General features: G+C 40.7%; 7 protein-coding genes across 16 annotated transcripts; 3 read left to right on the plus strand and 4 right to left on the minus strand.

Moving 5' to 3' along the window:
- Positions 1-3,233: 3,233 nt before the first annotated feature.
- Positions 3,234-7,998, plus strand: lamp1b (lysosomal associated membrane protein 1b). 2 transcript variants are annotated; one of them, XM_026145090.2, is made up of 7 exons: positions 3,234-3,364; positions 3,581-3,678; positions 5,220-5,395; positions 5,486-5,614; positions 5,736-5,802; positions 7,571-7,738; positions 7,823-7,998. In XM_026145090.2, the coding sequence occupies exons 2-7, from the start codon at positions 3,618-3,620 to the stop codon at positions 7,960-7,962; spliced, it is 741 nt and encodes a 246-aa protein (XP_026000875.1). In that variant the 5' UTR covers positions 3,234-3,364; positions 3,581-3,617; the 3' UTR covers positions 7,963-7,998. The 2 variants fall into 2 exon arrangements, with proteins under 2 accessions (XP_026000875.1, XP_080147174.1); XM_080291048.1 differs by lacking the exon at positions 3,234-3,364 and having other exon boundaries at positions 3,371-3,678.
- A 5,172-nt stretch (positions 7,999-13,170) lies between these two features.
- LOC113007970 (growth hormone-regulated TBC protein 1-A-like) lies at positions 13,171-16,789 on the minus strand. Of its 4 annotated transcripts, none has more exons than XR_003269968.2 (9): positions 16,580-16,784; positions 15,916-16,061; positions 15,662-15,820; positions 15,447-15,571; positions 15,107-15,203; positions 14,329-14,501; positions 14,051-14,236; positions 13,624-13,780; positions 13,171-13,293 (listed from the first exon to the last, which is right to left on the minus strand). XR_003269968.2 is itself a non-coding variant. In XM_026145061.2 (8 exons), the coding sequence occupies exons 1-8, from the start codon at positions 16,639-16,641 to the stop codon at positions 13,679-13,681; spliced, it is 1,050 nt and encodes a 349-aa protein (XP_026000846.1). In that variant the 5' UTR covers positions 16,642-16,789; the 3' UTR covers positions 13,171-13,678. The 4 variants fall into 4 exon arrangements, 2 of the variants coding, with proteins under 2 accessions (XP_026000846.1, XP_080147173.1); XR_013902477.1 differs by having other exon boundaries at positions 15,916-16,064; positions 16,580-16,778; XM_026145061.2 differs by having other exon boundaries at positions 13,171-13,780; positions 16,580-16,789.
- A 1,994-nt stretch (positions 16,790-18,783) lies between these two features.
- On the minus strand, positions 18,784-24,640 carry dcun1d2a (DCN1, defective in cullin neddylation 1, domain containing 2a). 3 transcript variants are annotated; one of them, XM_026145063.2, is made up of 7 exons: positions 24,505-24,640; positions 22,713-22,929; positions 22,407-22,575; positions 21,959-22,089; positions 21,787-21,869; positions 20,217-20,313; positions 18,784-20,127 (listed from the first exon to the last, which is right to left on the minus strand). In XM_026145063.2, the coding sequence occupies exons 1-7, from the start codon at positions 24,505-24,507 to the stop codon at positions 20,048-20,050; spliced, it is 780 nt and encodes a 259-aa protein (XP_026000848.1). In that variant the 5' UTR covers positions 24,508-24,640; the 3' UTR covers positions 18,784-20,047. The 3 variants fall into 3 exon arrangements, with proteins under 3 accessions (XP_026000848.1, XP_026000849.1, XP_026000847.1); XM_026145064.2 differs by lacking the exon at positions 24,505-24,640 and adding an exon at positions 23,882-23,904; XM_026145062.2 differs by lacking the exon at positions 24,505-24,640 and having other exon boundaries at positions 22,713-23,165.
- A 3,296-nt stretch (positions 24,641-27,936) lies between these two features.
- Positions 27,937-36,460, plus strand: tfdp1a (transcription factor Dp-1, a). Of its 4 annotated transcripts, none has more exons than XM_026144710.2 (12): positions 27,937-28,076; positions 30,061-30,145; positions 30,567-30,633; positions 30,814-30,935; positions 31,853-31,974; positions 32,184-32,349; positions 32,478-32,624; positions 32,698-32,766; positions 33,153-33,304; positions 34,279-34,445; positions 35,148-35,226; positions 35,302-36,460. In XM_026144710.2, the coding sequence occupies exons 2-12, from the start codon at positions 30,134-30,136 to the stop codon at positions 35,438-35,440; spliced, it is 1,242 nt and encodes a 413-aa protein (XP_026000495.1). In that variant the 5' UTR covers positions 27,937-28,076; positions 30,061-30,133; the 3' UTR covers positions 35,441-36,460. The 4 variants fall into 4 exon arrangements, with proteins under 4 accessions (XP_026000495.1, XP_080147175.1, XP_026000496.1 ...); XM_080291049.1 differs by lacking the exon at positions 27,937-28,076 and adding an exon at positions 29,197-29,303; XM_026144711.2 differs by lacking the exon at positions 27,937-28,076 and adding an exon at positions 29,204-29,256.
- Positions 36,461-38,858: 2,398 nt separating this feature from the next.
- LOC113007780 (rhodopsin kinase GRK1-like) lies at positions 38,859-42,926 on the plus strand. The gene is made up of 7 exons (XM_026144709.2): positions 38,859-39,702; positions 40,700-40,827; positions 41,313-41,470; positions 41,548-41,631; positions 41,753-41,877; positions 41,968-42,169; positions 42,274-42,926. Exons 1-7 carry the CDS (start codon positions 39,004-39,006, stop codon positions 42,561-42,563), a joined length of 1,686 nt encoding a protein of 561 aa, XP_026000494.1. The 5' UTR covers positions 38,859-39,003; the 3' UTR covers positions 42,564-42,926.
- A 315-nt stretch (positions 42,927-43,241) lies between these two features.
- mettl21cb (methyltransferase 21C, AARS1 lysine b) lies at positions 43,242-45,686 on the minus strand. Its single transcript, XM_026144713.2, has 4 exons — positions 45,442-45,686; positions 45,141-45,304; positions 44,950-45,067; positions 43,242-43,881 (listed from the first exon to the last, which is right to left on the minus strand). The coding sequence occupies exons 1-4, from the start codon at positions 45,548-45,550 to the stop codon at positions 43,484-43,486; spliced, it is 789 nt and encodes a 262-aa protein (XP_026000498.2). The 5' UTR covers positions 45,551-45,686; the 3' UTR covers positions 43,242-43,483.
- An 8,161-nt stretch (positions 45,687-53,847) lies between these two features.
- LOC113008363 (uncharacterized) lies at positions 53,848-57,493 on the minus strand. The gene is made up of 6 exons (XM_026145724.2): positions 57,198-57,493; positions 55,583-56,794; positions 55,379-55,461; positions 55,149-55,286; positions 54,852-54,963; positions 53,848-54,303 (listed from the first exon to the last, which is right to left on the minus strand). Exons 1-6 carry the CDS (start codon positions 57,238-57,240, stop codon positions 54,236-54,238), a joined length of 1,656 nt encoding a protein of 551 aa, XP_026001509.1. The 5' UTR covers positions 57,241-57,493; the 3' UTR covers positions 53,848-54,235.
- Positions 57,494-60,948: the final 3,455 nt, after the last annotated feature.

Raw genomic sequence — 60,948 nt, forward strand, 5'->3', positions numbered from 1 at the left:
CAGTGATGTACAGTCTTGTTGGTATATGTATGATTTCTATACATTTTACCTCAGATAAAAACTTTGGTTGTAAGATTCAGATAATTATTTAATAAAAGCCAGACATTTTAAATGAGAATAAGAAAGTATTTCTTTGTGCCCCTCTTTCCCTGTTAATGCTCTACCTGGCCCCCTGGCAAAACATTGCTAGACCCGCCCCTGCACAGTTACCAGCTGTCAGCTGCATAAAAAAAAGGATCCTGGTGTTATTCGTCTCTCAGAAACAGTTCATAACTTCCCTTCAACTCATTCATGTCACCTAAAAGGTAAACCTGTTTCTCCATCACCTGTTCAGCTCTGATGATTCAGTAAGGACATCTCCTGGTTTCATCTTCATGTTTCCCTCTCACCAGGATATCCAAACCGACATCATGACCAGCAGCTTTTATGGCTGTGGCTCCAACAAACATCAGCTGATACTAGAAAGTAATATTAAATAAATTCTAACAACAGCTGATCAAGTTTAAACGTGCTGCTGTTGTTTAGGGCGGCATCTGCTGGTTTCCTCTTTCTGGCGCCAAGTGGTTGATAAACAAACGAGAGAAAAGCCGATCAGCTGATCATTGATCAGTTTCATGATTGAAGTAGCAGCAGGAGAGAGAGGGTGAGAATGAGAGAAGAAGAGGCAGCTGACAGCGTAAAGACACAGAATAGCAGCTTTGTGTCTTTTTCCATTGTAGCTGAAGTACAGAACAAACTGTGTTTCTTTTCAGCTCAATACGAAACGCGTAATATTTTCTCTGAATACGAGACGATTCCATTTTTTACGGGACGGTTGGCAACTCTACTAACTAACCTTGTAAATAAAATAAAGCTCACTATCAGTAACATCATAGCACCCACCCAGCTGTATAGAAACTCCGTCATGCTAGCTAGTTATTGTAACTGACTGTAAAAAGTCAGCACAACAAAAATAAACTCCACCTAAACTTGGTTTATATCTGACCCAGACAGACTGCAGGTCATAACTTCTTACGTGAAGTTCAATTCACCTGACACTCGGACCGGCAGCCGCCTCGGGTCTCTCCTCCTCCTGCCTCCCCTTTCACTCATCCACCTGCTGGCCTCTGTGGGAGCTCCGCCACAGCAACCACCAAACAACTGAGTTATTTTTACACATCGGCCAGCATCTGGACAATCCACCACCATTCATTGTTTATCCTGTTACAAAAAAAAAATAATTAAAATCGGCCCATAAAAACGAAAAATCACCATCGACCCACCGAGCAAATGCCCGGTATGCCCGATGGCCAGTCCAGCTATGGCCATCGGGCCGTGCCATCAGTTAAGCCTTCATGTGCCAGCTGTGGCACACATCCATTAACTGGGTTATCCATCAAGGATCCAGTTTAGGTCTTTTTTAAAATTTTTATTGCATATTTTACCCCTCTCTTTGAGAAATACAAAATTTAGTATTACTGTTATGCAGATGATACCAATTTATATATTATTGCTACACTTAAAAGTGAACAGCTTTATATATTGTACTGTTCTATCACATTATAAAGAACCTATGACTGTTTTAATGATCTGAACTCGTGGAAAAATAAAATAACAAAACTGTTTCAGTTGTTTTATGAAGTCTGCCCAAGCCCCACAAACATCCTCACAGAGTTCTTTATCTGGAAATATCCAAACTATTAAAAATCTTGGTGTTTTTATGGATAGTTAATTTACTTTTAACTATCAAATCAGAAATGTTGTCAAGGCTTTTACCAACTGAAAACCATTGTTAAATTAAAAACACCTTTATCGCCTGACTACTGCAGTTCCCTGTATACAGGATTACATTGCATCTTGTTTGTAGATTGTTCAAAATGCACCTCGTTCCTTTCTTAACTGGTACAAAGAAAAGACAGCACATCACTGCTGTTTTACCTCAGCTACACTTGCTGCCTAAAAATGTTTTAAGAAGTTGAGCTATTCAGAGATGGACTTGCTGGTATTCTGGATCATAGGCCTGTTGTATAACCCAAGTGCAACTCCTGGGCACAAGCTAATTGCTGGACATTGTCATTCAGGATTTTCTGGTAGAGGGCAGAATTCATGGCTCCATCAATTACAGCAAGTCATCCTGAACGAGCAAAGCAGCCCCTGACTATCATACTGCCACCACCATGTTTGACTGTTGGGGGGGATCTTGTCAGTTTCCAAAATGTTTTCCCAAAAGTCTTTGATCATCAAGATGATTTTTGGCAACTGTGAGAGGAGCCTTTATGCTCTTTTTGGTCAGCGGTGGTTTTAACCATAGATCACTCCCAATGCCATTTTACCCAGGCTTTTTCTTATTGTTGAATCATGAACTCTGACAGTAATTGAGACATGTGAGGCCTGCGGTTCTTAAATTGTTATTCTGAGCTTTTTGTGACCTCCTAGACAAGTCACCAATGTGGTCTTGTAGTAATTTTGGTAGACCAGTCACTCCTGAGAGGGTTCACCACTGTTCCAAGTTTTCTCCATTTGTTGATAACAGGTCTCACACCATGATTCACTGCAGTCCAAAAACTTAAATAGCTTTGTGACCCTTTCCAGACAGATAGGTGTCAGGGACTTGTTTCTGAGCTGTTTCTTTATGTTCTTATGTGCATTGCTTTTTGACATCTTTTAACCTACTTCACTTTGTCAAACAGGTTCTGTTTAAGGGATGATTGATTCAGCAGGTCTGGCAGCAATGAGGCTTGCATGAGATCAGTGAAATGGAAGACTGCTTTCCAAAAAAAAAGTCATCAATCACACTTAAATCATGTTTTAACAAAGGTTGGGTGAATTGCTTTCTCATATATGCTGGGTAGGTTTGAATAGCTTCTTTCCCTTAATAAATTAAATTATCATTTAAAACTGCTTTTGTATTTATCTTTCTTTGTCTAATATCAAAATTAGTTTGATGATCTGAAACATGTGTGACAAATAACTACGTAAATAACGAATTAACTTTAAAAAAAAACCTAGGAATCAGGAAAGGGGCAAATAGTTTTTCACAGCACTGTGTATAAATAAACGAACTTGACTATTTTTTTTAAATGCTTCAGGGTGATGATGTTCTCCTTCTGCACCAAAGTAGAATTTTAAACACGGAATGGTTGCTTTAAATGTATATTTTATTATAGTTACGTTACCTTAAACCAAGAGCTATCTGTTACACAGATGTGAAAAACATGTATCGACCCTTAAGTTAAGTCTTCTGTTCGAGAAATAAACAGGTTGTGTGGGGCTGCATTAGAAAACACGTGACTTTCTGGGTGTTTCTGAACACTCGTGTCACATGATCGTGCCAGTGTTTTTGTTAAGTGCTGAAGGCGAGTGCAGTTAACCGCAGAGCTAGCAGGTAAAGAAGCAAGTTGGAATTACGTAGCCAGAAGCCGTTGAGGGTTTTGTTTTCAAGAGAAGCGCTTTGTCATTGCTCCAGATAAGCTCGCGAGACTTTCGTCTGTTTTCTTGCCGTTGTTGTGACGCTAACATTAGCCGAGCTAGCCCAGCGACTGCTAACATTAGCTAACTCCCTGCGCCCTGTTTGTTGTTGTGCTTCTGTGATTTCGCGCAGACAAGTGCTGAGCCATCCCGAGGGAAACAACAGAAACATGGTGCAAATCTGTCGTGTCCAGTCATGGTTTGTGGGAGTAACGCCACTCCTCATTTTCGGTGAGTATTTTGTTTCGGTTTAGTTCACATTAGCAACAAGATTACAAAATCCGAAGATCTGAAATTAGCAGGACTCCAACGTTTACACCAACGCTGCTAACGCTACACGCTAATGGTTTAAAACTTATTGGTTTAACTAAATAATTAAAGTGTTGCTGTGGTAAAATCAGCGTTTTAAACACTTAAACGAACTTGAGTGCCGCCTTATGCTGCGAAAATAGATGACAACGAATGTGCTGAAGCGTCGTTTGGGTGTTTTCTTCCTTATTACCTGTTCTTTGTCTAGTACCAAGGAAATCTAGGGCACATACATACAGCATTTGTGCCTAAAAAGAAGCTTACACCAAATTAGGTGTAAAGATGAATGATTATGGTTATGGGTGATCAGTTATTGTATGTAAGGGGGTGTTTAGATTTACTATGAGGCTTCACGTTCTGGTTTTACAATGTTGTCAGTTTTTGAGGTTTTCTTTAGTGGCGATTTTTAAGTTTATATATGTATGTGTGTGTGTGTGTGTGTGTGTGTGTGTGTGTGTGCTAGTAATTACATACACATAAAATTTAAAATGGGTTAGGACACATAAAACGGTCCAGTGCTTAAGTTCTTTTTGAGTTGAATATTTGCTGAATTTGCTGTAGTCCCCCCCTTGAGGGAGCAGATGAAAGTACCTTCGTCAAGTACTCCATGCCGGCCAAACCAGGAGGTTGGAATTTCCAACTTCGTACTTGTATACAGCGCATTTGAACCCAAACCAGTTGTTTAAGGATGTTCTTGATAGTCATGGTTTACAGTAAATGCAAATAACCTTTCCAAGCTTGGCAGATGAATGAGGAAAAAGCACTGAAAAGGCAAATGATGCACACTGAAGTTAAAATAAAGCCATACACCATAAACAGAAGACACTCTTAAAGTCTCAAAACTTTAATTTATGATAGTTCTTTTTTAAAATCACACGTACTAGTTTAATATTATACTTTAAAAGCCGAATCAACCACTGCATTCATGTTGTTTCAGAGTTTTGCCTGTTGGTTGGATAGAACAAGAAAATTAATATTCAACATAATCCACACATTAATTTGAGAAGAAAATAACTGAGCTCAAGCCCTTTTTACTTCCCACTCAACTCCTTTTTAATTTTCTGTCTCAGATTTGAAGTTGCTAGAATAATCTTTTGATGTAGGAGGCTACTCTTTTCCTTTTATTATCAGCTCATTGATGGGTCAAATTTCTACCTTTTCATTTGTAAACCATCTGATTCGGTGAGTAATTGGGGAAAACAAAGTAGTCCTAAACATGTAGCCATGTGTTCACACATAGAGGCTTTTTGGAACACTTAGGCTATATGGAACACTTAAAAACAAAAAAGTTGTATTCGATGGCACCAAAATTGATTCAAGTAATGGCACAAGGTGAAAATTGACTGTGGGCCCTTTTTATTTACTGCATACTATTAATATCAATGTTTATCTCATATTTATTTTTATTTTTGGACATTTTGAAGCTTTGTAGTCTTTGACTTGTAAACGATTGTGTTTTGCAGTGACTGTCCTGCACCAGGGCTTTGCTACTGTTGCCCCGCCCACTCCCGCACCACACAAAGAACCCGGAAGACCTGAAAGAGGACACTACAACATCACGAATAACGGCACCATCTGTTTAATGGCATACATGGGCCTCCAGCTCAACATTTCATACAACTCCACCTCCCAGAAAAAGGTGCCGCAATAAAACCCGCACGTAACTGATAGGCGAATGCCGCAGGTTAAAAGTATTTGGACAAATAACATTTCATGATTTTCTTTACAGGTTGTCCAGGATGTGATGAACTTACAACCCAATTTGACAAAGCACTCTGGATCATGTGATTCTGAGATCGCGTCCCTGCAGCTCACAGTGGATGCTGTTAAAACCAACCTCATTTTTGTCTTCACAATGGTGAGTTTCTGTTTTCATCATGTACTTCCTAAAGAAGCCACTAGATGGCAGCTGGAGCTTGAAGTTAACCTGCTCTAATGCAGTGGCGCTCACTTGGCTGTGCTTTTGTTTTTTCCACTAGAACTCCACATCCAACAAGTACCACTTAAGTGAAGTGAACGTGTCAGCGGCCTGGCCGGACATGAAAGGTGAGGCTCCTCGACTTCTTAGGTTGTATCCAGGTAGTCTGTATCTGATTAATGAACATGTGTGCAACCTATTTTGTGACCTACTCTTCAGTGTAGTCCACACACACACACACACACACACACACATGTATATGTATAAACTAGGTGTGAGTGGTCATGTGTTGCTCAGGTCCTTGTCTAATCAGTAATATTGTGATGGGATCTGAAGCCGACTAAAACACATTGAAAATGCATTTGCATTGATGTCAGACCAAGCCGCATCATGGTGTAAAGGTGCTTCCAAAATGGACACAGCGTTCATTGCACTTGCTCATTGGTTCGAGGGAAGTGCAGTGGACATAGCAATATAGGCGGGGTTTAAATGGTTCAAATGTCAGTGTGTATTCTGTACCTCTTTTCATCAATACATCAAGGATTTTCTTAGATCTGAGTTATTTGCAGCAAAGCACAACAAAGCATTGCTGTTTTCTTGTATTGCTCACCTACACCAAGCTGCTCAAGTTTTAAAATACCCACTGAGTGTGTGTGCTTGGATGGGAATCCATTTCTATGAAAGAGGTTTCTTTCTGTAGCATCACCTTGGATGCATGTGAACTAATTCAGTGAATTCAGACACAGATAACAACTTTTTCCTTGTCTCCCAGATACCGGCTGGACACCTTGTTTCTTTTGGTGACGTAGGCAGTTGTCACAGCGGTCAGAGTTCACGTTTGTTTGGTGTTTGTTCAGATTAAACAAATTAGCTGGATTTCTTTGCTCCTGAGCTGCACACCGCACATTTCCCAGTGCAACAACGGAGCACAATTGTGTTTCAATAGCCATTTATAAATATTGTTTTTCACAAGCTCACTGCGTGCTGACAGATGTTATGATATTGGTCATGCAGTTGACAGTAGAATTGTTTTTGATCATCAATCGGTACCACTTGAAGTCTGTCACACTTCAAGTGGATTCAATTGGATTCATTTGTAGTTTAGTTCAGTTTTATTGTAATAGCACCAAATTACAACAGTGGTCACCTCAGTCACCTGCACTGTCAAGGTGCTTTATACTGCAAGATGAAGACCCTACAGTATTCAGGAAGAAACCCCAACAATCAGATGAATCCTTATGAGCAAGCACTTGGCGACAGTGGGAATTAAAAAATGCCTTGTTTCAGACAGATGATGAATTGAAGGGAAGCGCCAAGACATAGTATAAAATAACTAAGAATGATTTTGAAATGTGAGTCACAGAAAGCTACTTTAGCAGAGTCCACAAAAAAAAAATGGAGCTGTAAACTGGCTCTCTTCAGTGAATTTAAAGCAGCTTTCATCGCTCAGATTAGCGAGAATGTTGTTCTGCTGTGGTGTCTCTTAATTCATTGTTTACTGAGGTCACATACATTACAACAGACTACAGGTTGTAGTTTTGTAGTAATTATGGTGAAGTTGGAAAAAAGCAGTATGCAAAATTAAGTCCTTATCTTTGTGTTAAAGTCACAGTGAAACTGAAACTGTAGTGTTTCCGTGCACTGACACATTTGCAGGTCATGCAGAAAATGCGGGCAGGTTTAAGCATTGTGGGCTTACCTCAAACTGTAAGACACACTTTATTGATTTAAATTTCATTTACCAGAAGATAACCGATCAACAAACACACCGAATCTGAACTTTATTAACATGTAGTTCATTTAAATTTCTCTCTCATAATCATTTTTTTCCCTTCTTATATGAATCTGTTTTCGCACTTGATACACTTCTCATGTCCATTCTGTTTTCTGCTTTAGAGCATATTTCAGGCCATAACAGCAGTCTGGACTACCTGCGGGGAACCGTGGGGTACTCGTACTACTGCCGTGACGAGCAAACTCTAAACGTGGTCCAGAATTTGTCCATCAACACCTTCCAGTTGCAGGTGCAGCCTTTCGCCGTTAAAGGAGATCAGTTTGGAGCAGGTAAACACTTCCGCCTAGTAGAGTGTGATCAAAACACATCATCTCCTCCTTGTCCTTTCTCACGTGTCCTTTTCTGTCTATCAGCTGAGGAATGCCAGCTGGATGAAGATGACATGTTGATCCCCATTGTAGTCGGAGCAGCTTTAGCGGGGCTCGTTGCCATCGTGCTCTTGGCCTACCTCATTGGGAGGAAGAGGAGCCATGCTGGCTACCAGAGCATCTGAGGTCACTCCTTACTCACATGTTGTCAGAGGCCTGAACGCGGCCCTACCCTACCTGAAAATTAACCACTGTCTTTCGAGACTTGAAGCTCGCCCCTCTTCCCCTCCATGTTTCTCTCCCTGCCTCTGTGTGTCTGTGCTGTTCTTTGCCCTCATAAGTAACACTAATTATTATCACCTTGTTGAGGTTCATATGTGCTTTCTGAACTGACCCGCTCTTTCTTAAAAAAGGGAATTATTTAGAAGATTGTAATGAAATGAGGCCAACTTCTCACTGGTACTATGTAAAGGAGGGGATGCATGTTTGCAGAGGATCAATTATAGTCCTCGAGTTGCTATTTATGATTTCTATGAAAGGAATTTTGAGGGATTTGGGGATTTAGAAACTGGGGTTTGTCTGTTATGGAATGACCATTTTTATTGGTCCAGCATAAAATGAGGTTTGCTGTTACAAAGGGAATATTTCTGCCAGTTATACTTAAACTACGTCCGACAGTTGAGAACTGAACTGATTATTTACCTGCAAGCTGTATGCACGTTTGAAAGAACATATTTAGAAACACAATAACCTAATCCTAAAAAGGATGTGTGAGGAGTCCTCTTGTAGCTCTAAGATGCATTTTAGAATTAACTTTCTTTTTTTAAGCAGGGTTAGTGTTTCAAAGCTTTTCACTCCCTCTTTCGGACACACAGCATGTTTTCTGTTGTGAGTCAGTTTTAGTTTCATTCAGCTTGTGGAAATGGACAGACTGGCCAGACTCGTACTCCCACTGTAAACTACCTGTGTATTATTTTTACATTGGATGAGTTGGTCACTTCATGTGTTGCGGCCGTTAAGGCACAGGTAGCCTTTGCAGTATTTTCCTGAATGGCAACTGTCACCACTCACAATACCGCGACATAAGCGCTGATATTGAAAGAGAAAACGTCAAAACCGAAAGCAAGGATTTTCCTGAAAGTTTTTCGCACGAGGTCACCACTTTTAAATCTCGTCGCAATGTGCAACGACAACAAAATGGCGGCAGGGGCCAATGGTTGTGATATCGTTTCCGGCACGCACCGCTGTTCAAAAGGGGGAGCATTAAAACACTGACCTTTGTTACCTTCAGTACCTTCTCCTCTTGCTTCCGTTCTTAATCAACATGCAGTCTTTGGCTATAGCTTTGCACTGACCAGCCACAGCATCAAAACCACTGGCAGCTGAAGTGAACCGTGATGTTTATTTAATTTCAGTGCAGTATTCTGCTGGGAAGGGTTGGGCACTACAAGTCACGTGGAAGTCTCTGTAGCTTGAGTTAAAGGCAACTGGATTTCTTTTGCAGTGACTTTGAAGCTTCTTCATTTCTAAAAGCTGGTGGAGAGTCATAGTTGACTTCTGATCAAGTACTAAAAAAGGAACCCTTAGAGCTAAAAAAGAAAATCCAGCTGCCTTCAACTGAAGTCAAGACAGTTTGTGTCGATGTTACTTTAATCTGCAGCATAAACCTTACTGGAAATTCAGCACAAACCAGGATAGCATCTGCATCTCCCTGCAGAACAATTCACCAGACTACACTCTAGAAACATTTCACGAATGGCTTGAGGAACATGACAAAGTGCCAAAGGTGTTGACCTGGCCCTCAAGCTCCCCAAAGCCCAAACAGATGTGCCAGAAATGCACATCTGTTACCATGTCAGTGTCCCAGCAGTCAATAGTAAATGATCTGATACTTATATAGTTCTTTGCTACTGAATTTGAGCTCTCAAAGTGCTTCCTACTACAAACCTCATTCAGCCATTCACACACATTCATAGGAGTGCTTTTTTTTCTATGACAAAGCACTTTTTAATCTAACCTAACACACACTCCCAGTCTGAGAAACTCAGGGTTCAGCATCTGGCCTGAGGATTGCCCAGAGATTGAATCAGCGATCTCCCGCTTAACAGATGACCTACTCAGCGTCAGTGCCACTGACTCTATTTTGGTGGCGCAAGGGGGACGTGCCATGTTAGATATCTGGTTTTAAAGTTGTGGCTGACTAGTGTATATTTACTGTGTAGATAAAGAAACAGTTGACACAAAAGCAACAAAAAAAGTTTATTTCCCACAAGGCTGATAGTCACTCCTATGAATTCTGTCGTTACAACACAACCAAAACAGGATCTAACAGCATTGTTGGTTTAAATGAAGCCCAAAGCCTAAACATCTCTGTAGGAACTTAACAAAATTCCTACAGAGATGGTTTTGTTTTGCTTGGGATGTTGGTTCCTGAAAGAAAAGCAGTTTAACTGCAGTCCTGAGAAACAGCCCCGTGTCATTATTAAAAAGGCCAAAGTGCTCTGGTCAGTGTTCATCAGTGCCTTCCCAGCTGTAACATGGATGGGATTCAAGTAATGCTAATATCACACAGGAACTCGCTCACTCACCCACACTGTGCTGCCATAACTGAGACATGTTTGTGTCTCCCGTAGCCTTCGTGTACTGTTACTACCATAAATATGCATTGTTCGATATAGTAGGAAAAAGCACAGATAATTTGTGTTTTTGTGTTTGTTTTTTTTCTCCCTCCCTCATGTTAATACCCATGTAGTTATTTAATAAAGTTTTATTAGATTCGTCTGAACATTTTTTTTTTAAGGAGAGGTCAATAAAAGTGATGAATGAGGCCATCTGACTCTTTGTTTTGCCTTCATGCTGTTTGTTAGCAGACAAACCTGTTCCCTGTTGGGTTTTTATTTGTTTGGGCTCCTTAGAAGCGGATGTTCATTATTTGACAAGGAAGGTATTGAATACCATCAAAGACTAAATTCCAATATCATTTTTTTAGAGAATACAAACATATTCACTGTGTTTTAACCACAGTTTTGACATTTGAATAAAGTTAAAAGAACAAAGCAAATAGCCAAGTTCATACCTGCGAGTAAAGAGTGGGAGGTTAAGGGAAGTTAAATGAACATGGTGTTTGACTGTCAAAGCAGTCCCCGAGCAACAGGGAGCCTGTTACAACGCACGTGTTGACTAAATAATGTAAATGTCACTTGGAAACAGCAAATTTGCATCAGTCCATGCAGAGACTGGATCTGCAGGGTGTGGTCATGGAGGATACAACACATCCTATAAGGCACAAAATGACTGAAAAAGGGATACAAAACCAGGTTATGTGATGCAATGGGAACATGAGGAAATGTAAAACAGTTACAAAGAGGTACTTTTACAACCCTGTGTCCAGTAAAGGTGGGTGTGCCATAATGGTGTAAAATCCACCAGTGTCACGTTTGATGTCTTTCTAATATTTTTGATAAATTATGGTGTTCAGATCATTTGCACATCATTTGCGTTTGGTTTTTATTTACATATCGCCCCAACTTGTTTGGAAACTTTTTTTTTTTATAGCAGAGCCGCCACCTCACAGTCTTATCCATAGCTGTTGGGGATTTGGGTTTACTAACATCAGCTATTCTATAGTTTGCATTTTAATTTCAAAAGTTGTTTATCTGTATTATCTACATTCATTTTGCATTTGAATATTTACTTATTGTACTTTATGATAGTTTACAGACTATTATGGCTAGGGCTGTTCATATAATGATATATATCGGATGACGATATAAAAACGTCTATCATTTCATTTTACGTTATCGTTTGTTTCGTGGTGTCGCAAAATAAACTGTTTACGGCAATATTTTTTCATCGTTTTGATGGTCACTGTAGTGTCTATATTAATTTCTTAAAGTTCTCTCTTTCCCTTATATTTAATAGAACCACACTACAGATGGACAAGCGCCTGTTTGTTTGCGTTGTGGTTAGCAACAACGACGGTAACAGTATCGCATGTCCGCTTGTTTATGTTCCACATAAACCTTTCACAATAAAGCTCAAGATCCTGTTGAGACCTTTCAAAATAAACTGAATCACGTGAAAGAGCAGATTATTTACGGATGAGAATTTAAAAAAGAGCCGCCAGGTGCTAAAAAATAAACCTTAGACTCAAACGTTAGAACAGGCTTTTCCCCGCAGCACGCCGTGTAATAAATACTCACAAAGAAAACGGCGGCCTTTACAACTTATGTCTAAAAATGTATAGTTTCATGCATCGGTTAAAACACTGGACTCCAGCTACATGACGCGCAGCTGGAAACACTTCCCGAAAGACGAGCTGTCCGACATTCACAGAATTTACAGAAAATGTTACATTTCTGTGATTTATATCGTTAGTGACGATAGAATTCTTATATCGGGATATGAGATTTTGGTCATATCGCACAGCCCTAATTATGGCCTAGAAAAAGGGTCAGTGTATGCCTCTGCAGATTTCAGATCTTCTATCGCATTTAGTAAAAGATTGCAGATCACAGTTTCCAGTTATAGTAACTGATTATCTATTTATAACAGAAACAAAGCACTGTGAGCTAAAATGAACAACATTATCTGTATCACTGAGGTAATTTGTCCAACACAGCATTTGTAGACTTGCACTCACTGACCACTTAATTAGATAAACTCATTCAACTGCTCGTTAATGGAAATATCTAATCAGCGAATTGTGTGGCAGCAACTGTCATTCAGGCATGCAGACATGGTCGAGATGACCTGCCAAAGTTCAAACTGAGCATCAGAATGGGGAAGGACGGTGATAAGAACAACTCTGAATGTGTTATAGTGCCTTGGTAGAATGCCCAGGCTGCTTCAAGCTGGCAGGAAGGCAGCAGTAATGCAAATAACAGAAGAGAAGTATCCCTTAACACGCACCAAGATCACACCAAGTGCCACTCCTGCCAGCTAAAAAAAAAGGCAACAGGTTATAATTACATGTGGTCACTGGAGCTGAACATTAGAAGACTGGAAAAATGTTTCCTGTTTCTGCTGTGACATTCAGATGGTAGGATCAGAGTTCACACTAAACAACAAGAAAACATTTATCCATCCTTACTTCTCTCAGTGGTTCAATGGCTGTGGTGGAACACGAGATTCACAAATCCGACAGTCGCTGCTGAAAAATCTGCAGCAACTGTTTTGTGCTATCATTCAATATGGACCAAAATCTTTCCATGACTTTTATGAATCTGTACCATGAAATCCCACTCATTGCAACGTGTACTTACTAAAGTGGCTGGTGAGCATATAACTTTAATAGCTTTGTAGACTATGCCTGAATTCATGACTGACACACACAAATAATACTGATGCTACCATTTAGCAGAAGCATTCAGCAAAGTGAGGAAGCAGATGGGGTAAGTTAATGGGTTTTATTTTACAACAAAAAGTGAAAAATGAGACTGAGCTCCATAAATTTAAACAGAAACCACCACATTAAAAGCGTGACCCTTCAGCTTTACGTTCTCTTGTAAACAGTCCTAAAGGCAAGAGACAGAACAAAGTATTCACAGTAAAAATAAGTGATCCGTCCATAATCACCAAAGCAAAAGTGTTTTTAGAAAATACACATGTAAATGCTGTTTGGTGCGGTGTTATGATCTTAATGTACTTCTGTATATATAGCAGCAAATATAGTAGGTGAAAGATTGGAGTCAAAATCAAAAGAAAAGCCTCAGAAGCATAAGCCTTCATATTTAGATACCCAGTCTGCCAGATTAGAGTGTAACAAAGTATAAATCACAGAAGTAACCAGAAGAGTCACCAACATGTATGTTTCATACAGTTCCTGACTGTACAGTGTTACTTACGCTGCCTGAGCCTTTGTTTTATTAAATCCAGTATAAGGGGAAAGTGTCCTGAACCTCATGGCTGTCCTGATTCCTCCTTGAGAATTTGTTGTCTGCATTTCTCTCTCAGTTTATCAACAGTCGACATCGACAGACTCTTAGGTTCTGTAAAGATCTTCTGCAAAGGAACATTTAAGGAGTGCTTAGGCTTTTTTCTACTCAAAATAAAAATAAAAACTACAATTAAAACTGTGTAAATACTTTTAACAGATTATCTTCTGCACAGTCTCATGGACTGGTGAAGTTAGAATAGCTGAAATGTAGCACTTCCCCATGAATTGTTTTTCTTTTTTGGGAAGTATTCTTTAAAAAAAGATGTTTTATGACCATAAGTAGTGTCATTTTTCTCTGGCCCCTTCCTAACCGTCATTGTATTTGGCAATCTCACCTGCATAAAGGTGTGGCAGTCTAGAGTGAAAGCCCCAGAAGTGATCTGTTTGAAGCATTCGCACACGTCAGGCAAAGAGCGCGCTCTCAGGATCTCTGCCTGGTGGTGAAGTATGAGAGTAAGAGCCACGCGGAAAAGTACTTTGGATCCCTCGTAGAAAAGACAATCCCAGACCCGCAGAACAGTCTGCAAGAATAAGACAGAAGGTGGATGTCAGTTAAATGATCGCCACATGCTTCTAGTTTGACCCCTCCACTAAAGCGCAGCTTTTGCCTCACCTCGATAGGGAGTACATCGATGTAGAGGCAGATAAACCAGCGAGACACCACCAGCGTCCATATGCCAGGGTACTGGGCCATGAGCTGTCCTACTGCAGGAGCTTTGACCTTAACCAGCTCACCAAGGACCTCCTGGTCAGTCTTCAGACCCAACATGGCCGGGGTGTAGTAGTCTGCAACACATTCAGATGAATTCCTCCTTTTCTTTTGCACAATTGAAAGCCATTGTAGTGCATTTATTTATTATAGATAATATTTATTATTATGTAAACTTTGAATTACATTTATTTATTTAACAGCCCTCCTTAAGGAAAAGATCAGGCTAACTGATTATTATTTTATCCCCAGTACCTCAGAAAAACAGACTCACATGCTCACAGTTAATTTGCTGCTTAATAAACTGAACAGAAATAAATAATGATGGTCTGGAGCATTGTTTTATAAAAGATCTCAAATTTTTATAGACCGAGTGTCAGTTTAGGAAGGCGCTATGAGAACTTAAAAAAAAAGAAAAAGAAGTAAAACGGAAGAGAAGCGCATCTTTGGTCTCGTTCTCTGCCGCCTTGACATTTTGCTGTACGTTTCCTTTGTTGTGGTTGCAAAATGTTAGCTGAGGCTGCCGCTGGCCCTCGACACGAACACTGAAAACCCTGCATCTCTAAAGTGGAACTGGTTTAACCTATGGAGCAACAGTGCAGGGTAGGGGATGTTTGCTGTGGGGTAAACAAAAACAAAAAAAAGAGCTCTGAAAGGAAGCCGACGTTAACTGTCACCTTACCTGGGAGTATCCTGCCCACCAGTGCATCCATAAGCCAGAAGGATTTCTCTTCGTCTTTCGTGATGATCATGAGGTAGCCTGCAATGAAGTTCATGCCCTAAAAACGAAAGAGCATGCTGTGGATCGCTTAGAATAAGAACTCCTGCTGTGTGTGCATACAGTATGCCAGGTTTTACATTGAATAAGTGCACTGACCAATATAAGAGCTAACAGATGAAGGTTAAGACGGAAAATCCTACACATGCATTGGTTAAATAAGGAAGTAGCCAGCCCTGATCTTTAGGTAAACAGACATGATCTTAGGAGAGTCAGAGCTTGTCGCTGACTGCATTTTCTTCACCTGACAGTAGCCCACTGTAGGATTATGGTGTCCGTAGGCCAGCAGCACATTGAACAGAGCCTTCTGCATGCCTGGCTCTGCTTTGCTCTTGAACAGGATGTTGTCAGGAAAGGTCCTGTGCATATCTTTTAAAAAGCAGAAAGAGTGAGTGAATTATTGGGACATAATTTAAGCATTGAAAGAGCATGCTGTATGCTGCGACAGTTTTGGTGCACCTGTGTGAATGGTTTCTTTCAGCTTGGTGTCATGCTCCATGTCCAGCAGAGACTGGTAATAACCCGGCTTACTCTCCAGCTGTTCCTGGGCACCACTAGCCGCCATCCAGATCCTGGCACGGTGCTCATTAGGCACACCTTTACGAACAAACCTCTTCACTGCCAAAACATGTTTTATTATTACCCATCACACGACCAGAGAGCTGGAACGAACAAGCAAACAAAACCCATGGAGGTGTCTTTTGTTTTTGTACCTGTGAAGTTCTTCTCCACATGAGGCTTCTCCTGAAGGAGCTTTGACCATCTCATGGACCTCCTGTTGAGGACATCTACATACTGATTCATCATCTCCTTGTAGGAGTCGAAATCGCCACGTCTCTCAAAACCGTAGGCGTCAATCCTGCTGGGACAAATTCACACAGTTCTCCACCAGTGAAGGTCTACACATAACACTCATAGACGCTGTGAAATCAGGATTGCCGGTGGACCTGCTTGCTCCCCTCCCTTCTTTCATTCTCCTATTCAGTGATGGCAGACTCTAAAACTGCCTCCACTGGGTAGGGTTTCTGTAGCTGAGTGATCAAATGCTCCAGCTGGATGAATAGTTAAGTGTTAAATTACTTCTTAGGGGAGCAAGGAGAAAAATGTAAAAACTCTGACAAGCTCCTGTCCCTTAAAAGCCAACAGGTGACAAACTTTAATGGTAGATTTACACGTTATAAGATGAAATGTGAAGTGGAAATACAAAAAGCTGAAGAGGAAGAAAGATGTTGTAAAAAAAAGAAAAGGTTGCCAGTGAGGAAGCTGCAGGCAGATATGCTGACTAAATAACACAGGCCGACAACAAAACAGATAAAAAAAGAAACAAGAAAAGAGAAAATGAACTTTTTAAAACGCAATGAAACAAACAAAGCTTACCTGTCACTGTCATCATAATCGGCCAGAGCCTGCATAGCATTTCCTTTCATTTCCCCATCCATTGTGTCTCATGTGCTAAAGGTAAAGTAGTCCAAGAAAGCAGAAAAAAAGAAAAGAAAAAGAAAAAAACAACTGGGAGCAGGAAGCTTATTCCATTTTTATTCCCTGGAAAAGAACCAGCTGCTGTCAAGGTAAATAACAAAGCGGTCTGAGTTTCCTATGGCTCACCTTACAGCAGCCACTGCTGAGAGGAGGAGCTAGTATGAAGAAACCCACAGGTAACAGCCACAGGCGTGTACTTCTGTTCGCACACAAAACAGTTGGAGGAAGAGACACTGTGGTGTTTGCTCTTATGTCCTCTGCTGGCTGTAATTCCAACATTTTATTAATTTCCTTCAGCAGGTAAATTTGTTATTTCTTTAAAGTGATTTGGAGCCAGACCCAAATTTCCAGTGTTTCAAAGCTGATCTGTTTGGCAGACATATTATTAACACAGAGATGATAGGTGGACTTAGCCAATATTTTATATTTGGAATACATCGTGTTCTGAAACGTGTAGCCCGAAGTAATGAATTATTAGACAGCATTACTGTGGATCAGTCTCACCTTACTTCAACATTATTTTTGACAAACACACAGACAGCTGGCATCTAAAAAGCCTGATATAAAAGACTGTATATATAAGATGGACACATGCCTTTCCATTCTGTTAATTTTAACTTGGCATATTTTTCGTGTTGTATGGCCATGTCCTGTGTTATAAAGTTTAATAAAGTTTAAACAAAAGACTAAAAAAGATGGGGATGGATGTAGCCTCCAGGTCAGAAAAATGACCTGAAATGCTGAAGTGCCTTAAACCTGCATTCTTCTTTTATGACCTCAGTAAGCCCACTGGTAGGTTCATGTTCTCATATGACACTTTTAAGTCTCAGTTTTAACACAAACTGACTCGTTTGTACACTCTAGTCCCAAATAGACTCAAAACTGGTAAATAAAACAGTGAACACTTTAGCGCGTGGCTGCATTAGTTACTACAGTATGAGCGTGCAGTGTCACTCACCGCCTGTGATTTTAAAACACCAAGAATGCTCATCCTCAAGGCCCCAAAACAGGACTTTATAAACCAGTGGGTGATTTTATGGGGGGTTACAGCCATCTTTTATACACAGTTTTGGTCTACACTCCACACTCTGTTTTTAGCTTAATTGTCTCACCCTTTGGTGGGTAGTACAGTGCATAGAGTGACGGAGAAAGGCTCAAAGTGGACTCAAACCCAGGTCACTAGCCCTCAGCGCAACCAGTTGAGCTATAGTGGCACTCCACACGGAGTACTCTTAACAATATATGCGCCATACAATTAGTTTAACTGCAAACAGATTTAAAAAAAAAATAACAGTCATGTGTCCTGTTTTGTGGAATCATATTATGAAAGTAATCTGGATTTATCTCCTCTGAAACAACATTGTTGTACCTTCCTATTTCACTTATTTTTAGTCAGAAACTTATAGGAGTACTGCAGTTATTAACAGAGCTTTTACTTTCTAATTATTTACAAAGATGATCCCTGGAAATAAATAGATGAACCCTTAAGCCATATTAGCCCTAAAAGAAACTTTGCTGGAGTTGAATTACTTCTGGTGAAAAAGTATTTTAATGATACTTGAATACATTTGATTGACCTATGAGGGTAGCTTAAATAATTCAACCTACAAACATAAATGTGACTTGCCTCTAGAAGTCAGCGTTGTGCATGAGTTGCATATGATCCCAAAGCAGATGATGCCACACAAGAGAACGCCACTTCAACTGCTTGTTAACAGAAATATCTAATCAGCCAATCACGTGGCAGGAACTCCATGCATTTAGTTATGTAGATAAGGTCAAGGTGACCTGATAAAGCTTAATCAAAGCATCAGAATGGGGATGAACGGTGATTTAAGTGACTTTGAATGTGGCAGACAGGCTAGTCTGAAAAACTGCTGACCTACACAATCATGTCTTGAGTTTATAGAGAATTACCAGAAAAACAGAAAATATTAAATGAGAAGCAGTTTTCTGGTATTTCCAAACATTTCCCCCCCTCAGTGTCGACTTGCCTTCACTGTAACTGTGCTTTTTTGTACTCTTTAGCAGTTGTTTTTTGTATCTGTGATATTAAGCGTCATATTTCTCATCAGCAGCAAAAGAGCTAAATACACACATCATTATGGAAAAACTCATGCTTTATTCATCTTTCGTAAATGAACAATATTAGGCTACTTACACGATGTATCAACAATATTTTCTATTTTTCACTACCTTCAGGAACACTGAACAGATGGGGTTAAACAGAAATACAAATATCAAACAGACAGATTTTTAATCTTAAGGCTTACTTTGTCGTCCTGTTGTCGCCCTCTTTAGTGTCCTGATTTCTGTATTAAGGGCTTTGCACTGCCTAAACACACAGATATGTGCCATGCAATCCTAAAGGTCAGTCGTTTCCTAATTTCAGAATTTCTCTCAAGTGCTGCTAAACAGTTGTTTAAGCATAAAAAACGCATCAAAGTGATGAATTGATAAAAAACAAAATTGCTTCTGAAAGAAAGTCGACTATGTGACATTTAGGATTCAAGACCCACTCCCCACTGAGATTATTCAGACAACACAACCCCATATCCATGATCTAAATTAAAGTACTGCCTTTACTTTAGTGAAAATGTATTGGTGTAACCAGCCAGGGGTGACGTAAAATGTGTTTCAACATGCTTTTGATGAGAAGCTCACAATTCCATGACTTAACAGAGCCACCTAACAATTTAACCAACAGCATATCATCCACAATATTGAGGCATCCCGTTAGAGAACTTAGCATTTACTGTACATAAAACAATCATCTTTTGTATTTATAAATTGAACATATTTATATTATTCTTCATATAGCTCTCTTTGTAAACTGTCCCAATAGATACAGTATGTACAGTAAAAACTGCAACAGTTCTGTTGGTGCTGGTGTAGTGAGCACTCTGTCCCAAGGTTAGAATAAGACAATAAGACATGGGAACTTTGCACAGTCACTCAGAGCTTTGAGACACGGTTGACTAGGAAGAATCTTAAAACACACAGCTTCTCCAGTCCATTCAGAGTACACGCAGCCAGTGAACCTCCTCTCAGTGCTGTGTCTATGCCCACCTATGGGGGCTGTAGTGCTCCTCCTGGAGCAGAGCACAGGGGCATCCAGGATACTGAGAATCTGGCAATGTCCATATGACGCCTCAGACTCAAGAGGGCAGAAAACGTGGCCAGTTGTTCTCGTAGTTTATACTCAGCTCCCTGAAAGGTGGTTTCCTGACAGTTTCAAGTGCTTCGGTTTTCACTCTGAAGTCTACAATTTTCTTTTTTTTTTTCTCTTTTGTACAAGTCTTAAAAAAAACTATCAAGTCACTGTAAAAGAAACAATGTTCTGGTTTTCCAGAGTCGGGATTAGATTTAGAGAGTTTTGCGTTTTGATCCTGTTACAATTGGTCGAGCGAATTCCACAAAATCATCTATAAGGACTGGCCAAGCTCCTGGGTGAGAAACACCGAAATATCGTTAGTGTCACAGTGATGGACGAGAGCTAAATATGAAGCATGTATTATCGATTGTGCCGGCTCACCTTCCTCATCATAGTTTGACATGTCGTCTGCTATCATGTTGCCAAAGTCCAACAACAAGTTCCATGTGTCCTTTGGGATAGATCGTTTATGGTGTTCCTGAAACGAACGAGTCCTGGTAAATTCACAGGTGCAGAAACAGCTTCACATGTTTTCATTTCCTTCCATCTTTAATAATAGATTTTTTTGTCACTGTAAATAACTGATGGACTGAATTCTAGAGTTCTGTTTCAACCAAAACACCAGGGACAGGTTGCACCAACTGTACTTTGCTAAGCCTGGTCCAAACACCTAAGTCAGTATTTCTGAAAAGCAGTCTTGAGACTGGACTTTACGCTCAATAAAAGAAAAAAATCTGTAACATTCTCCTGATGTCCGCCTAATTTGTCAGTTCTGCTTTGGAGTAGATTTGGAGGATCAAAGTAAACAAAATTGCCATTACTGACACAGAAATAAGAAAATTAAGAGCTGTGCAGGCAGCGCAAGAACACACAGACGGCCAAGTCCAACTTTATAACAAGCAATAAGAGAGCTAGGAAAGAAATAACGAGCACAATAAATCATACACTAACTCAGACAGCCTCTGTTAATGAAACGATGCAAAGAAAAGTGGAAAAACCAAACAAAGATGTTTCTTTGAAAAGAAATCCCTTCAAACCAGCACAGCTAGGCAGATTTTTATTAGCAGTATATAACTGTTTAAGTTGCCAGAGTGGGTGTAGTTTTGTCGGACAGCTGCAGGCTTGTGGTCCAAAAAACCAAACAAAAAACTGCAAGTCATGGTACAGCTCTTCAGTATGTTCAAAAAGATAACTCCTACAAGTTGAAACCACTCAATCACCCCCCTGGCAGCAGCCTGCTTATGTTATCTGAATAACTCTGACATCTAAATGTCTGTTTGCCTCAAACATTACGCCACTGGTACTTTAATGTAATGTGCTGTGTTGACTAAGCTGTCGGCAGAAATGGTCTGAATTTGGACTTTTACACCTGCTTCGGACTAAGATTCTTGAAAAGTGCAGGGTTGGTGGAAACATCATGGTGGAAACAATCTGGTTTTGCCCACTAGTTTTTGTGATCACGTAGGTATCTAACGGAATAATGGCCCAGGCCTCTAGAATGGATTCCTCCTTAATTAGAGGATTAAAATGGCTTAAAGTTTGGCTAACTGATTTAAAAAAACAAAAAAAAAAACACACACACACATTTTATTCTGGAGCAAATAAAATGCCACTTAAAAAGGTTTAAAAAGAATTACAATCTTGGTGACTTTTTGGGGAAAAGTGAACACCTTTTTAGGTGTAATGAGGACATCACCTGACCTTTTTCTCTTAAAAATACCAGTAGTAGTATCTCAGCTCTTAGAACACAGCTCCTTCCTCACATTTAAAATCTGTATACATACATCAGTGTAAAAACAAACAAAAATAAAAAATAATTTGCACTTTTTTTTTTTTAAATAATGCCCCAAATATCCAAACACTGCGCCTGCCAATAAAAATCAACATTACGGATTTCTTAATAAGCAAAAATTCAGGGTCCATCGTGCCCAGTTTTACTCCTTTGACTCACCAAAAGGAATCTATTCCAAAGATCGAGGAATTTAAATCGTCCCGAAAGGACCAGGTTCCAGTAGGCTACGGCCATCTCCAAATCTACACAAATGAGACAACTTTGTTCAGATGTTTGTGAATCTATAATATTAGTCAAAAATCTATTGTTAGGTCACAATCCGTGAACTTACCGAGACCCTTCTGGCCAGGATTTTTGGCAAAGTTAAAGGTGAATTGATAGAAGTCCTTGAACTTTCCACTATCTTTTAGCTCTTGTTCTAATCTTGGCAAAAGTGCCTTCAGTTTTTCTGGACTGTCACACCTAGAAAAAAAAGAAAAGAAAAGAAAATATAAGCAGCACATACACAAATCACAACACATGGACAAACAAAACTGTTCTAACATTCAGTGCCCTGAAAGCCTACTCGGACACCTGAGCCTCAAAAGTCAAAACACTGCAACTGTTTCATTGAGTCGTTCCACGAAGACACAGTATACCCAGGCTGTGGGCGGATGTATAAATAGACAGCCTTCCCTCCCTGGAGCAACACTAAGAGAACCGCCATGCGTAGATACTTCAGTAAGAGTGTTTTTGTCCCACTTTAGAGCGTGTCACGTGCTGTTCATGTCAACACTCACCCCAGCTCGGTCATTCCATCCATAAACTCCTTCTTGGTGAACTCACACTGAGTGGCGGCACGAAACTTCCACGCTATAACCAGCACAGAGATGCTGGCTGGATCCAGTGAGAGGTCGTCACAAAACTGCTGGATCCCATCAATACCAATCTTATTCTCATCCTGGGGATCTATCAAGACAAAAACACAGTTTCACTCGAAATACTCAAGCAAGCAGTGTCTGTAACTCTTCTGGAATAAGGATCTTTACACTGTTCTTGTAAACAAAATTACAGCCTTAAACACTGTATTTTAAGATCCTACTTGCCTTTGTAGCGATTGTAGAGCTGTTCCAGCTTCTTACGGTCTACTGAGGTTTTCATGGATTCCTTACAGTAAAGCTCTGGATTCTGAAAATAGTTGTCTGTAGCAACTTCTAGTTTCCAGTCATTCTGTGTGAGACAGTACACGGCCGTTTTCTCCCCAGCCTGTGTGAAGGACATGAACTGCCGTACCTTGTCCCTCTGCGAAGACTTCAGCTTATGCTGTACAAGTACAGGACAGGGGCTGTCAGGCACCGGTGCAATCAAACCAGTCAGTACAGACAGAACCACACAAATGCAGAGCGACACACAGACAAAAACACACAGCGAAACATAAAACTCCACAGGCATTCAGGCAACAGGAAGAAAGACTGGGACACGCTCAGGAATACTCCGGCACATATTTCAAAAGGTTAGTCAGTCACGCCGACAAACGCGCTACAAATTTTGAGCCAAGACGCGCTGGTAGTAATGACGTCCTTTCCAAAAACAAGGTGGGTTTTTCTGAAAGGGGTTGTTATGGATTCTCAAAGCACATGCTGTACCTTGGAGGGCCCCTCAGATAACTACATTCATACTTGTAACATGAGTAGGGACATAGGATGCCATCACAAGGACCCAGAGGTGCAACAAGTCTGGAGTGAAACACAAGCTGCCCCCCACCAGAAATACTCAACAAATACCCCTTACATAAAAATATAGAGTGCACTTTCATTACATAAATACTTATAAGGTGATTTTAATTCATTACGGACAGAAGAACAAAAGAAATTACTCAGTGTGCACTTCTCTTGGCTAAAATCAGTAATGTTCATTTAGAATAATCCACCACTGAATTATAGACAGCCATATAACAAGTTTTTATCATATCTTAGACCAAACCTTTCCAGAGATACTTGTGCTAGTGTGCAACTACCATCTCCTCTCCAGCAGAAATTAACCAGCAATCAATCATTAAAGCCATAAATCTAAAAGAAAAAATTGCCAAAAGTTATTTTAGCAGCTCCAAAGTCTAATTTCTACTATGAAAATAAAACGAATAAGTTTGGGATTGTGGACCGTTTGAGGACAAGTCTACCTAATATTTGTGATGCTGTATTCTGATCCAAAAGGTTAGAAAAGCTTTTAAACAGTTCTGTCTATTTTTGCAAAAAATAAATAAATAAAAAATCACCATCCTATGCCATGTCCTCCAACTAGCTGCAGCGTCTGAACACCTCACTGAAGATCAGCATGTCCTCAACCTGAGTTCACCGAGCTGCTAATAACTCCATTACTGATGGAGTCAATAACGATGTATGAAGTCATGTGTCTGTCCCGGTTTGCTGCTCTGGCAGCACGGATTATTGTTCTGTTACAGGAGGGTAACGTTGGGTTAGCATTGTCTTCACAAACACCAGCTAGTAACTTGCACTGGCTAACGTTAGCTGAGTTAGCCTCTCTCTCTGACATTAACGATGGGGTTAATATCACGGGAACAGACTGTCATTGTGGTTACGCGTTAGCCGGGACTTAACTCAAACGGCCCTGTGTGTGTGTGTCTTTGAGGTCCAGCGGCTGACCTGCTCACAGCCGAAGTTACCAGACTGCCAAAAAGGGACGTGTAGCTAATGCTAGCTGCTCTTAAAATATCCAACTGACCTTCCCTGTAATAGCAACGAACACGAGTAAATGGCCACTGTACGCTTGCCAAAACGCGACACATCATGTACTTTAATACCACGACAATAGTCTTGTAAGCAAACCTTACTGGCATTAAATCCAATGCCTGGGTTTGTGTTTATTTTGGTTACCTACCATTTTTACACCCGCTGTTTGACCAGTTTGGTAGTCCGACTGTCGTTCATTATACGCATGCGCGGAAGTCGCCGGATTGCATAAAAAAGATGAGGTCTGCGGTAAAGGCTCCGTTTGATATTTGCATTATTTGCGCTTATTTGATTAGAAAATATGGGCTTGTGCAAGTATTTGTCGCGCAAAGAGAGTTAAAACGACACTTTCAAATACGATGTTATACCAAGTGTAATACACAAACAGGAAAACTCCCTCAAAACTGCATTCAGCACTGTTAAAAATAAAACTCAACCCCACCCTTCACCCGCTACACACACAGACACACACTTGTTGACTGCCAACATCCTCACACACCATCCGCAACACAATACACACTGTAAAACACAGCATCAGTAATCCTCCTTCACGGCACATCACACCTGCCTTGCTCTGTTAGTGGCAGACATATGAACAGCTGACCGAAGAAATTTATTTAAACTGCATTAAAACAACGACTGTTGTAGACATCCAAGATTGTTAGGTGACCCAAAGCCTCAAAAAAAAAAAAAAAAAAAAAAAAAAAGTCAGAGCAGCCTTTCTGAAATGCCATTGCAGGGTAAGCACAGGTGTAATAACATTCATCATGGCACTGCTCCATTTAGAAGGGTCAGGGTTTATTGTGCTTGCCAGCTCACTAGAACGACTGATAGACTGAATATAACAGGGTTATAATTGAGTTTAACACTTACATGCTTATTGTGGTATGAGATGTCAAAGTGGTTATTGTGAAAAAGACCTATTTTGATAGCAACCATTAATGAATATGGCTATATTAGCAAGAAAAAAATCTAAAGTATTGTTTGTAGTGCTTTGGAAATGTATTGGGTTATGCTTACAGTGTTTACTGAATAAGATAACTAGCTTTGGAATAGTAAAGTTTAAATATTTTTAATACAAGTCGCATCCCAGACCTATTGAATCAAGAAATCACGTAAATAAAACCTGTGTGACAAAGTAAAGTAGGGTAAAAGACCTCAAACATCAAAACATCATGCAACCATTTAAAGAAACTCCAGAACAGATAAGAAACAAATTCAGTGACATCCATCAGTCTGGAAGGGGTTACAAGGTAATTTCTAGAGCTTTAGGACTCCAATGAACCATGGTGAAAGCCATTATGCATAAAAGAAGAAAACCTGGAACAGTGGCAAGCCTTCCCAGAAGTAGCCGGCCTACCAAATTTACTCCAAGACTGCATTAACGACTCATCTAGGAGGTTACAAAATAACCCAGGACAACCTCTAAAGAACTGCTGGCCTCACTTGTCTCAGTTAAGGTTTATGATTCAACAGTAAGATTTGCATAACTTCAACATTCAACATCAATCACCTCAAGGTGCTTTACATTGTAAAGACCCTACAATAATAAAGAGAAACCTCAAAAATCAAAGCAAGTGCACACTTTGAGCAAGTGCTTGGTGAGAGTGGGAAGGAAAAACACACAGTCTTGTAGGAATGAAGCCTCAAGAAGAACTAATTACTAAAGTTAATTCAGAAAAATTCCAAGGAGAAAAAAACTGCTGACCTAAAAGATCACAAAGGCTAGTCTCACATTTGCCAAAAAAAACCCCATCTTGATGATCCCTAAGACTTTTTGGAAAATATTCTGTGGACTGACGAGACAAAAGTTCCACTTATTGGAATGTTTGAGTCCCATTACATCTGACATAAAACTAATACAGGATTTCAAAAAAAAAAAAAAATGATATCAGAGGATTGGTTTATGCATCAGGACAACGATCCACCCCCCAAACAAACAAAAAAGACAACATCCAAAAACGTTTTTGGAGTGACCTAGTCAAAGTCCGGGCTTAAAGCCGATTGAGATTCTTTGTGATGACCTTAAACATGCCATTAATGCTCTGAAACCCTCCAACGTCGCTGAATTAAAACAATTCTGCAAAGAACACCAAGGCCTTGGTGTTCCCCCGGAAAAGGTGGAAAAGGTAACTAGGGAAAGGGAGTTTTGCTTAGGCTGTTGCCCCCACAACCTGGTGCCAGATACACATAAGAAAATGAATGGATGGATGGATGGATGGATGGATGGATGAATCTATGGATGGAGAAAGTTTACCTTGCCCAGCTTTTCAAGAGTTACAAATACACAACTCATATGATAATTCAAGCAAAGAAAGGCAAACGATTAAACCCTTATGAGCGAAGAAAAACATTTGTGACTACTTTATTAAAAAAAATTGTATGGTAACAGGGTTAAATGAGAGTAACAGGCCTGCACAAGATAACGGGGTTGAACGGATGTATTACTTTTATTTGTAGATTATGTCATACATCTGACAAATAAATACTCAGGACTACACAGAAATGTTGTTTATCTTTATATAATATCTTATATATTTTTTAACATGTTTGAAATGTTTGTTTTATATGTACAGTAACAGGATTGCAAATCAGTGCTGATATTAGAGTTTTCTCAGAAAAGGATGTAAGCTGATAGTTGACTGTGAAAGTCAAGAATAAATATAGAGATATAAACAAAGGAATTAAACTTTTAAATTAATTTCTATTTTGGTAATATAAATATCAAGGTTTGCATTGGTTGGAATGACACAATCTAGTCAGAAAAGACTGGAAAAATACAAAATATATCACAGAGAACTGACCTTTCATCTAACCACGGTGTTAACACGCAGCTCAATCGTGTCACTGATTTTTTGTCAAGTCACTCACTGTTTAGGCTGCACATAGGGTTGCAGTGTGTAATGACTCTTCTTTAATATATAATATAAGTTGATGATGAACAAAATCAAAACAAGAAAAAAAGTGGATTTATAACTATTTTTAACTGTTATAAATTAGTTATTGAGAATTTGGCAAGAGAAAAAAAATGCTATTTTGATAGTTCTCAAGAGCTATTTTGCATTTAAATGATATTTTGGAATTGAACCACCTTCACACTACAAATGTATGTTGTAGTCCTTTGTGAGTGGATTGTATTCAAATTCATATGTGTGTGTGTGTGTGTGTGTGTGTGTGTGTGTGTGTGTGTGTGTGTGTGTGTGTGTGTGGGTGGAGTGGGGGCAAAGAAAATCTCCTGCATTTGTACGATGGCTCACTAACAGTGACAAAAGTGAGTGTTAAGACCTCTCCAGTGCACTTGCTATCACTGTTATTTGCACCAAATCAGGTGAAATTGTTTCACAATGACTCATGGCTTCCTAACTGAACAGATTTGCATCCCTGGAGATTAACTAACTTTGTGTTAAACCTTCGATACTCTGACCCCTTACTTATTTCACGTCTTGTCATATTAACACATTTTTTATGGCGCACTCCTGTGCAGCAGACGGCGCTACATGTATCACGAGGGCTCTGGTATCCACCAATCCAAAGAGCTCCAGGTTGTGGGCATGAACTATTTTGACCGCTTTGCTTTCGTCTCATTCGTGCTGTCCAATCAAGCTCCACTAAAGCGAGGCACCGCCAAGATCAGATTGTGAGAGACGCTGCTGTAGCAAGGCTAACGGAAAGTCGATAGGAAAGGCTAGCGAGCGATCTGTTAACCTGTAAGGTGCACCGGTAAGCAGCATCTACTCAACTGCAGCTTGTCACTCAGCTGACGCATATGATAGCACTGACGTTAAATATCTGTATGACCGTCTATTGTTTGTTAAGTATATAGGAAAAAAAATGTTACCGCCAATAAATACAAAGCTAACCGTCGAGGTAAACTTGTAGCTAATTCTGGGGTTGTCGATGACAGCTGGGGTTTAGCTTCTGTGCTAACCCACTAGCTAGTCAGTGGGCTAACAAAGCGCTGAAGCACCTACTTCTTGAAGTGCAATCGCGAGCTAGCTCAGTGTTAAAATAAACATTTTAATAATAAAGTAAAGTACCTTTTGCATTGCATTTAATATATCCTCTTTCAAGTCGCTAACTTACGGCATGTAGCTGACGGTAACGAAGTGAAGAGCAAAGCTAGTTTTTGCGGTTCATGATGATTGTAATCGACCTGATTACAGTAACGTACTTGTATTGGATCCATATGCAACAGTTCGTTTGGAAGCGAACCTTATAAAAACTAATATTTAAGTTTTAGACACCTCAAAATGGCCACCTTTCTGTGAATTTAGCGTCAGGAAAGTATTCGTAAGGCTCTTCGTGTTTTATTAAGAACAAATAAGAAAGGTTACGCGATTAAATGCGTGGAATAATAATAATAATGGTAATACTAATAAGTCGAGGGTTTAAATGTAACTTCCAGACAACAAAGCGTGTTATTCATTAGTTAGCTATGTGTTTTGATACTGGTTACTACACTGGCAAAAGGAGGTCAGCGGTTGACAATAAAACGCAATCAACTCACGGAGTATATACGGCTACCTGCAACTGGTATTTTAGAAGTTGTGGTTAACTGTGGCAAAAAAATTTATCGTCTGGATAAAATCCACCTTGCTGGCATCGATGGCAAACTTTGTTTACTTTTTCAGTCTCTTTGACTTGGAAACGATCACTCTTTGTACAGCTAGCACACAGCAAGTTATGCAAATCCTGTCATGGCTTGTTGTATTAAAAAATAAGCTTAAAAGTGAAATACTCAATGTGAATACATTATTTCGTACTTCAAATGAACTATATAATTGTTAAAAAGTATCTCGACATTTCTTAGTTTGTTTCCTGTTTAGTGGGGATTTAGACCTCCTCTTCCTCCATTCTCAAATGCCAACAACAACAGCCGTCGAGGAGACAGAGTGCACTCGTAAGCGCATACAGTCACCACAGTGAAGCTCATTCATCGTGCGAAAGGCACGTTCACTATTTTAAGTGTTAACCCATGCTGAAGTGTAGCTGGGATCTGCAGCACGGAACCAATAATCGCAACATTTCTACATGAATCGTCTCAGAGCGTGCAGGAGCTAACTAGTAAGCTAAGACCAGCAAGCTGGGTCTACCGCTAGCTGTTAGCAGCTAGCTGCGTCCAACAAAAGATTGTTCGTGCTAATCGACATATAATATGACCGCTGTTACAGTATCATGCAGCCACAGTGCCTGGAGCCATATAGTGCCTTCTCTGTTGCCACATTATCAGTTTAGCGCTGTTGTGATAAAGTTCGCTTGTTTGCGTGACCTGTAGCAGAAGTTGGACGGTGCCTCTCCTCCGGACGTGCTCGGTACCTGAAGTAGGCCTTGTGCACACTTAGCGTAGTAAAAGTTGTGAGCATCAAGGGATGGCTTAATATGGTTTCCTGCATAAAAAGAACACTTAAAAGTACTGCTCGGTGGCTCGTTCACGTGAGATTGGTGTGAGAAGCGTACATGTCTGCGCATTTTGGATAATAAAACAAACAGTGACGCTAACATTGGTGATGTAGTTAGCTTTCTACAATGTGCTCTTAGCAAGCAGACCAGATGGGCCTTACTTCAGAAATAAGTTTAAATTTCCTCTCCAAAACAAAGTGAAACACAGCTTAGCTTGGGAAACAGTATTGGGAAATATAATGTTTGGGTCAAACTGCAATTTTGTCATTATTTAAGTAATAGTTTGTTCTCTTTCTGTTTGCAGGGGTCTGAATAGTGACTGGCAGAAGAAAAGTCTTTTTAACCTAAAGCATACCTCTTTTCGGTCCTTTGGGATCATGGCTAAAGATGTAAGTAAATATATACATGGTTTCATGAGAAACATCAGGCTATTTCTGCGGTGTCACTTAAGTACTGTAGCTAATTTGGGTCCTTCAGTTTACTGGCTGCACTTAGTCTTGTAGTGTTTTCTTTTCTTTTTCTCTTTAAATAGACTGTGGGATTTGTTTAGTGACTTCATAGTGGAGTGGTTTATACATTTGCCTTACAAAAGATCCCCTGTTAGGTCCTGGAAGGTGACATAGTTCCATTGAATCAGGAAGGGCATCCGGCGTTAAAACTGTGACAAATCAAACTTGTGCAACTCGCTGCGGTGACCATTCGTAAATAAGGCATCAGCCAAAAGTAGCTTCTACTGTATGGAGTTTGTTTAACTTGACTCGTCTTCAATTCTTTGGTTTCTGTAGTATATTAAGTTGTTCTCTTTTACAGGCTGGTCTAATTGAAACCAATGGAGAGCTAAAGGTTTTCATCGATCAGAATCTGAGCCCTAGTAAAGGTATATTTTATGTATATTTTACAGAAATTGTGCATATGTGATATGCAGGGCTTTCTAAGCAACATGTACAGTCTAGTTTAAGAGGCAGCAGAGCTGTTTGTTGGTAGGTGGACAATAGGGGGCAATGGTGTTTCATTCAAAAGCTTCCCTCATTAATGATCTTCTCATGTCTCCTATAAGGTGTCCTGTCCTTGGTTACTGTCCAGCCCACAGCTGCCCCTGTGGCCAAACAGCTACTACCCAAAACCCTTGGGCCATCCAATGTGAACGTCGCTACACACATGCAAAATGTGCCACACATGGTGAGTGAGGTCCTGTTAAGTCAGCATTATGTGGTTTCTTTTCTCTTAAGGCGTAGAAACCCTCAGCAAATTTAAAGAATGCTTTGGCTCTGCTAAATATTAGCTAGATGAATTTTTGTAGGGTTTTACTCTGCTTTATATGAATGTTGTATAAGCCCCCTCCATTATCATTGTGAGGTGACCGGGGAGAGGGTAGCTGGAGGCAGTTGATCCTAAGCTCATCAACTCTACAGTCAGCAGGATTACACCCATCATCCCATTATGTACAAGGAATGTATACATAACGGAAATCAGCTTAGATATCACCTTACTAAAGGAATAGATCACCCGTCTTCAAGATGCCTCACATTGCTGTTAGGGATGCAGTTTTTTAAAGCTGTGTCTTTAACTGTCATCAGCCCAATTCAGCATCAGGTTTTTATTAGTCATCATAAATGACTGAAATTCTAAAAATGTCTTATTTCTCCCTTAAAGCTGTATTCAAACAATCGCCAATGATGATTTTCATGACAAACCAAATATTTTGCTTACAAAGTCAAATTCTGTCAAATGAAATAACTGTCATTTAACTTTACTGCTTCACCTGTCAGCTATCTAATGCAAGGCCAAATGTATTTAAATCATTCCTTATTGCACTGAGGGTAGTTATAGCTTTCTGCAAGGTATCCTCAAAATGACAGAAATCAGCAGAAGATGCGCGTCCTAAAGAGAGTGAACAGAGTCCCACCTTGAGTTTATGTTCAGTGTGAATTGGTTCTTGTAGTTAAACATAAAATATTTAAGTGTGAGGCTTTAGAAGAAATATTACATGTCAAGATTTGAGTACATGAGGTTTTAGAGGAGAAACTCATTGTTGATGACAACAAAAGCATGACTATCAGTGTGTGTTCTTTTTCTTCTCTGTGGTCTTCCTGTAGGTGATTGGAACACCCCAGAGGCCTACCGTATCGAACACCATTTTGGTAAACAGTCCACACACACCCAGTTCCCAGTTCCTCACACAGAGTCAACCAGCCGATGCCTCTCCTTGGTCATCAGGGTAAGGCTTCAAATTGCCCTTAAGATTTTAAGCTTGGGACATTATTGGTGAGCTCTGTCCAGATTAAGCTAAGCATTTTAGAATGGGTCAAGTCTGATAGCTATTCATAGCAATAATAAAAAAAAAAAAAAGTGAATGCCAGATTGCCACACATCAGTGTGTTTGTGTTCATAGTGACGTGGGCTCGTTTTTTTTTTTTATGTTTGCAGAAAACGTGGGAAGAAAGGGGAAAAGAATGGGAAGGGCTTGAGGCATTTTTCCATGAAGGTGTGCGAGAAGGTGCAGAAGAAAGGAGTGACCACGTACAATGAAGTGGCAGATGAACTGGTGGCAGAATTCAGCTCATCAGACAACCACATGTCACCGAATGACTCAGTGAGCACTGCCGCTGTGTGATACTGTTTCAGTGATGCAGACTGATTACTCCTGATGAAGATATTTTAATTCTAAGATATATTTTTTAATGTTTTGAATTGCGTCCTTTTTTTTCTCTCTCATTTCAGCATGTGTATGACCAGAAGAACATTCGGCGACGCGTTTATGATGCACTTAACGTGCTTATGGCCATGAACATTATTTCTAAAGAGAAAAAAGAAATCAAGTGGATTGGTCTGCCCACCAACTCAGCGCAAGAGTGCCAAAACCTAGAGGTAGAAACGCACAGCGAAGACAGTCACTCCTGCTTTTGTTACCAGTGTTAAAACGCTTTTATTTCAACTGTAGGTGGAGAGACAAAGGCGGCTGGAGAGGATTAAGCAGAAACAATCACAGCTTCAGGAGCTCATACTGCAGGTTGGATTTGAGTGCTGGTACTTGTGTGATCAAAGGGGGGCTACAATTATAGTCTTTATAGTGGTAATTGTGCATCAGGGCTGCAGAAGACGCTTCATAAATACCCCACGAACTGATTGGCCTCTTTAGATTGCTTTTGTCTGCGTTTTGTCTCTTTTTGTGATGCTGGATCATAATGAATCAGTAATAAACAGAAGTTCTTCTCATTGAATCTCTATATATGCAAGTAGCACATGCAAAATGGCAACTTAAAATTGTTACAATGTAAAAGAAAAAATTAGTATTAAAAAAAAAAAAAGCATAAATATATCCAAGAATGCTGTAGTGCTACACTTAGTTCTTTGCAGCTGTTTGAGTTTTAACTTGTCTTTGATCTTGTCTTACAGCAAATAGCTTTTAAGAACCTGGTTCAGAGGAATAGGCAGACAGAGCAGCAGGCAAACCGACCTCCACCTCCCAACTCCATCATCCACCTTCCTTTCATTATTGTCAACACCAGCAAGAAAACTGTCATTGACTGCAGCATCTCCAATGACAAGTGTGTGATCATCAGCTCTGTTATTTAAAATGCTGGCACTTGGAATAATTTGTAACTGGGGGGGGGGGGGAAGAAATTATCCAAAAAGTGGGGGAGGTGTTCACATTTTCATCGAGGCGCTGGTAGTGCTTCACCGGGCTGTATTTATTAGGGCTTTAATAAATAGTTGCGGAACAACATGTACTTGACAACAGCCCGTCAGCCACATAAGCTGCTTTATTTTTTCTAGCCATGTGACATGATTGTATGTAATACCTTGGAGCTGCATAGGTGGGAAACTCAACTATAATTGCAGGTTAATTGTGTTCTGGTTCTTGGCAAATAAGCTAAAAGAGGCTTGGAAGCCTTCTGTCAGTGCAAAGCCATTATAGTGTGGTATCAAGATGTGCATTATAACAATAACTAGAATCTCCTCATTTTTAACTCAACATTTCAGTGTGTATAGGATTAGTGGCTGACTTGAAGAAGTAAATATGAGGCCTTCCCACATGCAACTAAACCAGGGGTGTCCAACTCCAGGTCTCAAGGGCCGATGTCCTGCAGGTTTTAGATATCACCCTCGATCAGGACACCTAAATCAACTGATTAGTTCATTACCAGCCTCTGGAGAACTTCAAGACATGCTGAGGAGGTAATTTCGTCATTTAAATCAGCTGTGTTGGATCAAGGACTCATCTAAAACCTGCAGGGCACCGACCCTTGAGGCCTGGAGTTCGACACCCCTGATCTAAACTAATCCCCACTTTGTAGATTAACTTTATTTTGAAAGGAATACTAGTAGCTGTCCTCAACGGGCTAACTAAAATACTGAAGAACCTTTGGCTAATTTCTTCTTAGCCAAAGGTGTTGAAAATGGGACCCATGTTCTATTCTATTCAGTATTCTGTCCTTGATTTGGTACCCATGATCTTCTTTAAAATTAGAACGAACACTTGTTTGGATAATTGACCCTTTCCCATTTTTCCACTCTTCAGGTTCGAGTATTTGTTTAACTTCGACAGCATGTTTGAGATCCACGATGACATCGAGGTGCTAAAACGTATGGGCATGGCCTGCGGCTTGGAGGTGGGAAAGTGTTCTCCAGAGGATCTGAAAATCGCACGTAGCCTGGTGCCCAAAGCTCTAGAGCCTTATGTTATAGGTAAGTGACCAATATCCCTATGAGTTCGGCCCCCCTACCCCCCCTGGAAATTACGCCCCTGGTACTTGGTGCAGTTGTGAACACAGTAATCACACTTGGATGGGGACCAAACAATTGGACCAAGACCCTTTGGAGCAGCGGTCTCCAACCCCTGGGCCACGGACCGCTACCGGTCCGTGAGTCATTTGGTACCGGGCGCAAGAGTTGAGGCTCAGGTGGGAAACTTATGGTTTTCAGAGTTTTTATTAGTTTCTATCGTTTTTGTTTTTTTTAATCATTTTTATCGTTAACTCTGTTTCCCTGGGTCTTTTCCCCTGTGGTGCAAAAAAGGTTGGGGATCGCAGCTTTGGAGGGCAGGGTCTTGGGACACTTTATAAAGAAAATAAATTAAAAAAAAAAAAAAAAAAAAACCTCCAGTGCGGCTTATGGTATGATGATCTGACCTAACTACCAGGTCTGCATTTTCTGAAAATGAGTGAAAAACAGCTACACGTTTACAAACTCGTCAACTCGGTCTAGAGTGAGAGGTGAGAAAAACAAGCTTAGACAGAAACTGCTTCAAAGGGTTAGTCTTCATCTGCAGTTAAAGTAGGCAAGAATCTGATTGTGCTTTCTGAATCCCTTTGTTCTATATCTCTTATCCCCACTCAGGTCTGCAAATAGTCGAAGGTCTTCATTCTAATTCATTTTCTCTTTATCCAGAAATGGCCAAAGGTCCCATCAGTAACGTCTACATCACTGGAGGTTCCTCTGCTAATGGAGCCCGTTACCCTGCAAACAGGTAAGAGTTGCTAAATGTGATGTAGCTCTAATGTGCACACTGCTTTTTCTAACATTTCCCCATCCTCTTATGCAGTGATGGCTGCACTGATGGCACCATGGCGTCCAGTTCAAACGATTCTCACTACAGCGGGTCTCGTGTGGAGACTCCAGTGTCTTACATGGGGGATGACGACGATGAGGATGAGTACGATGAGAATGACGATGAAGACTAACCTCCCTACACCTCGCCACTCCAACAAGCACAGTCTTCAAAACCACCCTCACCGTGGGAATTTAGTCCACTGTCGTGTGTGCTTTTTTTTTTCTTTTCTCCCCTCCGCCCTGTTTACCTGTATTTCTGTCTGGCTTTCTCAGGGGTGTCGATGAAAATTAAAAGAACAGAGGTGTTTGCACCCACCTTTTTCTGCTCCTGAGTCACCTGCACCACAGCTCAGTGGGAGGTGTCGTCCAAGGGAACTGTAGTCTTTGTCCCTGCCACCTGAAGTCTTTGTCTAATCCACTTCTTAATAAGCCATCCCACTAAAAAGCAACTCTAAGGCCTACTGCTGTTGGAGAATGTATAATGTACCCGTTTGACTTATAATTTTTTTTTCTGCAGTTGCATATGGCAGACATGATCAAAATGTTCCAAGGTGGCCAAAGTGTCTGCTGTGAGATGTGTTGTTAGTGCAACACCATGGATTCGGAATGGCTTAACACAGATGCCACTGCATCACAGTATGGGGCTCCATCACATCTCGTCATGCTTTGTTTGTTTTGTTTTGGTTTTGTGTTCTGAGCAATTTGAAATGGTTTCCCGATTGTTTTTGGGCTGGCTTCCTTCTGTTCCGTAGGCAGCTGCTTTCCTGATCTTCTTTGCTAGTTTTATTTGTATTCCAGAGTTGAGGAATTCTCCATCACCGCCCTGTTAATGCCTTGGTAGTGTTTACAAAATAATGGCAGCAGCGAGGTAAAGACTTTCATAACCCAGGCTCCTAGGTAAATAAGCTTTCTTTGTTAATTACATATATGAATCCTACAACAATTGTAGCTTATAGTTTCCTTTAGAGGCCAGTGGTAAAGATAGACCTACAAAAATTATTGATGTAACAATGTGTGGTTGTATAGGTCTTTATGTACACCCTTCAAAGATCTCCCTTTTAAAACTGAGCAACACGTGTACTGACTCTTCCAAATACCTTTTTCTGTAATCTAATATAAGTTTGCAAATTAAATATAGATTGTTTTAATAAGTTTGTATCCACAATTCATGATTTTTCTGGGGTTGGGGTAAGGTCGACTGTCTGTTGGGTTGGAAACAAAGTTTGCTTAAATAGTAATATGAGAGGTGAGCAGAAGGCGCTAGAAACGTCTAGCTGGGTCGTTGTCTCAACCCTGTCTATTAAAAGAACTGGGGAAGGAAACTAGCTCGGTTTTTAAAGAAGTTGACTGCTTGTCAAAAGAAAACCACAAGGGATACACTGCTTGGATGCCTAACACTTGGGAAAAGGATGCCTGACAATGATTATGCTGCTGCAGTGTGATTGGTTCTTACATTATGCTAGTTTGCTTTCTGTCAGCAGTTTTTAATTAGATTTGGCCAAAAACTGTGGATACACTGCAGATACTGGAATATTGGGGGGGGGAGCATTTATTTTAGCATCTGTTAATTCTCTGAGAAACCGGATCCTGTGACTTGTTTAGAGCTGTTGAGTTCTTTTAATTCAGAAATCCTGGAAGACTAACAGTTTATCTAATTTTGGCTCTGGAATCCACCATAAAAAATACAAAATAACACACAGATGTGGTTGGAGGGAGTTTGCTTAAATTTAATTAAACTGTAAAATTACACCAATTTTATACATGGGCCCCAATGAAATTAGACAACTTCCAATAAAATAAAGAAAAATTACAAATGACTGAAATCTGTAAAACTATGGATATTACAAAGAATGAGTTTTGCCATTTTTGATGTCTTGCCCAACCTCCTTCGATTGTTTGTTCGTGGGTTTTTCTACCTAATTTGGTTGGTTTGGCATTGTCATTGCATAACTTTCCACTTTACCTTTGTCCAAACACATTTGGGTTGCTCTTGCATTAACGTTTAATTCACTGTTTTAAGCTTTGCTGCGTTTGGCTGAAGACAGTAAAGCTCTGTACGATTCAGAATTCATCTTGCTGCTTCTGTGTTTTGTCACATCATCAATAAACAGTCGTGAAACCAGTTCCAGTGGAAGCATGCATGTCCATACATTACACTGCCTCCGTTGTGTTTGGATTATGTAGTATGCTTCGATTCATATTCTGTCCCACGCCTCGTCCATCCTGTTTTGTTTTGTTTCTCCCTCCCATCATTCTGTTACAGGCTGCTGTTGTAACTGTCCAACAGTGCTGTTCCTCAGTATGATTTGGGTCAGTTGTCCATCCACAGTTCACAAGAATCACTACTTCTCCTACAGTGCTAGTTAGTTTTTACTTGTGCACAGCTGTCACCCAGTGGGTCTTTAACCTGTTCTCATGATCATATTCATAATGGATTGTGAGCCAGATTAGGCGCTACTTTGATGTTCTTGTTGTAGATGGTTTTGGTCAAGTCTGTATGTTCTTTCATGGGCTCTTTATGGTAGACAGGGACCATTCCTTTGACAGGATAGGTGGTGTTTGTCTTTACCATGGAAAGGATCCTGTGATCATCCCACTCTATTTTTATTCTGTTTACAAAGCATTTTCACTAGTGCGTTTTGTGTTGTTGTTGTTGTTTTTGTTTTTTTGCTGTCAAAGAGTGGCCTGTTTAATTTGCATTGAGGGCTCATTTGAACATATAGAATTTGAAAGCTGCCGTTTCCAGCAGCAGCTTCCAGAAGTGCTATACTTGAACGTGTTGCCTTTACCTGCTTGATTTATGACAAAATGACAGGATTAGACAGGTACATTCTGGGTAGGATCTCATAAATTGCCGACAACAAGAAAAAGCAAATTCCTTCCGTCCATAATGGAACCTGGGGGACTGAACACACTGTTCTTGCAACCTGAACTAGATATATCGCCATTCAAAGTTAAATAAGACACTTCTGAGGATCATCCTTATGTAGGGCCTGCTTTAAACAGTGTTTCTTTGCTGACTCGTGGCTAATGGAGTGATCTCAAAGACTTCTCTTGGCCTTACATTTAGTATTTAGCCATATTTTCCATTTTAAATGCAATATTTTGAAACTTTTAATATTTTTCCCTATGCTGCCAAACCCTATTGGCTGTTAAAAACATCCCAGTGCATTTCAGCATTTGGTAGGCCTTTTGGGTTATCTCAAATATTATTCCTCATTCAAACTGAAGCTTTAATGTGAAGCAGAGTGGTGCTTATAGGCTGTATGAACTGCTAACTGGTTTGCCAGTTGACTGGTGATATCCTGCATATATGCTGCTTGTGTTGTTCTGTTCCAGCATGTGCTCGCACACTTTGTCTGGGGCATTGGGGTGTTAATGGATTACTGAAAGGTGTTGACTCAGGTGTGTGTGTGTGTGTGTGTGTGTGTGTGTGTGTGTGTGTGTGTGAGAGAGAGGGTGGTACAGTGCTCAAAGTGTGCTGGGATCTAGTTCAGTCTCCAGTTCCCGTTTGTCTCTCATGCTCCCTCTGCCACTCTGCTGTGATCTGTCTCCTGTTCTCTCAGTCTTGCTTCAGCCTGTCCTCTTTTTCTTCCTCACCCCTGCGCGTTAGTTGGCAGCATTTACCGTTCACCGCCTTTCTCTCTTTGCGATGTCTTCTTTTTGCATTGCTTAACAGTCACTTACCCTCAACATGGATATCGGAGGACTCACAACCGTGGTAGCAAATTCTGCTTACATCAATGCTCGTGGAAGCATCGATGGCTCTAATGCAGCAGCAGCTCGGGATAAAAAGTACCACTCTCGCCTCAAATTGCCCCACATCACTGTGTGCGAGGGTCTGAAGGACACCCTAGATTTATCCTTTGACTCAGTCTGTGTTGAACAGCCAATTGGCAAACGTCTCTTTAGGGAATTCTTGGACGCAAACAAAGAGTATCACGGGGCATGTCGCTTGTGGAAAGACATCGAGGACTATGACCTGGCAGAGGACTCTGAAAGGGCAAAAAAAGCTTCGAAGTTAGTTCAGCGTTACATGGACCCCTCTGCCAAACACTTCTGCCCGTTCCTCAGTGAGGACATCATAACGAAGGTGAAAGAATCCCTCGAGGCTGTAGGTGATGATTTGTTCTCTGCAGCGCTGGCCAAGACTTTGGACTATCTGCGCGAGGCCCCCTACACTTTCTTCCTGGAGAGCATGTACCTGAAGAGGTTCCTGCAGTGGAAATGGCTGGAGATGCAGCCCATGGATGAAGACTGGTTCCTCGATTTCCGTGTGCTGGGGAAAGGTGGGTTTGGAGAGGTGTCTGCCTGTCAGATGAAAGCCACGGGAAAACTGTACGCCTGTAAGAAACTCAACAAGAAGAGGCTGAAGAAGAGGAAAGGCTACGAGGTGAGAGAATTAATGTCATTTGCTCGATGCTCATTTACTGAACATGCCTTTGGCTTTTTGCCTCCCCCAGTGGTGGAAGAAAACCATTTTAAATGAGGGCAAAATCACAGCATCGAAATACTTTGTGAGAAAACATTTATCAACAACGTAGAAGATCTCATCAGGCAGAGTATTTCCTCTAACAGGATTATAATTATTCATACATTTATATAATAACATGGCTTTCATAATGCAGCTCCTATCTGGGGATATTTGAACTACTACCCGAGTAACTGCCACGACTAACACAACACACTGACATAATCATGCATAATTCATCTGTTCATTCTTTTTTTGTATTATCTGAAGTAAAAGTTACTGCAAACTACTAGTAAACAAGGTAAAACGAACAAAACATACTTCAGACCCTAATGAGCTTTTGCAGATTTATAATATCTGTTTCAGCTGGATGGTAATAAATATATTTAAAAATGAAATGGCTTTCTCTCCATGTAATGAGATGTGGAAATTGGAAGCTCTAAGGGAGAAATTTTATAACAACCTAAAAGTAGAATTAGTTTTGACCGTATCAGTTATTTATTTTATCACTGTGTAATGAGTGGCATCCTTTGGATTTATACTTTGGAGTAAGTGCCTTCCACTGAGCAGGGCTGCAATGGTGCTAATCATCTTTGTCCCTGCCTCTGTCTCATTTGGCTTTAGCCTGCAGTATTAAACACTGAGACAGGGATAGAGTGATTACTGGGAGCTTTATGGAAAAGCTCTTCTGAAGGGAACTCCTTGGCGCTGTTGCATTTTGCCCTTGACTTGTCCGAGGTCATTCTCTGAAGTGTATACCTGAACCTCTCCTCCAAATGGCACACACAATGAGACAAACATTACAGTTTGGTTCAACCTGAGCAACGAAACATCCATTTAGTTTCACATTGTTATTCTTAATTTAAAAGATGGCATGTGAGCATTTTTCAAAGTTGTCTTTCCTATTTGTTTCCTGTAGGGGGCGTTGGTGGAGAAATGTATTCTTGAGAAGGTTCACAGTCGCTTCATTGTGTCGCTGGCATACGCCTTTCAGACAAAGGAGGAGCTTTGTCTGGTCATGACCATCATGAATGGAGGAGATCTCAAGTAACTTTGTTTTGAAGCATGAACATCTGGCTGTAGCACACACCCCTTAACCCTTATTAGCATGTTGTTGCTTTAGTTGCAGCCTAAACTTCTATAATCTTTAAGTATCTCCTTTGCCAGCGAAGCAAAGGTTATTACAGAGATGTTGAAGTCCGCTGTAATGTGCTGGAAATGACATTCACCCAGATGTGTCAGTGTTCATCTGCAGACTTAGTGTAACAAGTGCAGAGTCAGATTATGCACAATTTCAGCTAAAATATAAAGTATTTGCCTTTTTAGCTCAGATTACTTAGAAAGCAAGACAATAGATTTTTTTTTCTTATTTAAAGCAAACATCCTTTAATCCTAGAAAATCAAATTTTAATGCTTACAGTCTGCACACGTAGAACCAGCAGCGTATGGGCATGCTTAAGATGTAAAACACTGCAAATGTGTGCATATTGAAGGCCTTTAATAATTAGCCTTGGCTTATCTGTTCCCTGTAGGTACCATGTTTACCTGGTGGATGAAAACAACCCAGGGTTTGATGAGCCTCGAGCCTGTTTTTACATTGCCCAGATCATCCAGGGCTTGGAGCACCTCCACCAGAAAAGAATCATCTACCGAGATCTCAAACCAGAAAATGTGCTGCTTGATAATGACGGTAATACATTATAATCACATTTTTGGAGAATAATATGATTATGAGCTAATAATATATGTTTTTTTAAATCACAACAGGGAATGTACGTATATCTGACTTGGGTCTTGCTGTGCAACTAAAAGAAGGCAAAACCATGACAAAAGGCTATGCTGGGACTCCAGGTGGGTCTCATCTGCACCCACTGAGAAATCTGTATGCAGGTTCACGTTTAAGGGTAATCTTGCAGGTTTAATTTTTAATTGTAGCTCATCTTGTCGTTGTTTTTATTTTTATTTTTTGCAGGTTACATGGCACCAGAGATGCTAAAGGGAGAAAAGTACGACTCCTCCGTTGACTACTTCACTCTTGGAGTGACTTTATATGAGTTCGTGGCTGCTAAGAATCCGTTCAGAAACAGAGGAGAGAAGGTGAGAGTCTAAACTGCAGGTGGTACTTTCTGTGCAAAGAAAGCAGACAGAGGAAAGAAGAGGTTTAGAAGCTGTTGATCTTCTTCTCAGGTGGAACGTGAGGAGATGAAAGAGCGTATGCTAACTCGGGTGGTGACCTACACTGACAGCTTTAGTGAGCACGCAAAGTCGTTGTGTGATGGGCTGCTGGCCAAGGAGGTGGATCAGAGGATGGGTTTTAAGAATGGATGCTGTGACGAAATCAGAGCACATCCATTTTTCAGCGGCATTAACTGGAGGAAACTGAACGCAGGTAACCTTTCGATATTTGCTCAAGATCTTTTTGATTTAGGAAAAAGTTTGAAGCCACTAACCATTTAATGTGGTTCTTAATTCAAATTTGTCACTTTATTTCAGGAATTCTACCTCCTCCTTTTGTCCCTGACCCCAAAGTGGTGTATGCTAAAAGTCTGGATGACGTCGGGGCATTCTCCTCTGTGAAGGGGGTGGCATTGGAAGATCCTGATAAGAACTTTTTTGACGAGTTCTCCACGGGCAACATCTCCATTCCTTGGCAAGAGGAGATGATCGAGATGGGAATTTACGGAGAGCTCAACGTTTGGGGCCCTGAAGGCACCATCCCCAACGATCTCCGCAGGGAGTCCATACTAGAGCAGCCAAAGTCATCGACGTGTTGCTTATCTTAGAGTCACTAACACGCGTGAACTGCACAGACTTTCGTTTCTTTAGAGCATGCGGCATGAAGACACCATGAGAGACACCAGTCGGTTCTGAACTTTGTGATCGCACACTGAAAAAGTTTATGTCGACATGGGAACAGCAAGAATAGACTGGAGGTGGACTTCCAGCCTGAAATGAACTTGATCATAGATTTAGGTGTTGAAAAATTCCAAATTGCTGACATCTGTCATCTATTGTCCCTTCAGTCTTCTGCCCCTCATCTCCTTTCACCATCAACCTGCTCACTTACTTCTCTTTATATGTATATGTGATGAATTATTGTAAAGCTTTTAGATTTAAAATGCATTAAAAAAAAATCCCATTTTGGAGCCAGGGTTTAGTGATGTGTTATCTTTGGTGCTAAGTGACAGTTACATGTTGACCATGTAAGAGCTGCGTATCTGCTCCTGTAGGGTTCATGCCACTTAATAGAAGGTGTCTTTTTTTCTTAGTGTTTAATACATACTAAATGCTAACACATCAGAGATGCAAAGTCTCGTGCCTGTGGAACTCTTTTTCTTAAGGGGTTTATTTCACGGGTTTTGATGACTTTCGATGGTTTTATGACTATTCCAGCGCAGAGTCACTTTGATAAGTTTATGTAGTCTAGATAGTGTGAGACAAATATGAGTATAGGATGAATGTTTACGGTAAAATTATTTATTTTCAAGAACTGTCGGACTGAAGTTGAAATATCAAATATTTGGGACAAAACACCCCAAATCTGGCAAATAAAATAGCTTATTGAAACTTGAGTCAGGAACTTCATTTCTGCTTAATGATGGTTATAGCACTGTCCAGGAATGTAAGCACAGATCAGAACCAGGCGTGGAATATTTCATAACCTTTGACATCACTGGAAGCTCCCACTCCTAAAGCCTCCTTGTCACTCCTTTGCCATGGCTTTATAAATCCTGATCTCCTGCTGCGGCAGCTCGGTCAGCAACGTGGTGTTAAAATGGCTCTTAAAGCACTCTGTGAACCTCAGGTCTGACTGGAACCGGATCTTGTTGGCCCACAGCAGCGTTGTTTGACTTCCTGGTGGGCAAAAGTGACGCATAGTTTTCAACAGTTCTTCAAGGCAGTCGTGGTGATAGACCACATCAGCTGCGAGCACGAAGTCGTAGTGGTATGATGCATAGGGGAAGTCTCGATCCAGGTCCTGACCCCAGGAGAGAGCAACCACTTGAGGGGTGTAGCGGCAGCGGCCCCTGGTGTTTCGCAGCAGGTTGAAGGTCAGGTTAGATAATATGTCTGGCAGATCTGTTGCTGTCACCCAAGCACCTGGCAAAAAGTGGGTTGAAACGCAAAACAACAGAGACATCAAAACATAATTATTTTTTTAAATTTTGTAATTATTGTGCATTTTGTTATGGAAGCTTGTTTCCCCCTCTAAAAAAAAGAAAACTATTCCTAACTGGCAGTCAAAACTTCAAGTTATTTTCTCAATTTGGTAAATATATTTTTTTAAATAAAAGCAACAATTCTTAACTTGTGGATAACAAAAAACTAAACTAAATATAAACTTACAGGCTGCTTTGAGTTTTTCACTAATTATAGTTTCTGCTGAACCAGTAGCAAAATGATTTACTCTAATTGTAAGGAATTTTGGTGAGCAAGCTGAAGTTGCATCGTTTTTGTTTTATTTATTTATTTTTTCCAAGTTTTTTACTTTAAATTCAATCATTTTATTTTATTGGGAATAAATGAAACCTTTGTTTCCACTCTGGGCTTAATGGAGAGGCTTATGGATAACAGCATCAATCCAGTGATCGCTGTATCCATAATATATCTAAGTTACAACCCCTCTGTTGTATGCAGTACAGGAGAACTATGTGGGAGGATGGTCGTTGTGCTTTAACAATGAATTCCAGTGTTTTTAGTTGCGTCATGACTTTTCCCGCGAGTTCCATCACCAAGCTGAAATGTAACTTTTGCATAAAAGCAGAAATATGAAATATTCAGTGCACACATTATGCGCGAGTGGGAATTAACCCTTTATGGATTTTTCTTTGTCTTAAAGCCAAGAATATCACCACTTAACTAAGTCCTAAGCAGAGATGGGCAGTAACGCGTAACTTGTAAATAATTACTTTTGAAAATAAGTAATCAGTAAAGTAACGGGATTACTTTTTGGGGGGAAGTAATCAGTAATTAGTTACGATTACTTTTTTTTAAGTAACTTGACCAACACTGGTCCTAAGTAACAAATATAAACTAGTGTATTGCCAGTTTATTAGGATGCATCATTTATTCTTAAATGAATGTGTTCCCAACATCAAATCTAAAAGATTAAAGGTAAAGTTTCATACATGCAGCACATGCACAACTGCATTATCAAAATGCACTTACCAAGCAGACTTGCTACAATAGAAGCTAAGCCAGTCCCAGCTCCAATCTCAAGTACTGCTTTGTCCATCAGGTTCACTTGTTGCTGGTTGTTCTCCAAGAACTGGCACAAAGCTATTGCCTACAAAAATAAAATTCTTGTCACATTTGCAACACATTTTCAAAACGAGCCAATGCCCACGGCAGCCCCTTACCCCAGGCCAGATCAGAGCACCGTACGTATCCATGGACTCTCGGATGCTGATGTCATGACCGGCAAAATGAAAAGACTCGTTTCCCCGAGCGTAATAAACACTCGGCTCCCAGAGGTTCCTCCTGCTCAGAGCCTCTTTTGCCATCACCCTCTGGTCTGTCAGTACTGCATGAGCAGAGCGTGACATGAAGAGACAGGTTATACTAACAAATTAGCAAAGTTCAGTTAAAAAAAAAAACGAATTATACTTGCCTGACATGCAAAAACTAGACTTGTACATAAGAGATACAGTTTGAATATACCTTTAATAGCAGTTCCCTCCTCCTCCACCTCCTTATCATCTTCCCTTTTCTTTCCAGGAGGCTTTTGTCTTACTGGCTGGCTGAGTGCAGATGATCTCTCCATAAGCATCTTAAATTAAAGTTCCCATCATGGGTCAAGAAAAAGAAGAAAAAGAAAAAAACCCAAAACAAAATTATTATTATTATTATTATTTTTTAAAAAAGGCCCCTTTATGTAACGATTGTTCATTTGAATCTCAGTAAAAGTTGGAATGGATTCAGAGTGGACTGGATTTAGTCCGCTAGTCTCTTTGGCTGCCACTGGACTGCGAACTGGAGCCCAGAAACACAGCTGGTTAAATCCTGAGGTCAACAAGCCACAGTCATGGATACAGAGCACACTGTGTTTACCTCAGATGAAAAGCACACTCAGATAAATTCCAGTGCAAAGACTAAAGTTACATTTATACAATTTTATAAAATAATTAGCGTCATTTTAAGAATTTTCAAACGAAATATATTCTTAATAAAATAGAAATAGTTTGCAAGAAGATGTGAAACCTACCAGTAGGAAGTATGCCCCGTGTGTTTTCTTGTTGTGTGTCTGCACTTGCCTCTGTGTGCTCTGAGTTTATACACAGAGCATCGTCTGTGACACACCCCTGAGTAAAGCTGGGGTCTGCTAACATAGTTTCCCCCTCCCAGTAGACTTTATTATATACGCTTTTATAGAATTGCATCCTGTTATCCTGTTTCAGCACTAAGATTTACTGCAGTGAGCTACTTGTTTATTCTCTCCTGTCATCATTAATGCATCACACATCTGTCTTTAGGTAGGTTACAGGTAAAGCTATGGGGACATGTAAATATTTGAAAACAAAATGTTTTCACAGTGAGCCCAATTTGCATATTCATATCAATCATGACAGGGCTCTCAGCCAAACTGTATGAGGCTTTGCAGAGTGGGTGCAACCTGGCATGTCCAAAGATTAGGTTAATTTCTAATGTGCTCAAAGTATAGATCCAGTCTCAGTGTCCAGTCTTAACATTACTTATATGGTTAGCAGTAGTGAGTGAGTTCGTGAGCTCAAAATAGTCGAGCACTTAGTGACAAACGCTACATGTCAGTTTGTGAAATTTCTTCCTAACACTCCTCTGGCATTAACGTCACCACAAACTTGGTGAGCTGGAAACTTCAGGTGCATTCAAGCCTTAAATCACCACCAATGTATAGCATGCAGCCTGTGGACTCTGGAGCAGTGGAAACATGCTCTGTGGACTGTCAGATCCTCTGTCTAGAAGTTCAGTGGATCAGTCTTGGTTTAATGAATCCCAGATGAACTAAACTGTGGTTTTGTGGAGGAGGGATAAGGCTATGGGGCTGTTTTTCTAATTAATCACTAATCTTACAGGACTATCCAGAATATATATACTGTATATTGCAAAATAAAGAACCAAAAGTTGTCAGTGGGGGGGATGATGTTAATGTTTCAGCTTATCAGAGCATTTCGGACAATTCTCAGTTTGGGAAATCCCCTTCAAAAAGCAAGGCATGGTTGGAGGAGCCTGGTGTGAAAGAACTTGACTGGCCCACGAAGAGCTCTGACCTCAGTCCCATCAAACACTTTCGGGATGAGCAGAGAGAGCCAGGTCCTCTCGTCCAGCACAGGTATCTAACCTCACCAATAATTTTCTGGATGAATGGCAAAAATTGTCACAGAAACACTGGTAACACTGGTAACTGGACTTCTTTAGGACATTTCACCTCTCATGGATTGTCTTCTGTTTTCAAGCTCTTAAGACCACCATGATCTAGATGACTGAAAACCTGCTGAAAAGGGGGGGACCAACCAACTGCATTTGGCAGATTAAGTTTTTGTCAATCGCATCATTTTGCTCTCTTTTACAGTAACTTTATTGTTGAGAAGCCCGGTTTCTTCTTTCCGTTGCTTCTCCATCAGTCAGTCAGTGTGTAAACACTCACTAGTCATCTTTTGGTTCCTACTACACACCTGTGAAGTTTTGTAAATGCACAGTCGGGACTCAGATGGATTCTGTACACAAATGACAGACAGTTAATCACTTGCTCAAGAACTTAGAGCCTCCTTTACTCTGTGGGTCAGAGCAGAGACTCACAGAATGGAGACAGAAACAGCTAGCCCGATGCGTTGATGATAATATGCAGAATAAGCTGCAAGATTCGTTGCTTGAGAAAAAGTAAGAATACAATGTGATTTGGTCTAGGCCATACTTACAAAGCAGTAGAAGTGTCTTGCTTTGCAGATTAGATTAAAAACTTAAAGTATGGATGATTTCTCATTTCAAATATTCACAAGTTTGATTGTCTTTTGTCTTCCACTTGCCTATTGATCAATTAACCACCGCTTCCTGTACCAGAGCCAAGGTGAAAGGTAACCCCCCCCCCCCCCCCCCCCTCCCAAAAACGAACAAGTTAAATTTCACAAAAACTAATTTAAGTGGTGGAGCAAATAAGAACCCGTTCATTTTGGTGCTGCTTCGATTTGTTTGCTTAACACTGCAAGGATGGAGGGCTGTGCTTTCTGAGTGGCCTTTTACTTTATGTATGTTTTCTCCATCCATCCTGTTTGGATGTCTTTCACAGCTACACAGGGCGAGAGGCAGGGCGCACCTTGGACAGGTCACCAAGCTGATGCAGGGCTAACACAGAGAGACAGACAGCCATTCACACTCACACCTATGGGCAATCTAGATTCACCACTTAACCTAATCCTACTAACTGCATGTCTTTGGACTGTAGGAGGAAGCCGGAGTACCCGGACAAAACATACAAACTCCATGCAGAAGCCCACAGCCAGTGGGCACAACAGTGCTAACAACGTTGCCACCGTGCTACCTCCTTTACATTTTCTCAGCATTTTAAAATAACGGAATTCTGATAAAAAATATAAAGTGGATCCATTACATCAAGGTCCATTACTATTCGGAGGTAAATCAGATTTGAGTACAAAAATGTAACATGCTGACTTACTTTCATTTATTCTAATGGTATACACTTTATTAACTTTATCAAACCACTGGTTTACTCACAAAAGGTTCTCAAAATTGAAAGCCTTCAAAAATGAAAATACATTGTAAAATACTGCTTTAGTTTTGTGGATATATATTCATATATTTTGCTAAAATCTAGTGATGTTATCTGGCAGTTTAGAAATGTCATTCAGAGCAAAACAAACAGGATGCTTAATTCTGTAATTTGTTTATGTGGAACTGACATGATGAACACCGATGAATTTAGTACACAGATTAGTGCTGGTATGCATCATCTCTATAAAAGGGAGTGCTGTAAACACTGCTCAGAGTCTGTTTTTGTCGTAGCGGTGGAGTCCAGGCTGACCATGGATACAGGGGTATTCACTCACTGTACCAAGTAGCTGTAAGCCGGGCTGTAGAGCTTTAGGTGGGAGGATTCACAGCCTTGCATGAGTGTACACTCAGAGCGGCCAGGAAACAGCTGGTTGTGCCGCATGAGGTTAGAAAATGACTTGAACTGACAGACGGTAACAACCAACACTCAGTCACTGTCATCTAAACAGCAACACAGGTAATGAGTCAAAGTATTTGGAGCTTTCCATCACAGCAGGGCGGCATTATGTCGCCCAACCCACTGGATTTAATTTATTAATCACTACTGATGAAATTCAGTGTGTATAGCTGCCTCCTAATGATGATAAACCATAGCCGATAATGTACTCAGTCTGTTATGAAGCCACACAATGCTTGGCAAATCTTTAGGAGATAGCTCTCTATTAATAGATCGAAGATACACATTCAACTGGGATCTCTTAATTCCAGGGAAAGCCATTTTTCCTGGTGGGGAACAAAAGAGAATTACCAAGGCTCAGCCTTCAAAAGATAGCTCATGCAATGCTGAGCTGAATCTTTTTGAATATTGATAATAGTGTGTGAGTATGGTGGCGGACCGGTCAGCAAATATAAGAGAAGGATAAAGAGCTGCCAGTCATCACCTTAGGGTTGGTAATCCTCACCTCCGCGTCTAAAGGTCAGGAAAAGGTTGTGTAGGCCAGCGGAAAATGAGTCACCATCACACACAGCAGCACGTGAGCTGCAGCGGGCTTACAGTAGCCACGTGTGCAGCGTGATTGTGTGAATACATCACTTAATGGGCGCTAAGCTCCCTGTTATTTTAAAGGGTGTAGTTAAGAATGATACTCACTGTGTCTGGATGCCTCTGTGACAGAAAAACGTAATCAAACGTTTAAGCAGACAGAAATGATGCAGGTATTGAATTTGGAATTTGGAATCTGAATGTGAACAGCTTTTATCCCCCTGAAAGATTCTGGGCACAAGAACAAATCGCTCTCTTAGGGTCTTCATGGGGTGCTGAGGTTGCCATATATGGGGCCTTGGATGTGCTGGAGGTTCATTTAAACCTCATTCTCACTTTGCAATGCTGCCTTGACTGACGGCAGTCAAATAGAGCATCTCGTAACAGTCGATGTTGTGTGACTGTCCTGCATTCAGTCGTGCGTTTGAAAGGTCTGAGTTCTTCAGCTTTGTTGAAAAATTCTTATTCAGTTTTATGGTCATTATCAAGGATGTATTTTTGGATTCTGGATAGGGTTATGCATGTCTCTACATTGCAAGCAGTGGCTTTGGCTTACAGTTGGTCTTCTGCTAATTGGGAGGTTGGTGGTTTAATCCCTCGCTGCTCCAATCTGCATGCCAAAGCATCCGCGGGCAAGATACTGAAACCCCAGTTGCTCCTGATGCATTCACTGTGTGTGAGTGTGTGAATGTTAGATTGTGTGTTTGAATGAGTGTGTGTCAATAGGGGAATGACTCATATTTGAGCACTCAAGTACTGAAGAAAAGCCCCATTTACAGCTTTAACATTTGTGAGATTCATTGCAAGACTGTGGCATTAGTATTAATTCATTTGGCACATAAACTCACAGCTGTCTTGAGTCACATTTTCAGGGATTTTATTAAAGTGTCCAGAGTATACAAAAAGTATTTATTGGTTTCTGCATTTGACAGACAAAAAAGTGTGCGAAATCCCCAAACCTCCACATAAAAACTGCTTTTACTTATCAGGGCTTCTAGTCAAATTTTCAGGTTTTTCTACTTCAAAAACACTTTTTTTCATAGTAATATTGTATTCATTATTAATAATGTAGCAACAAACAGCACAATGTAGATATTTTTATTACGTTTTTTGTGTAAACTTCTTATATAAGTATATGAAATGTGTCTTAGAGAGTTGACTGTGGATTCAGCATTGTGATGGAAAGATTTTGGTCCATACTGAGATGACAGCATCACACAGTTGCTGCAGATTTGTCAGCTGCACATCCATGATGTGAATCTCTCGTTCCGCTGCACGTGAAAACTCCTCTGTTGGACTGACGTGTGGTGACTGTTGAGGCCATTTGAGTACAGTGAACTCATTCTCATATTTAAGAAACCAGTCCGAAATCATTTTACACGTGACGTTGTGTGTTATCCTGTTGGAATCAGCCTGTTATTAGAAGATTTAAGATGGCGGCACGCACAGACGCAGCGGCCCGGAGCTCCTACACTTTTGCACAATAAATACTAAAAAAAAAAAAAAAAAATGAGAAGAGGCATCAAGACTGCCAAGCAGCAGCACAGGAGGCGTATCGAGGCCAGGTTTGAGAACAACACAAACCCAAGGCAGGTCTGGGAGGGCATCAGGGCTATCACGGACTACAAAAGAAGAACACCATCACCCTCAGCCGACAGTTCTACTCTGGCTGAGGATCTAAATCTCTTTTATGCCCGTTTTGACAGGGAGAACACCGACCCTGTCCTGTCCCCTCTCCCCTCAACCGACCCTGCTCCGGTCCTGAGCACTCATGAGCTGAGGCGTGTGTTCCGGAGCATTAACACCAGGAAGGCGGCCGGGCCGGATGGAGTGCTGGGCCGGGTGCTAAAAGACTGTGCTGCGGACCTGGCGGACGTCTTCACCTCTATATATAACACCTCGTTGTCCTGTTCACTGGTACCATCCTGTTTCAAAGCAGCAACCATCGTTCCCATCCCAAAACAGTCAAATGTCACATGTCTGAACGATTTCAGACCTGTGGCACTCACCCCCATTCCCGCCAAATGCCTGGAGAGACTGGTCATTAAACACATCAGAGCTGCTTTTCCACCATCCCTGGACTCGCACCAGTTTGCATACAGGGAGAACCGGTCAACCGAGGATGCGATCGCCACAGTGCTGCACACATTACTGAAGCACTTGGAACACAGGAACACCTATGCACGGCTCCTCTTTGTAGACTACAGCTCGGCTTTTAATACCATCCGGCCATACAAACTCCGTCCCAAACTCCACCAACTGGGACTTAACTCCTCTCTGTGCAACTGGATTGTGGACTTCCTCACTAACCGTAGACAGAGTGTCAGAGTGGGTAAGAACACCTCTTCCACCCTTGTGGTCAACACCGGTGCCCCTCAGGGGTGTGTTCTGAGCCCTCTGCTATACACTCTCTTCACCCATGACTGTATTTCCTCCTGCGCGTCCAATCTCATTGTTAAGTTTGCAGATGACACTACAGTGCTCGGACTTATATCCAACAATGATGAGACAAACTATAGGACAGAGGTGCAACAACTAGAGTCATGGTGCCACGACAATAACTTGGTCTTAAACACCAAAAAGACCAAGGAGATCATTGTAGATTTCCGGAAGAGGGGTCATAACAACCATCTGCCTCTCTTCATTGGCAGTGAGGCGGTGGAGAGGGTGAGCAGTTTTAAATTCTTGGGGGTAACTGTGACCGAGGACCTGTCCTGGGGCAACCATATCACCTCAGTTGTACGGAAGGCCCAACAGCGCCTCTACTACCTGAGGAGACTGCGGAGCGCACACATTCCCAGATCTCTGATGTTGAACTTCTACAACTGTGCCATCAGCAGCGTTCTGACGTATGGATTTCTAGTGTGGTTCCCCAGCTGCACCAAGGCCGATCAGCAAGCACTCCAGCGGGTGGTGAAAGAAGCTGGCAGAATTATTGGAACAAGTCTGCCAGAGATCAGTAATATCTTCCCCACTCGCTGTCTGAGGAGGGTGCACAGTATCCTGCGGGACCAACATCACCCTGCGCGCCACCTTTTCCATCTGCTGCCCTCAGGGAGAAGGTACAGGTCTATACAGGCCAGAACATCCAGACTGGCCAACAGCCTGTATCCACAGGCTGTGAGGCTCCTGAACTCTCTGCCCCCCTCTCACGGACAATAACCATATCCAACTTCTTAATAGCAATGAACTGGTCTGCATTGGTGCATCATATCTTTATTCTCTTCCCCCTCCTGCCCCCCCCCTCTTTCTTAAATAGATAACTATCATATCTGATATCATATCTCACAGTACAATAATATTGAATGGGTTGCATTGTTGTATTTTGTCATGTTTCTCAGGTCTTTGTCTGAATTTCTACGAACATTATTGCTAAGGATTGTCTTATTGCATTGGAGTCACACTGGGTTAAATATGTACACTTGGGTTTTAAGGGGTATTTATTATTTTCTTCTTTTTTTTGGGTTGTATGGAAGCCCCAAACGCAATTTCATTGTTCTTGACAATGACAATAAATAAATAAATACTAAATCAGAAGATGGATACCCTGTGGTCATAAAGGGGTGGACATGGTCAGAAACAAATGTTTAAAAGCCACAGATAAGCTGTGGCCTTTAAATATCCCACACACATTTACACCACCCTCAGCAGCATGAACCATTGATATAAGACAGATGGATCTATGCTTTCATGTTGTTTACATCTGAATGTTGCAGCAAAAAATGGAGACTCATCGGACGAGGCATCACTGTATGAATTGTAGCCTCATTTCCTGTTCTTGGCTGACAGGTGTGACTGTCTGTTGCTTTAGCCCGTCCACTTCAAGGTTCTATCTGTTGTGCTTTAAGAGATGCTCTTCTGTATACACTGGTTCATACACAGGCTTCCAATCAGCTCAAAGCAGTCGGGACATTTTCTTCTCACTTTAGGCATCAACACTGCATTTTACATCAGAGGACTGCAGCTCACTGGATATTTTCTCTTCTTTGGACCATTCTCTGTAAACCTTAGAGATGGGTGCTGAAATCACCTCTCCTCCCTGTTATGATGCTCGGTGTGAACTACAGCAGGCTGTGTTGACCTGGTCTACTTGCTCCCATATGACTGGGTGATATTTTAATTTAACAAACATTTGAACAGATGCACCTAATAAACTGGCAGGTGAGTGCTTATACAATTATGTATACAAATGATAAAGCATAGTAAGAAACAAGAAAAAAAAGCTCTTAAACACATTTAATAATAACACACTGACTATAACACAACACTATACTTTAACTATACTTAAAGTGTGATGGTAATAATGAAAAACTCAAGAATAAAATATCAAATTTCCTTTATTTACACAACAAGCCGTATTATCAAAAACAACATTGTCCATACATTTTGTCTAACTTTATTAAATGTGACTTCTTTATTTATTTATTATATTTCTAAATACCAAATAGGCAATATTGCATTTAAACAAAACGATGGATGGGACTCATTTACAAAAAATTTACTTTCAAATGTGAAATAACCAGAGCGTCCTAACTGAGGTTAATGCAGGTAAATGAAGAGTCCCGTGACTAACAGATGCTGACAGTTCATGGTTTCTAATCATTTACTTTCCAATTTAAGATAAACTGCAAGTAAAGGGGGAAAAAAAGTTCAAACTCAGCACCCAGCATCTGACAAGGATAAGAAAAACACCTCACTGTACATTAACTAATTGTAATAGGAGCAGATGAAAGCCTGGGGTTCCCAGCACGTAAAGTCGTTAAACTTCCCGTTTCCTGAAAAAGACGGACAAACACAGGGTAAGAAATAAAGTAAGTGTGTCTAATAATTTAATGTGAGATCAGTTCAGCTTTATTGAATACATTAATCATATTTATTCAGCAACGTAACTTCTTACTGACTGGTTGAATAATTAATTCAGAGCCATCTTATGAGTTTGGGAAAAGTTCGATTTAACTAACATAACTACACATTTTTGCATAATTTGCAACAACACAGACAGATTATCCTTTTAAATAAATAAATAAAGAAAGAAAGAAAGAAAGAAAGAAAGAAAGAAAGAAAGAAAGAAAGAATGTCCATGTAAGTATAATCAGATAAACACTGTTTTAGGAGCTAGATTGCACCTAGATTGCAGAATTGTTCCGCATAAATTTTCACAAGCACCACCACCACTATTTATGTATTTTGGGCTTCTTTCAGCTTTGTAACACTGGTATCTGTGCGTTAGTGATGCTAAAAAAAATGCTAAAAACAAAAATGAATTAACACAAATGGAGGAAAATGAACTAAAATAAACATCTTGGATTAAACCGACTCATACCCCAAGGCAGAACTTCCAGGCAGTTCTCCTTATTTGCTGTGTTATTGGGCTCCCCTGACAGCCAATCAGCGTAGTCCCATTTGGACCCGTCCAACCAGATGAAGCGACCAGTCTGACATGTAACAAGAGATTAATGAGAGTTAATCAAGAGCAGGAGTTTAACATAATGAGTCTCTAGATACAACACATCAGGGACACGAACAAGGTCTCATAGTGCAGTTAATACAAAGGTAAATCATTATTTTGTGCGCTCAACAAGTTCAAGACCTCCACAGATCCCCAGCTCAAAATACATACGTCTAGAAATCGAAGCCCTCCAATCCATGTGCGCGTATACTTTCCATTTTCCTTCAGTATCATCTTCATCAGCTCAGCGTGGTTGTGATTGCTTGTGATGGAGGCCAGATGGCCACCGGGGAACGTTTGGCAAAAAAGCTAAAAAGGAAACAGTGAAAGATCCACATTAATGTCAGAGTTTATATGGAGTCATTGGTTCTTAAATGGAATTACAGAGGATGCATGAATACCTCAGCATTTGCAGGCGTCTTTGGCCCTTTAAAGAACTGGTAACACTTCTCTCCTAGTACTACACCAGGGCAAGAGCGCCGCCCTGTGGTGAAAATTGAGATTACAACATTTAGTAATTTAGCTGGCCTCAGAATATGCACACATGACTACATTTCTGTCACTCTAATTACTTTCTTTGTGCATATTCAGTATGGGTGTTTTACCTTGCATGGCTTGTTTGAACCTGCTACGATTTTCTTCTTCTGACACCAGACCAGTCGGCTCACCATCATCAGGCTCAATCTGGTCTTCTGTTTCTGGCTCTCCATAGAGCTGCACTTGTGATTTTTCTTCCCCTGCGAGTGGGGATTCCTGTTCTTCAGACCTCGCTGCCATCTTAGCTTCTTCATTTGGAAAATAGTTTTCCATAAGTGACACTGGCTGCTCCATTATGTCCAGCGCTGGCCCTTCTTCCAAGATACTAGGATTTTGAAAAGGCTCTTCCATCATCTCAGGCTCCAGTTCCATCACTGGTTCTTGATCTAAAGCATAGTCCCGCTTCCTCATGAACAACTCCTCTTCTGGCAAAGGTTCAGCTGGGCTATTATCATCTAGAGGCTCTAACTCCATGATTGGCTCATCCACCATTTCATTTTTCGCCTCCTCCTCCTCCTCCTCTGGCTTAGGTTCAATGAGTGACTCTTGACTCTGAAATTCTGCATTTGCAGCCTTTTCTTCTTCTGTCAGTTCTGATTCAAACAGGTTGTCATCATCTAGAGGCTCTAACTCATCCACCATGTCATTGTGACTTTCTTCTTCTGCTTCTTCTACCTTTTCTTCGTACTCTTCTTCTTCTTCTTCCAGACCAGAGTGAGCTTGAAGCTGCATAGGCTCCTGATAATTTTCTTCATCTAACATGTGCTTCTCCTCAGGTTCTAGCTCCATTAGAAGTTGATCTGGCTCAACTTTTACCTCTGACTCCACCTGGAACTCGGGGTCATCTTTGAGCTCTTGGTCACCCTCACCTTCTGGATTAACTCCAGCCATTTGAGCCTCAGCTTCCACAGGAACCTCTGCTTTAGCTTCTTGCTGTGCTTCAGACTTTTCCTCCACCTTAACTTCTGGCTTCACTTTGACTTCTAGTTCCACTACACCTGCTTTCTCCACCTCAGCCTCAGCCTCAGGCTCTGCTTTCACCTCTTGCTCTTCATCTGGCTTTACTTTAACCTCTAGTTCTGCCACATTCTGCTTCAGGTCTTCTTCAGCCACTTTTTCCTGCTGCTCTTTGGAGGGTAGTACGGCCTGTGGTGCAGGATTCTCCACCTGTACATGACCCTGCAGTGGAACCGAGTCTCCCAGCAGAGGGAGCTGGTTTTCTTTAGTTAAAACTGGACTTTTTTCCACACCACGGGGTAGTGCTGGCAATGCCAGAGCCACTGCAAAGAGAAAATATTTGAATAATTACTGAAGAAATCACACAGACATCAAACTTTAATAACAAATGCTATGTCTTTTTTTGGTGGTGATCTACCTTCTAATTGTGGGGGAGCCTGGTAGGCCTGTTCAGTTCAATAGCTAACAATCCTCAACCCAGCTTTGGTTTTGAAACACTATATAAGTGAAGTTGTAAATGTTCTAACCCATTAAAAATAGCAACATAATCATTACTAGCTGTTATATCAATATAACACCTAGAAAGCAGCTCATAATGAGTGAATGAAATGTTTTCATTTGATTGATTACATCTTACAAATGACTTCAAATCTAAATTGATTTCAGCTATTTAGGAGAAAAAGACCGTAAAGAGCACAGATCGGTCACGCTCGAGCAGCCTCTTACCTGCAAGGCTCAGTGAGAGCAGCGCTGGCGTCTTCATCTTCATCTAGATGTCAAAATCTGTAAAACTGTTTCATTGACTGTAGACTGATTGACCATTAATGTTTAGCATCTGGGCTTCAACTGTTGGATTGTGCACTTTGAATCTTTATATATAGTGTTAGTCCCTCCCATTTCATTTAAATTTCCCATAAACTCATAAAGGTGGGTCGTCTCCCTCCCTTATCTTGTCTAAAGTGCTGTTTTTTTTCTTTGTTTCCTTCTGGCGAAGTATAAAGTTCATGTTGTTCAGGGCTGCAGACTTGATTCAGAGGTCTGACCTCCAAACAGATCAGAGTAATAAATGATGTCAGTAAGAGACATGAAATCTGATCACTGTTTTCACGTGCGCTTGTTTTCGACGCCTGACACGTGAGCAAATAAAAACTGAAAACGTAAACTGCTTGTTTATCTGTTGGTTGAACTTTGATAGTTTTGACAACAGATATAAAGAAATATTGGCGGATGCCGGTGTTATCTCTAAGCCTCCTAGTAAACGCGTCTATGTTATAAATGTGAAAATCCTAGAACGTTGAGCATGACGTTGAGTTCAGCATCGCTGAGCTTCAAACTCTTACAAGATTTTTAGTAGCTAAACCAATGTTATCACTTTGAAAATAGATGACTTCCTTCTGGAGTTATCGTATTTACAAATTCAGGCGTCCATGATGCCCACCCACACATCAGGGTGATGACAGTACTTCATCGGCCTTTTACAACTGAGTAGTAAAAGCTGAAGACTGTCTTAAAGAAATACAGTATGAAAGTATATAGTTTCCTAGTAAGGCATGTTGATATTTACCTAACAAACTAACCTTACAAGCTATAACATCAAAAGTTTGTACAGGAATAATTGTCATGTGTCTCCACAATAACCCACCACACAGTCAGATACTGATTATTAATTTATTATTACTATTATCATTTTCTCTCTTGGACAAAATTAGGACCAGTGCTTTTAATTTGCAGTAAAAGCAAATAAAATCAATATTCAGTGCAACGAAATGTAAATATTCTCCATCTAGTTCACATGCAAATATAATATCTTCATCCCTTCACAGTAAAAACTAAAGGTGTTTATCAGATATAGAGCTTGTTTTGATGTTTTTAGGCTTCTCATTCTCTGCACTTCTACCATTAAAGCATACAACAATACAGCAAAAAGCAGTGAACCCCATAATGCACATCTACGGAAAAGGTTCTCACACCCTTACAGTGACTTTCTTTAAGTAGTCAGTCGGGAAAAAAAATGCAAATGAAGGAAAATCTCTGATGGATTTAATGGAAGCAATTACAGTTTATCCAACCGAAACATGTCAGGCACCTATGGATGTGACATCCTGGAGGAGCTGCACTATCTGTGGATCCTGAATGTGCTGCAGGGACCGTCTCATATTACAGCAGTGACAGACAATAACAGAAAGCAAAAGTAGAGAAAAATCAGTCAGGAAAGAGCCAGTCTGTGGCCACCAGCTTCAAAGCCTTTCCCTTTTTTGGGAGGGTTGTCGTGTTGTTGCCTCTCCAGTGCACCTGTTGTCACTTGGATTTTCACTCCATTCAGTTTCCACCAAACCAAAGCAAAACATTAAATGGCAGCTGTGTCGCTCAATATTCATGGACTGTGGTCAAATCCTGATCCTCTGTGATATGTTCAGGTTTTACAAGTTGCTGAATGTCGCTGTTTGATTTATTAAGAAAGAGATCGTCGGCCAGTAGACTGCTGCTTTCTAAGAGTATGTTGGATACTCTTACGCTGAACACCATGGGGATTATTGCAGTCTCTCTTTGTTTTTTGTATGAATGACTGTATTAAATATTTTAGAAACTCTGTGATGAGAGCAAGGGTGAGCACAGCGACAGTCCTGATCTCATAGTGTGGCTCAAGGTTGTTGGTTTGAGTGATATCAACAAAACAGAGCTGGGATCTCTGATAACTTTGGCAGCTCCCAGTTTGGGTTCAGGAGACAGACAACCACTCTACTTTTAAGAATATGTTTAAAACTTTGCTTTTTAATAAAACTTACAGTTATAGCTGGATCAGGTTTCATGCATCTCTTGGTTATGCTCTTACAAAGAACAAATCAGGTTTTTGTTGTAGTAAAGTGTGAGGTGGACAGCTGCTCCGCTGGCTGTTATCAAAGGTCACCGTGCATTTGAAAGTCACCCGTCCTCTGAGATTCACTATCTGACTGACTTTGTTTCTGTATGTTTGTGTAAAGTGAGCAGTGGTTGCTGAGATGTGCTGCTATGCATGTGCATGTGTGTGTTACATGACATCAGTGTGTCCCGCTCCGAGCAGAGCAGCTGGGACTGTCGATTGTGAACAGGTGTTGCAGCTGAGATTTAGGGAGTTAGTGTTTCACTGTTTCTCTTTGTGTGTACTTACGCACACGTGTCTGGATGTATGTCCCCCGTGTGTGTCTTTGTGTGTGCGTATGGCCACAAATGTAAGCATGTGTGCACATTAACCAGAATGAGTGACAATGTGCCGTTGTGTGGGCGCTGGTGGTGAGAAACCTAATAGCCAGAGACACAGTAGCTCAGCAGCAGCTGCCACTTCTCTCCGACTTAGGCTCATCACTGCAGACATATGGAAAACTCCAACCTCTGTGATTTCCATTCTTTATATGCAGGCAAAGGGTTACATGTTCCCAAGAAATACTTAAAATAAGTAGAAACACAAAGGCATCAAATACATTTATTTGTACTATATAAAAGCCTTTCATGAACAGAGCCCTTTACAGTACAGTTACCTCTACAACTGCAATTCTGGAGTTGCTGCATGGTTTGGGACTCCGGTGGACCACAGTGAGAGCCATTATTCATGACTGGAGAAAACTTGGAACAGTGGTGAACCTTCCCAGGAGTGGCCAACCTACCAAAATTACTCCAAGAGCGCACTTTCAACTCATCTAGGAGGCCACAAAAGAACCCAGAACAACATCTAAAAGAACTGCAGGCCTCACTTGTCTCATCCATGGGAGATTTCTGCTGAGTAAAAAACTCCACAAAGTCTCGACTCACATTTGCCAGAAAACATCCTGATGATTTGACTTTTGGGAAAATATTCTGTGGACTGATGAGACAAAATTAAACTTTTAGCAAGGTTTGAGTCCCGTCACATCTGGTGTAAAACTAACACAGAATATCATAAAAGAACATCATACCAGCAGTCAAAGATGGTGGTGGTAGTTTGATGGTCTGGGGCTGCTTTGCTGCTTCAGGATGAAACCATGAATTCTGCTCTCTTCCAGAAAATACTGAAGGAGAATGTCCAACCATTAGTTTGGGTCCCTTGGCTTATAAATGGTCCATGTTTTCACTCCTGCTCTTACTCATATTTGTGTAAAGGATAAATAACATATAAAAATAATTTACACGATGAATGTACATCCAGTAATTTTTAGCTTTCGTTCAGTCGTTTGTCTCTACCAAGCAACAACCTTAAGTGCTAGAAACTGAAGCCAAAGTTGACGTGTCAGGCCCACTTGAAGCTGGCTCCTAAAGTTTTAGTATCTATAGCTACTTTCTCCTTTTCATAACAACTTTATTTTGGGAAAATGTTTTTTCTATAATTTGTCCACTTTGATACTAGAGTTTTGGTGTGGCTGCTTTGACTGTCCAGACCAGGCAGCTGTCAGCAGGTTTCACCTCTGCAGTCACTAAACTGTTGCTATTGGAACCTTTTAACCCCCTGAGGTCTAAGTCATCATTA

The sequence above is a fragment of the Astatotilapia calliptera genome, chromosome 16 (assembly GCF_964374335.1).
Source record: "Astatotilapia calliptera chromosome 16, fAstCal68.1, whole genome shotgun sequence".
Lineage (NCBI taxonomy): Eukaryota > Metazoa > Chordata > Actinopteri > Cichliformes > Cichlidae > Astatotilapia > Astatotilapia calliptera.

What these genes read in the sequence shown, in the direction of transcription:
- lamp1b (XM_026145090.2), top strand. Translation starts at nt 3,618, where the DNA reads ATGGTGCAAATCTGTCGTGTCCAGTCATGGTTTGTGGGAGTAACGCCA. An exon ending in TCATTTTTGTCTTCACAATG is followed by an intron (nt 5,615 to 5,735) that starts GTGAGTTTCTGT and finishes TTTTTCCACTAG; the next exon opens with AACTCCACATCCAACAAGTA. An exon ending in GGCCTGGCCGGACATGAAAG is followed by an intron (nt 5,803 to 7,570) that starts GTGAGGCTCCTC and finishes TTTCTGCTTTAG; the next exon opens with AGCATATTTCAGGCCATAAC.
- LOC113007970 (XM_080291047.1), bottom strand. Translation starts at nt 16,641, where the DNA reads ATGGATGGGGAAATGAAAGGAAATGCTATGCAGGCTCTGGCCGATTAT. An exon ending in TGTGGAGAAGAACTTCACAG is followed by an intron (nt 15,821 to 15,915) that starts GTACAAAAACAA and finishes ATGTTTTGGCAG; the next exon opens with TGAAGAGGTTTGTTCGTAAA. An exon ending in ACTGCCACACCTTTATGCAG is followed by an intron (nt 13,781 to 14,050) that starts GTGAGATTGCCA and finishes GTTCCTTTGCAG; the next exon opens with AAGATCTTTACAGAACCTAA.
- dcun1d2a (XM_026145062.2), bottom strand. Translation starts at nt 23,058, where the DNA reads ATGCCTGTGGAGTTTTATGTTTCGCTGTGTGTTTTTGTCTGTGTGTCG. An exon ending in GCTCTACAATCGCTACAAAG is followed by an intron (nt 22,576 to 22,712) that starts GCAAGTAGGATC and finishes TTGTCTTGATAG; the next exon opens with ATCCCCAGGATGAGAATAAG. An exon ending in GATGGAATGACCGAGCTGGG is followed by an intron (nt 22,090 to 22,406) that starts GTGAGTGTTGAC and finishes TTTTTTTTCTAG; the next exon opens with GTGTGACAGTCCAGAAAAAC.
- tfdp1a (XM_026144710.2), top strand. An exon ending in AAGAGTGCCAAAACCTAGAG is followed by an intron (nt 32,625 to 32,697) that starts GTAGAAACGCAC and finishes TTTCAACTGTAG; the next exon opens with GTGGAGAGACAAAGGCGGCT. An exon ending in TTCAGGAGCTCATACTGCAG is followed by an intron (nt 32,767 to 33,152) that starts GTTGGATTTGAG and finishes CTTGTCTTACAG; the next exon opens with CAAATAGCTTTTAAGAACCT.
- LOC113007780 (XM_026144709.2), top strand. Translation starts at nt 39,004, where the DNA reads ATGGATATCGGAGGACTCACAACCGTGGTAGCAAATTCTGCTTACATC. An exon ending in ATGAATGGAGGAGATCTCAA is followed by an intron (nt 40,828 to 41,312) that starts GTAACTTTGTTT and finishes TGTTCCCTGTAG; the next exon opens with GTACCATGTTTACCTGGTGG. An exon ending in AGGCTATGCTGGGACTCCAG is followed by an intron (nt 41,632 to 41,752) that starts GTGGGTCTCATC and finishes TATTTTTTGCAG; the next exon opens with GTTACATGGCACCAGAGATG.
- mettl21cb (XM_026144713.2), bottom strand. Translation starts at nt 45,550, where the DNA reads ATGCTTATGGAGAGATCATCTGCACTCAGCCAGCCAGTAAGACAAAAG. An exon ending in GTGCTCTGATCTGGCCTGGG is followed by an intron (nt 45,068 to 45,140) that starts GTAAGGGGCTGC and finishes TTATTTTTGTAG; the next exon opens with GCAATAGCTTTGTGCCAGTT. An exon ending in TATTGTAGCAAGTCTGCTTG is followed by an intron (nt 43,882 to 44,949) that starts GTAAGTGCATTT and finishes ACTTTTTGCCAG; the next exon opens with GTGCTTGGGTGACAGCAACA.
- LOC113008363 (XM_026145724.2), bottom strand. Translation starts at nt 57,240, where the DNA reads ATGAAGATGAAGACGCCAGCGCTGCTCTCACTGAGCCTTGCAG. An exon ending in GCTCTCACTGAGCCTTGCAG is followed by an intron (nt 56,795 to 57,197) that starts GTAAGAGGCTGC and finishes TTCTCTTTGCAG; the next exon opens with TGGCTCTGGCATTGCCAGCA. An exon ending in GTTCAAACAAGCCATGCAAG is followed by an intron (nt 55,462 to 55,582) that starts GTAAAACACCCA and finishes TTTTCACCACAG; the next exon opens with GGCGGCGCTCTTGCCCTGGT.